Source organism: Candoia aspera, chromosome 2 (genome assembly GCF_035149785.1).
Source record: "Candoia aspera isolate rCanAsp1 chromosome 2, rCanAsp1.hap2, whole genome shotgun sequence".
Taxonomy (NCBI): Eukaryota; Metazoa; Chordata; class Lepidosauria; order Squamata; family Boidae; genus Candoia; species Candoia aspera.
Genome location: NC_086154.1, coordinates 46,867,745 through 46,939,833, shown reverse-complemented (window position 1 = coordinate 46,939,833; position 72,089 = coordinate 46,867,745). Strand labels below are relative to the sequence as shown.

Sequence of the window (72,089 nt, the reverse complement as noted above, 5' to 3'; positions counted from 1 at the left end):
TGTTTTATTGACTATTCTAAAGCCTTTGACTGTGTGGACCATAACAAATTGTGGCAAGTCCTTAGTGGTATGGGGATACCAAGTCATCTTGTATGCCTCCTGAAGAATCTGTATAACGACCAAGTAGCAACAGTAAGAACAGACCACGGAACAACAGACTGGTTTAAGATTGGGAAAGGAGTACGGCAGGGCTGTATACTCTCACCCTACCTATTCAACTTGTATGCAGAACACATCATGCGACAAGCTGGCCTTGAGGAATCCAAGGCTGGAGTTAAAATCTCTGGAAGAAACATTAACAATCTCAGATATGCAGATGATACCACTTTGATGGCTGAAAGTGAAGAGGAACTGAGGAGCCTTATGATGAAGGTGAAAGAAGAAAGTGCAAAAGCTGGTTTGCAGCTAAACCTCAAAAAAACCAAGATTATGGCAACCAGCTTGATTGATAACTGGCAAATAGAGGGAGAAAATGTAGAAGCAGTGAAAGACTTTGTATTCCTAGGTGCAAAGATTACTGCAGATGCTGACTGCAGTCAGGAAATCAGAAGACGCTTAATCCTTGGAAGAAGAGCAATGACAAATCTCGATAAAATAGTTAAGAGCAGAGACATCACACTGACAACAAAGGCCCGCATAGTTAAAGCAATGGTGTTCCCTGTAGTAACATATGGCTGCGAGAGCTGGACCATAAGGAAGGCTGAGCGAAGGAAGATCGATGCTTTTGAACTGTGGTGTTGGAGGAAAATTCTGAGAGTGCCTTGGACTGCAAGAAGATCCAACCAGTCCATCCTCCAGGAAATCAAGCCAGACTGCTCACTTGAGGGAATGATATTAAAGGCAAAACTGAAATACTTCGGCCACATAATGAGAAGACAGGACACCCTGGAGAAGATGCTGATGCTAGGGAGAGTGGAAGGCAAAAGGAAGAGGGGCCGACCAAGGGCAAGATGGATGGATGATATTCTAGAGGTGACGGACTCGTCCCTGGGGGAGCTGGGGGTGTTGACGACCGACAGGAAGCTCTGGCGTGGGCTGGTCCATGAAGTCACGAAGAGTCGGAAGCGACTAAACGAATAAACAACAACAATATCTGTATTGGAAGTAGTCGGGAGCCACCTTCTGTTTCTATTTTCTATCTACAGTATTTTCACTTTTATAGTTCTTGTTCTTTTTCTTTTAGTTCTATCTTCTATTTTTACTGTACTCTTTGTTTTTGTATTTTTAACTATACTTTGAGATATAATAAAGTTCTTATTAAAAACAACAACTGCAGAACACAACCATAAATCAGGCCAAGGACTGATGTTTTCCTGCTGGCTTCTGGGGACTTAATGGGGGCCTCCACCTCTGCAGGATGCCTTTGCTGCACCTCTCATTGGCTACTTTCTCACACTGCATCCAAGCCTTGCTGCTGCATGGTAGGGAGTAAGGAACAGGAGCATGGGACAACCCTTGAATAATAGTACCTGTCTTGGAGTATTCTTTTCCAATTTGGAACCATATCCTACCCTACCTTACCCTACCCTACTCTATTTATTTTATATATTCTATACATCAAATATATCCCTATTCTCTTCTAAGTCATGATTAGCATCATGCAAATTCTTCCCTAAGTAGTTGAGGGGCCCTTATGGGATATTTACAAGCTGTTGTGGTTTACATAGTCAAATGCCTTAGGGTAGTCATTTCTGAACTCCCTCCCTTTTCCCTTATCCACTGGATGTTAGCAATGTGATCACTTCTGGATTCAGCTTTTTTCTTTTTCTTTCTGGATTTGAGGAATCGGGACTTTAGTTCCATGTCTGTCATTTTGATGTTTTCTTCCTTCTTTAGCTGGTATGGGAATCTGTATATTGTTTTCATCACAAAGTTCTCCCATTTAAACAGGATACTGTTTTACCCCCTCCCCACTTGCAAGAACCTCAAAGCACTATTATACAAACTAAATTCCTAAAAGTTAAATTGCTTCTCAAGTTACATATTATCTAATTCCCAGTATAAGTCTCCAGATCTATTTAATCTGGTAGAAGGGTGCCAAAATAATGACATGTGATGATTTTAGCAAATCCTTGAAGGCAGGTATGATTCTAGGTAGATTTGTAGGAAAATATGGCCAGTGCTTTTCTCAGCCCCTGCTTAGAGAGTGTGACTGCTGCAGGAACTCTGCCAATTTTCTAGGCAATTTCTGTATCTCCTTTCTTGAAACAGCTACTTCTGCTTTTGACAAAGGATGCCTGAAACCAAAGGAGGTGCAAGTCATCCTGGGTGAATTCTTCCCCATACTTTTGCATTGCCCAAAAAGAAAGGCATCAGAGTTCTGCTCATTTCCTACAGAATTTTATAGACATAACTAGTAATTTTCTGAAAAGAAATTACACACTGAGAACAGTAACAAATATTTTATTTTATTTTATTTATTTATTTTTCAAATTTCTATCACTGCCCATCTCTCCCAAAAAGGGGACTCTGGGCGGTTATCTAGAGATCTAGTATGGAAAAAACTACATGCAGAAAAAAGAAAATCTAAATTAAATTAAAAAACCCTGAGAAAACAAAATAAAACAAAGCACAGACATACACACCTTAATGTTTCAATAAATGAAGTGTTTTAGCTAAATGTTTGCAGCTCCACTATTTCATAAACTCCCATTCTGCTTTGTACAGTATTAACTTCCAGGGAGAAATCAAAGAGTTTCAGATTCCAGAGCTGAGGCTTTCCCAATGGGACTAAAAACCAGCACTTCTGCTTTTCCAGATGTTTAATTTTATTTTCATGCAATAAAATATCATCATCATCATCATCATCATCATCATCATCATCATCATCATCATCATCATCTTAAAGTCCATTTTTTTGCACCAGGCACGTTTCCCTTTTACTACTACTTAACAGTTTCTGGCTTAGTGTTATATTATTTTGGTTACAGCATTTTACCTTTGTTCAGGCTTGTCACTAAGAGTCAATAATGATTTGATGGCACATAATCAATAAAAAAAATCCAGGTATGTTTCCAAGTAGTATTTTGTCTGAACTCTTTTTATTCCTCAATCACCCCCCTTTACATTTCTTCCCTTGAGTTTATCTTTTTCTTCTTTTAAAAGTAGCTATTAGGTGTTTTAGTAGAGAGGGAAGGAGCTACAAAGCCATGTCAATCAGAAGTGATATATCTTCCTCCTCCCCTTCTCCTCCTCCTAACTTGTATTGTCTCTTTTTATTTTTTGTTTTTTCTTTTCTTTTAATTAGTAAGGGCATGCATTTTTACTTAATTTGCACTTAGACACTTACGAAATATTATTGTGCAATGTTGGAAATAATTTTGTGTAGTATAAAATATTGCTATCTTATTGGCATACAACTATGGGCCGACAGAATATATTTAAATGGATTTAGTTAGTCTTAATGTGAAAGTGTTAAGGAAATCTATGAAGGATCATGCAGTTTTAACCCATTTTAAATCCTTAAAAGCTGATGGTGCTTTTTTACAAGACACTCGCTTAATTGAAAAAGATTAACATATTTTGCTTAAAGATTTGGCTGGTCTGGTTTATATGATCGATGCTTCAGCCATGGTGAAAGGGGTAGCCATTTTGATTCATAAGCATCTTTATTTCAGGTTGAATAGGTTACAGCTGATATTAACAGCCATTTTAAAAAAGTGGGCCTTTTAAGGCTCTAATATTAATGATCAATGTTTATGGATCTAATTTAAACTCTCCTGCTAAGTTTCATGTTTTCATTATTTAGATTATGTATCCTATGATTATATTATTATGAAGAAAGGCTGAAATTAGATTTCAGATCCTGAATTAACTCAGAATACTTTCACCAGCAAAAACTAATCATTAGACTGAAATATAATTTGAGCATACAGTACATGAAGGAATTCATTTGATTGAACCTTGGCATTTGTTACATCCTAAACAATGGGATTATACTTTTTACTCAGGTGTGCATCAACATTTTTTTAGACTTTCTGGTCTCCTCAACATTATTTCAACATATTAAAACATGTATAATTGACATCTCTTATATATTAGAGATGGCAGTTATGCTTGGAATGGTCAGCGGTAAAAGGAAACAGGGCCGCCAAAAAACACCATCAAAGCCAACACCAGAGCATAACACAACTAAAGGAAGCTCGGAAGATCGGAAAATGTGGAGAGAGCTGGTCCACAGAATCGCCAAGAATCGGACACAATTGAACGGATAGCATCATTACCAACATATATTAGATCACAGCCCAATCATTTTAAATTTACAACTTCAGTAGCTCGCTGTGCCATCTGGGAATTGGTATTTTAATGTCTCTCTAATGAATGATAATTAATTTATAATTTATAATTGCAGTACTTGGAATTAAATCCAGGAATGACTAGCTCAGTCTTTGAATGGGAACCTTTGAATGCTTGTATGTGTGGTCAATCATACTGAATATGCACTAAATAAGAAGAAACTTCAAAATATGTATAAGACTAATAAATAAATCAGCATTCTTTGGATACAGATGGTGAAATATCCCACTACCAATCTATATAGGGAGATACAACAAACTAAATAGAGCTGAATAATATTTTATTCCAGGGAACTGAATTTGTGTAAACATGCTTATGTCAAAAATACTGAGAAAATGATGTGAGATCTGGCAAATTGAAGTGGAAAAATATTTTTTTTAAAAATTACAGCCATTAATGGTAAGAATAAGATAAATAGTCATCATTTTCAATTTTTAAAAATTACATGGATCTATAGAGTAAACTTTAGATGAGATATACAGTAGAGGAATTTAGTCACTTCCTTTAACTATGGATAAAATCAAAAAAGTGATTTTGACTATGAATAATGTTAAAGTACCAGATGTCATGACCTCGTTGCAAGGCACAAAGAGCCTCACAACGTGGATCATGATCATTAAGAAATAGAGGAAGGAGATAATCAAACTAGGGATTAACACAAGCACCCAAAAGCACCCACACCCATGGACCCATAGGCAGCTGAAAAGAAGGACGTCAGAAGAACGGAGATAAGCCGCACCTGGTGCCCCGGAGGGCACAACCGACGCTGGGAGACAAAGGAAGGCACCGGGAAAACGCCCAGACGGCCATCAAGGGTCCCATCAAGAGGGATCGGGACAATGTGGGGTGGGGAGCCCGAGGCAATACAAGAGGGTATAAAAGGGGCACCTCCACACCACCAACCCCGTTCCCGTTTTTCGTTCTGTCAGCTAACATTCCAATAAACCAGAAATCCTTAATACCCATTAAGTGAGTCTGTGTCTTATTGCGAAGCGAGGCTGGCCCTGACACCAGAACTAGATAGATTTCCTGTGGAATGGTATAAAGCATTTGTTGATATACTTGTTTCTAAACTCTAGCCACTATATAATAAAATTTTTGAAAATGGTATCTTATCTTTTTCATTTAAAGACACACGTATCACAGTTATACCAAAATCTGGTAAAGTTTACACATCATGTTTGAAGTACTGCCCCATTTCATTGGCTAATGTAACATTACAATTCTAACTGCTGTTGTAGCTAATAGACTTTAGCAAGTGATGTTTTCAGTGGTCAAGAATGATCGAGGTTATCAAAACTAGGTAATATTTGGCTCATAGTGCATTTGACTGCTGTGTATAAGAGACTGAAAAGACAAACTATAATTCTACATTCAGATGTGGAAAAAGATAGAATCTATAGACAGTCTACGTATGTTAGCTTAGATTTCTTAACAGATTTATAAAATACTGTAAGTCCAGATTCTGTAAGCAGCTCTCAAAACTAAACTGAAGTTCAATTATCTCTTTTTATTTATATTTTCACTAAAAAATCCTAGACAAGGATGTTCACTTTCTGCTTTTATTTTAGAAAGTTTGTGCTATTAGATCACACAGTATCAGGGGTGGGTGGTGTTGCATAATTTGATATACAAATTTTAAAGATTGAATAGAATAAGGAATTAGAGATCTTCATTTTATCTAAACAATGGAAACGTGCTTAAAGTCTGAATCAAAATGTTTTATGTATCTTAGACTACATCTTATTCAACAAAAAATAATATTTTGGACGTACCGGAACTCACTTGTTTCTTTATAGAAAAGGAATGAGAACAATAATTGGATTGTTGGAGATAAAATGAAAATACTACTCTTTTAAACATGTTTTTGTGATCTCCTAAGATTGTTATATTTCAGGTATAAACCATTACACATATTAATTTGTCTCTGAATCAGGATTTAATATTTTCAGAGTTCCATATACTTTTGAACTATTACCTTATCACCTATTACATGAAAATTGATGCTGGGACAAACAAAATGGGATTCTCTGCACCCCTATTGATAAGAGACCTGTTGTTCAACACTGGAAATAAATATTTATGATGCCACTGTCTATTGTACCTTCCAGCTTCATGATTCTGTGATAAGGAGCCATGAAAGAAATACAAAGAACAGCAGAGGTGCTGGGTACATTTCACCTGAAGAAGATGACTCAGGGAGTATGACAGCCGTCTTCAAGTATCCAAAGGGTTGACATGGCGGAATTCTTCAAAATTATTCCAGAAGGTAGGACAAAGAAGCAATGGGTTTACATTATAATGAAGAAGATTTTGGCTGGACACCTGGAAGAATGTCCAAATGGTAAGAGCTATTCAGCAGTGTGAGAGACAGCCTAAGATGGGGACTCTCTTTGGCTGAAGGTGTTTAAGTATTTAAGACAATGCCAGCCAAGGCACATTTCCTTAACTCTGGCCCTGACACCCCTCTCTGCAGCCTCAGAAGCTCCCTTTGACCACAATTGCTGAAAACTGATAGCAGCTTCCTGCTGGTTTGAGATGGGAAAAACAGAAAAGCTATAGAACAGGTGTATTTCAGTAAACAAACAAAAACAAATTTTCTAAAAGTCACATATCTAAATTGCTGCCCTGTTTCTGATGATGGTCCAACCAACAGCTTCCTTTGGTTGCTGATGATTTTCTAACATTCTGTCCTCAAGAAGCTGCCTTAACCAATAAACCAAACATGCGTATTCATTATTTCATTTTTCATAAGAAACATGTTTGCACATTTATAGGATGAGATCTACAAAAAACGTTGGTTGTGCTTTTTAGCCTGTTTAATATGGAATTCTTCAGCAAAGGATCGTTACCTTGTCGTGGTGCTGGAGCTTGAGCACCTCAATGATGCCATGAGCTAAACCGTGAAGGGCCACCCAAGACGGGAAGGTCATGACAGAGAGGTCAGACTAAATGCGATCCCTGAGGAAGGTAATGGCAACCCACCTCAGTATTCTTGCCGTGAAAACTAAATGGATCAGTACAACCAGAGATATGTCGGTATACCATCGGAAGATGAGACCCCCAGGTCGGAAGATGGTCAAAATGCTACTGGGGAGGAACAGAGGATGAGCTCAACTAGCCCCAGACGTGATGACGCAGCTAGCTCAAAGCCGAAAGGACGGCTAGCGGCCGACGGTGCTGGTGGTGAACGGCGAATCCGATGTTCTAAGGATCAACACACCATCGGAACCTGGAATGTAAGATCTATGAGCCAGGGCAAATTGGATGTGGTTATTGGTGAGATGTCAAGATTAAAGATAGACATTCTGGGCGTCAGTGAACTGAAATGGACTGGAATGGGCCACTTCACATCAAATGACCACCAGATCTACTACTGCGGACAAGAGGACCACAGAAGAAATGGAGTAGCCTTCATAATTAATAGTAAAGTGGCTAAAGCAGTGCTTGGATACAACCCAAAAAACGATAGAATGATCTCAATTCGAATTCAGGGCAAGCCATCTAACATCACAGTGATCCAAATATACGCCCCAACCACAAATGCTGAAGAAGCTGAAGTAGAGCAGTTCTATGAGGATCTGCAGCACCTACTGGACAACACGCCTAAAAGAGATGTTATTTTCATCACGGGAGACTGGAATGCTAAGGTGGGCAGTCAAATGACACCTCGAATTACAGGTAAGTATGGCCTGGGAGAACAAAACGAAGCAGGACACAGGCTGATAGAATTTTGCCAAGACAATTCACTCTGCATAACAAACACTCTCTTCCAACAACCTAAGAGACGGCTTTATACATGGACTTCACCAGATGGACAACACCGAAATCAGATTGATTACATCCTTTGCAGCCAAAGGTGGCGGACATCTGTACAGTCGGTAAAAACAAGGCCTGGAGCTGACTGTAATTCAGATCACGAACTTCTTCTTGCACAATTTAGGATCAGACTAAAGAGATTAGGGAAGACCCACAGATCAGCTAGATATGAGCTCACTAATATTCCTAAGGAATATGCAGTGGAGGTGAAGAATAGATTTAAGGGACTGGACTTAGTAGATAGGGTCCCGGAAGAACTCTGGACAGAAGTTGGCAGCATTGTTCAGGAGGCGGCAACAAAATACATCCCAAAGAAAGAGAAAACCAAGAAGGCAAAATGGCTGTCTGCTGAGACACTAGAAGTAGCCCAAGAAAGAAGGAAAGCAAAAGGCAACAGTGATAGGGGGAGATATGCCCAATTAAATGCAAAATTCCAGAGGTTAGCCAGAAGAGATAAGGAATTATTTTTAAACAAGCAATGCGCGGAAGTGGAAGAAGACAATAGAATAGGAAGGACAAGAGACCTCTTCCAGAAAATTAGAAACATTGGAGGTAAATTCCAGGCAAAAATGGGTATGATCAAAAACAAAGATGGCAAGGACCTAACAGAAGAAGAAGAGATCAAGAAAAGGTGGCAAGAATATACAGAAAACCTGTATAGGAAGGATAACAATATCGGGGATAGCTTTGACGGTGTGGTCGGTGAGCTAGAGCCAGACATCCTGAAGAGTGAGGTTGAGTGGGCCTTAAGAAGCATTGCTAATAACAAGGCAACAGGAGACGACGGCATCCCAGCTGAACTGTTCAAAATCTTGCAAGATGATGCTGTCAAGGTAATGCATGCTATATGCCAGCAAATTTGGAAAACACAAGAATGGCCATCAGACTGGAAAAAATCAACTTATATCCCCATACCAAAAAAGGGAAACACTAAAGAATGTTCAAACTATCGAACAGTGGCACTCATTTCACATGCCAGTAAGGTAATGCTCAAGATCCTGCAAGGTAGACTTCAGCAGTTCATGGAGCGAGAATTGCCAGATGTACAAGCTGGGTTTAGAAAAGGCAGAGGAACTAGAGACCAAATTGCCAATATCCGCTGGATAATGGAAAAAGCCAGGGAGTTTCAGAAAAACATCTATTTCTGTTTTATTGACTATTCTAAAGCCTTTGACTGTGTGGACCATAACAAATTGTGGCAAGTTCTTAGCGGTATGGGGATACCAAGTCATCTTGTCTGCCTCCTGAAGAATCTGTATAACGACCAAGTAGCAACAGTAAGAACAGACCACGGAACAACAGACTGGTTTAAGATTGGGAAAGGAGTACGGCAGGGCTGTATACTCTCACCCTACCTATTCAACTTGTATGCAGAACACATCATGCGACAAGCTGGCCTTGAGGAATCCAAGGCTGGAGTTAAAATCTCTGGAAGAAACATTAACAATCTCAGATATGCAGATGATACCACTTTGATGGCTGAAAGTGAAGAGGAACTGAGGAGCCTCATGATGAAGGTGAAAGAAGAAAGTGCAAAAGCTGGTTTGCAGCTAAACCTCAAAAAAACCAAGATTATGGCAACCAGCTTGATTGATAACTGGCAAATAGAGGGAGAAAATGTAGAAGCAGTGAAAGACTTTGTATTCCTAGGTGCAAAGATTACTGCAGATGCTGACTGCAGTCAGGAAATCAGAAGACGCTTAATCCTTGGAAGAAGAGCAATGACAAATCTCGATAAAATAGTTAAGAGCAGAGACATCACACTGACAACAAAGGCCCGCATAGTTAAAGCAATGGTGTTCCCTGTAGTAACATATGGCTGCGAGAGCTGGACCATAAGGAAGGCTGAGCGAAGGAAGATCGATGCTTTTGAACTGTGGTGTTGGAGGAAAATTCTGAGAGTGCCTTGGACTGCAAGAAGATCCAACCAGTCCATCCTCCAGGAAATAAAGCCAGACTGCTCACTTGAGGGAATGATATTAAAGGCAAAATTGAAATACTTTGGCCACATAATGAGAAGACAGGACACCCTGGAGAAGATGCTGATGCTAGGGAGAGTGGAAGGCAAAAGGAAGAGGGGTCGACCAAGGGCAAGATGGATGGATGATATTCTAGAGGTGACGGACTTTTCCCTGGGGGAGCTGGGGGTGTTGACGACCGACAGGAAGCTCTGGCGTGGGCTGGTCCATGAAGTCACGAAGAGTCGGAAGCGACTAAACGAATAAACAACAACAACAATATGGAATTAATTTTTATGCCCAAGAAGATTTGGGCAGTTTTTCCATTAAATATTCCTTAATGAAGGACTACGGAAAGGTCACTAAAAGCCTCCTTAAACTTTGTCCCATGGATTATTTCCTATTCCATTATTTTTCATACATCAGTCCAAAGATATTCCCAACACAAGGAAGACATGTACAACATTTTCAGAGCAACCTAGCCAGTATTCATGCTCTCTAAAAAAATAATACTTTGTTTTACCCTTGCAGGATGTCATGGAACTGCCATGCTGAGTCTGTTCTGTTCGATTTCAAATGATCTGTTTTCCATCTTCTTGCAGTGAAATGCTCCAAACTCTTGCTGCACTTCTGGGCCCCACTCCCTGGGTGCAAACACTCTTCAACTCAGGGGGGTTTCTGAGAAGACAAGCCTAAGATTTTGCACTGAAAAGCCATGCAGCTCTTCAACCATCTGCACAGAAGCCCAACGGGTCCCCCAGGATGGGACTGCAGCTTTAACATGCCCATTCCAGCTTCTGACTTCCATTACAATTCTCATATCTTATGTATGGCGAAATAAGCAACAGGACCGGAATTGGACCCTCATGTTAAAAGGTGCCAGGCTGGCTACCCCTGAATTTTACTCAAAGGCAAACCCATTTACTTAGCATCTGGATTTATTCTGGATGACATTCTAACAAAGGAACAGAGGCAGGAAGTGGTTTTGAGACCGTCATATTAATTATTGCGCTGATGCTCGATGCGCTGCCACGGCACGTCCATCTCAGCCTTTACCCAACCCACTCGCCTTGTCGGAGGGTGAGGAACCGCGCGAGCCTTGCCTTTAACGCGCCGGGAAGCAGAAAAGACCGGCCCTGGGAAGTGCCGGGAAGCAGGTGATTCGTGGGGCTGAAGCCGCTGCAGCGCCAGGTAGATTGCCGTTGCAGGGTGGGCACGGCGGGCAGTGGGAGCTCTACAATGCAAAGAAGGGAGCGGGGAGGTTGGCTTGGCCACGGTTGGGAAATCCGCAGACGCTGCAGCGGCAGGAGGAAGCAAATGGATGAGACCGAGAAGGCGGTTGGCGGGGAGAGACGCTGGAGAGGGCGCTGCGCCATTGGCAAGGCGAATTAGCAATGTGCGGGGTTTCCCCGGCAATAAAGGACTCTGGGACCCCCGTTCGGAAGCCGTGCCGTGGCGGGGGAGCTTCCTCGGCCGAGCCGATTTCCCCGCTCGCCGCCGCTGCCTCCGGGCGGCCCCGCCGGCCATGTCTCCCGAATTTGGCGCCAGGTCCGTCGCGAGGCAGTGTTTTGCGGTGCCGCTGGATGGAGTCGCAGGGACTTTCGGCTCTTTCCGGCTTAATCGCTCGGGGGTTAAAGATGCCTAGGCTGGCATGCAGCCTGGTGCGCCCTAACAGGGGAGCGGTCGTCGCGGGGAGGACCGGGGACTTAATTCCGAGTAAACGCGCGCCGTCGCCCATTGAAGTGTGGCTGGGACTGGTAGCGGGCGCTGTTTTTCTTATAAACACGCAACCGTGTATGAGGACGAGGCCCAGCTCCTCTCCCTTAATGCATGCTTAAAGTTGCTAAACTGCTTCAAGATTTGAGAGAACGGAATCAGGCGCAAATAAGTAATAACAGAAGATCATGGACAGTCCCGAGGGATTGTCGGCCTTCCCTGTGTCAGTGCAACCAAATAATCTCCCTGCCTAGATTTTCATGGAGAGAGCCTCTCAAAGCCTGTTCTCCTGTCAGGCAGCTATACTTCTCTCAGCCTTCCTTACGGTCCAGCTCTCGCAGCCATATGTTACTACGGGAACACCATTGCTTTAACTATGCGGACCTTTGTTGTCAGTGTGATGTCTCTGCTCTTAACTATTTTATCGAGATTTGTCATTGCTCTTCTTCCAAGGATTAAACGTCTTCTGATTTCCTGACTGCAGTCAGCATCTGCAGTAATCTTCACACCTAGAAATACCAAGTCTTTCACTGCTTCTACATTTTCTCCCTCTATTTGCCAGTTATCAATCAAGCTGGTTGCCATAATCTTGGTTTTGTTGAGGTTTAGCTGCAAGCCAGCTTTTGCACTTTCTTCTTTCACCTTCATCATAAGGCTCCTCAGTTCCTCTTCGCTTTCAGCCATCAAAGTGGTATCATCTGCATATCTGAGATTGTTAATGTTTCTTCCAGCGATTTTAACTCCAGCCTTGGATTCCTCAAGCCCAGCATGTTGCATGATGTGTTCTGCGTACAAGTTGAATAGGTAGGGTGAGAGTATACAGCCCTGCCGTACTCCTTTCCCAATCTTAAACCAGTCCGTTGTTCCGTGGTCTGTTCTTACTGTTGCTACTTGGTGGTTATACAGATTCTTCAGGAGGCAGACAAGATGACTTGGTATCCCCATACCACTAAGGACTTGCCACAATTTGTTATGGTCCACACAGTCAAAGGCTTTAGAATAGTCAATAAAACAGAAATAGATGTTTTTCTGAAACTCCCTGGCTTTTTCCATTATCCAGCGGATATTGGCAATTTGGTCCCTAGTTCCTCTGCCTTTTCTAAACCCAGCTTGTACATCTGGCAATTCTCGCTCCATGAATTGCTGAAGTCTACCTTGCAGGATCTTGAACATTACCTTACTGGCATGTGAAATGAGTGCCACTGTTCGATAGTTTGAACATTCTTTAGTGTTTCCCCTTTTTGGTATGGGGATCTAAGTTGATTTTTTCCAATCTGATGGCCATTCTTGTGTTTTCCAAATTTGCTGGCATATAACATGCATTACCTTGACAGCATCATCTTGCAAGATTTTGAACAGTTTAGCTGGGATGCCGTTGTCTCCTGCTGCCTTGTTATTAGCAATGCTTCTTAAGGCCCATTCAACCTCACTCTTCAGGATGTCTGGCTCTAGCTCACTGACCACACTGTCAAAGCTATCCCCGATATTGTTCTCCTTCCTATACAGGTCTTCCGTATATTCCTGCCACCTTTTCTTGATCTCTTCTTCTTCTGTTAGGTCCTTGCCATCTTTGTTTTTGATCATACCCATTTTGGCCTGGAATTTACCTCCAGTGTTTCTAATTTTCTGGAAGAGGTCTCTTGTCCTTCCTATTCTATTGTCTTCTTCCACTTCCACGCATTGCTTGTTTAAAAATAATTCCTTATCTCTTCTGGCTAACCTCTGGAATTTTGCATTTAATTGGGCATATCTCCCCCTATCGCTGTTGCCTTTTGCTTTCCTTCTTTCTTGGGCTACTTCTAGTGTCTCAGCAGACAGGCATTTTGCCTTCTTGGTTTTCTCTTTCTTTGGGATGTATTTTGTTGCCGCCTCCTGAACAACGTTGTGAACTTCTGTCCAGAGTTCTTCCGGGACCCTATCTACTAAGTCCAGTCCCTGAAATCTATTCTTCACCTCCACTGCATATTCCTTAGGGATAATAGTGAGCTCATATCTAGCTGATCTGTGGGATGCTTTTCAAGTAGTTATGTATAAACTCTGTCAGTAAATAAGATAAATTGGAGCTCAAATTCTGTGGGCAAGTTTCAACAAACCATTGAAAAAATTGAGGCGTAGTTTCAAAGAAATAAGAAGTTTTGGTGTGAGGGAATCTGCAGCTCTTTGCCTTCTTGGTATTTTGTTGCCACCTCCTGAACAATGTTGCGAACTTCTGTCCATAGTTCTTCCGGGACCCTGTCTACTAAGTCCAGTCCCTTAAATCGATTCTTCACCTCCACTGCATATTCCTTAGGAATATTAGTGAGCTCATATCTAGCTGATCTGTGGGTCTTCCCTAATCTCTTTAGTCTGATCCTAAATTGTGCAAGAAGAAGTTCATGATCGGAACTACAGTCAGCTCCAGGTCTCGTTTTTACCGACTGTATAGATGTCCGCCACCTTTGGCTGCAAAGGATGTAGTCAATCTGATTTCGGTGTTGTCCATCTGGGGAAGTCCATGTATAAAGCCGTCTCTTAGGTTGTTGGAAGAGAGTGTTTGTTATGCAGAGTGAGTTGTCTTGGCAAAATTCTATCAGCCTATGTCCTGCTTTGTTTTGTTCTCCCAGGCCATGCTTACCTGTAATTCCAGGTGTCGTTTGACTGCCCACCTTAGCATTCCAGTCTCCTGTGATGAAAATAACATCTCTTTTAGGCGTGTTGTCCAGTAGCTGCTGCAGATCCTCATAGAACTGCTCTACTTCCGCTTCTTCAGCATCTGTGGTTGGGGCATATATTTGGATCACTGTGATGTTAGATGGCTTGCCCTGAATTCCAATTGAGATCATTCTATCGTTTTTTGGATTGTATCCAAGCACTGCGTTAGCCACGTTACTATTAATTATGAAGGCTACTCCATTTCTTCTGTGGTCATCTTGTCCACAGTAGGAGATCTAGTGGTCCTTTGATGTGAAGTGGCCCATTCCAGTCCCTTTCAGTTCACTGACGCCCAGAATGTCTATCTTTAATCTTGACATCTCACTAATAACCACATCCAATTTGCCCTGGCTCATAGATCTGACATTCCAGGTTCCAATGGTGTGTTGATTCTTAGAACATCGGATTCGCCGTTCACCACTAGCACCGTCAGCCGCTAGCCGTCCTTTCGGCTTTGAGCTAGCTGCGTCATCATGTCTGGGGCTAGTTGAACTCATCCTCTGTTCCTCCCCAGTAGTGTTTTGACCATCTTCCGACCTGGGGGTCTCATCTTCCGATGGTATACCGACATATCTCTGGTTGTACTGATCCATTGAGTTTTCACGGCAAGAATACTGGGGTGGGTTGCCATTACCTTCCCCAGGGATCGCATTTAGTCTGACCTCTCTGTCATGACCTTCCCGTCTTGGGTGGCCTTTCATGGCTGGCTGGGGAATTCTGGGAGTTGAAGTCCACACATCTTCAAGCTGCCAAGGTGGAGAAATACTGCTTTACATAGATTGCTGGATGCACCTGCTGTGGTAAGATGGCTTCAACAGTAGCAAAGTAGTGATGGTTGCTAATGTAATGGTTTAGGGTCAGAGGGAACATGATTTAGAATACCACTGATTGGGGAGGAGTGGAAGAAGAGGGCTTTTTGTTTCTGATTTACAGGTTTATACTCTCAGCTGAGTACAGCCAGGGATTGTGAGACCTAAGAGGTAGTTCTGTATCTTAGCCAGGGAAGATCTTTTTATTTTCTCGGGCTGTTAAACTTAACACAATTTAATGGTTATTCAGTTTGGTTCCTCCTTTTCCTCCTCCTCCGCTTGTAGCTTACATTGGTTATTTTTAATTATTCTGGTTAGGTTTTTTGTCAACCATATTTATAATATGTCAGTGAAACTTAGGGATAAAAAAGTCCTGAGACAAAATAAGTCTTTCTAGATGTGACAGTTGACAGCAGGGGTTTTCTTAGATCACACTGTAAAAGCATACAATGAAATCTCTATTTAGCAGATTCTGAATGTAACAGGATTTGACTTTAGACTTTATCATGAAACCAGCCTTTCTCAACTTTTTGACCCTGGAGGAACCCTTGAAATATTTTTCAGGCCTTAGGGAACCCCGGCATATTCAGGCTCAAATATACTGTAGGCCAGAAATTACAAAATTATTATATTTGTTTCATGTGTATATATGCATTAACAGTGTTCTTAAACTAAAAATAAAGAATGAAACTTACCTCTTTCATGTGAAGTTGCCTGAATTTGAAACAATTTTAAAAATAAATTATGATCTCCCAGGGAACTCCTAGTGACCTCTCGCAGAATCCTGGTTGAGAAACGCTGCCCCAAACAATGGACAGAATCTGTTGTTTCCAGAGCCTTCTGGACAATTGACATTGTTTGCATCATTTGTATATGTAATTATGTAACTGACATTTTTATATCATCTGCGTCCATTTATGTTACTTGCTTAATACAAATGATGTAAATGAATGCAAATTACATAAACGTGAATTACGTAATGCAAATAATGTAGATGATATCAGTTTGTTTTTAATGGACATTCGGATTTAATGAATACCTTTTCACTCCAATGTTCCATTAAATCAAGGTTTTGCAGGACTACATTTTTAAAACTCTGCTTCAGCAAGGGTGACTTTAGGATTAGCATGTCTTGGTCAAGATGGGAATCTGTGTAAGTAAAACTATACATTTGAAAATATGTCCATTTCTTGAATGAATTATATTCACTAGCATAATTAGCATCAACATATTAGTATAGTTTTTTTTTCAAATAATTAGGGATATCAAATAAAGGTACCCACTTCCATCTTTTTGTTCAAACTTACTATGGGAGTGTTTACACAGAACATTAAGAAAAACAATAATATTCAAGCTTTTGGAATAAAATGGAATGTCACTAGTTAATCAATTTGCAGACTATATGCTTATTTTTCTTAGCAATCTAATCTCAAATGCATATTCAATTAAATAATTCATACAGTAGCAGATAAATCATCTGCTATGTTAATTAATATTGAAAAATAGTGTCAAGAAGTTACTGGACTTTCAGGTGAATTCTGATATCTGGCAGTAATACGTACAAAATATTAGTAATAGATTTAAAAAAACAATGTAATTATGACTTACGTAGGATTAAAGCAAAATTAAAACTGTGGCAACAGTATTGGAACTTCTTGGCATAAAAGTTATAGTTAGAATGACTAGTTTTTCTAAAATCCATTTTTTGTTTAAACCATACCATTGCATACTGTTTGGTTTTGTACATGGCAAAAATTACTTTTTATGCAAGTCCAGTCTACAATATAAACAAAGCAGGATGGATATTTAAGCATACCAATTTGGATGACTTTCAACTAAGAAAATTCCTATCTTTAGGAATTCAAATAATGTTTAGCAGGTGTAAATTATCTTAGCATTAGACTCCTTATCTATTAGAGCGATACCATTTCTTACTGACTGTAAGAAATTAATTGCTGTTATCTCAAATCTCTATTTGAGGTCTCTGATCTGACTTCTTTTCTCCCATTCCTTGATCATTAATTTTTTTAAGCACAAGGATAAGTTTGCAATAGAAAGAATGGGAAGAGAGAGAATTTTATAGAGTTAAAACTTCAGTTAGTGATGATCATCCTGTAACTTCTGAATATATTTTGTAGCAGGTAGTTTCAAATGAATCATGATCTGCCATTCGTGTCAATCAAGACAGTTAATAGTTTTATGTATGTATGTATGTATGTATTTATTTATTTATACATACTTAAATTTCGTCACTGCCCATCTCAGTCAGAGAGCAACTCTAGGAGAAATGATGCTACCTAATTCATTCTTGTGTAAGTATTACAATAGTTAGGCGTAAGCATAGGTTTCCATAGAATTTTTGAAAGATTTGGGGACAATGATTTAGGTTCTGATCTTAATTAATCTTTGTGGCACAGAATTTTTTTTTTAAATCAGCGAGGTATCCACAATTGACCATGGCAACAATCTATTAAACTTCACTAAAACCAAGATGGGTCTAGGTTGAATACTGCTGCCACTTAGCTGGGCTATTGTCTACCTACCTTTGCATTATCAAATACATGTAAATTGATGTAGCAGAAACCATTAGCATGGGGTTTTTTTTCCTGCCAAGTTTGTATTACAAAACCCTAGAAAATTAAATGATTTATGTATTTCATTGGCTTAATGGAATTTAAATTGTTTTTGCTAAAAATTAGCAAACAATCAACTCTATAAGGAAAGAAGCATTCAGATAAATTTTGTCACCATTTATTAGATTATTAATATTTTCCTTGGTAGATTACCCTTCTTTGCTTAGATAGAAGTATAAAAATGGGTGCTTAAAATATCTGTATTTCATTTTAAGGCTGCATAGGTATACATTCTTGATTTATCTTTTAACTTCTATACTGTTATTAATAACATTACTATTACATAAATATGTTATGTTACTGTTACATGATTATGATATGTAATAAGCTTAATAAAAATCTGATTTAATCCTTCCCCTCTAATGTTTTCAGAGTGTGTAAAAAGCAAAGAGATTTTGTATCCAATCTGCGCATAATTTTCATGGATTGAGTGATGCAGTGCTTTTATTGCATGTTAACTTACGAGCAGAAAATATATCACCCAATATATCCAGGTGACACCACTTTGGAACTACTGTACATCATCCAGTCACTCAAAGGATGGACAGCCGTGGGCATTGGTGCAGTTCCTGGAGTTCTTCCTTGATTCAGCAGTTCCTTGGTATTTTGCAAAGTTTTGTTGAGCAGTGATGCTTTAGAAGCATTAGGCTAAGCTGTGTCTTAGTTATTTTTTGTAAGGGATATAGTTTTATTTGCCTACCTCTACCCCACTTTTGCAATATGTCATTAGTTATGAGTAAATACAACAGTAGAATTGGTTTGAAGTGTAACATTAACTTAGGTCAGCCTTCCTTAACCTGATGCTTTCCGTAACCTCTAAATGTGTTAGGAGGAATTATAGGAGTTGTAACTCAACACATTAGAAGACACCAAGTTGGGGAAAAAGTTCTAATCTTTTGGTGTAAAAGTCCCACAGTTCTGCTCAGTGTTGTAATAGAAAGGTAATTTAAACTAATATAGTTATCACAACCCTATTTAAGGAAAATGGTCTTAATTTACAAAGGCTTTATTTTAAACTCTGACTGTACACCTCCATGGGTTAAGAAAAAATGGCTGCTTTATGATTTTGTATTTTAATGAAGAACAGTGGCATTTTGGAGAATGAATAGAGGAATTTTTGGATGCAGCCAAGAAAACAAAGTACGTCAGAAAGAGTTTAATTAAATGTTGCTCACCGCACTGTGTCAAAAGCACTGTGATGAAAAATTTCATTTTAGCAGAAGAAAAGGGAAAACAAACAAACAAACAAAAAGAGGCTGTTCCTGTTCTTCTGCCTAGGGATATCAACTGATTGGGAATGGGGAAGAAAATATGTCTGCCTTGTCCTTGTGTGACAAATGTTAAAACAGCTTGAAATACAGAAACCATCAAATATAACTTTGCACAGTATGGAAATAAGTAAGATCACTTGCTTGATGAAATCTTTCTTGAAGGATGAGGGTTAGAGCCAGTTCAAAAGTTGTTAGCTCTTGATATCTGCTTTAGCTTATTATGGATTTCATATTGGATTTCTCTAAACTGAACTGTCAGTTTGGATTGCCAGGAGACTATATCTGGTCAGCTTCAGATAAGATATAAGCATGATGGTGTTCTTCATTGTATGGCTGAGAACTTTGGCCATCTATTACAGACTTTAAAATGTACTTTTATTATGTATATCCTGTATATTTCTAAATTTATGCAAATGTTACAAACTCCCCCCAATGACCCAATTTTAAAGGAAAATCAAATGTGTGTAACGCTGCACCTTGGAAGTTCTTACACTTGTAGCAATGAGGTAAATATAACAGTAATATTTTGAAGGCCTTTGGTGGGTGTGATTGAGGCCCCTTTTTCTTGGTTCTCATCTGGGTTTGTTATCTCTGCCATCTTTGTTCCTTTTGTTTTGTGTTATTCTCTTGTTTTTAAATGTTTTTAACCATTTGTAAGACTCCCAGAGTCTCTGGGAGTTGGGTGGCACAATAATAAATAAGTAAGTAGTTAGGTAAGTGAGTAATTTCTTCCAAGGGATTCTCCAAATTCATCTGGATCTTAGGAGTGAGACTGTGAAGGAATGTAGATCTGGCCTTGGGAAGTGGGGAAGGAATGAATGAACTATTAAGGAGGGGACTTTGAAAAAAGATTACTCAGTCCTGAGAAAGAGGAAAGTGTGAGAAAGAAACTCAAAATAACTGTCATGAGCACTGATGGTGAGCAGGAGGGGGCCCCTATCCAGGGGGGAAAACACATGCGTAGTAGTGAGGAGTTAAGCAGCCATTCAAAGAGACTCAGATCAGACCCGCCTTGACTTTTGGGGTTTATCTGTCTGGGTTTTTCCCACGCTTCTTCAGTTTGTTAGGATTTTATGTCTTATGTAGCAGTAATAAACACTAGAGACCTATTCCTTGTCTCAGCGTGGTTCCTGGCTGTTAGGACAATAACCCTGCCTTGATTTGGTTTGGTATAAGATGGAACATAGATAAGCCCTGACAGGCTTTCAAGATTCTGTTTGTTTTTCCCCCAATAAAAGAGCATTCCTGGAATCTTTGTCATGCTGGTTGACCTTGCCTACCTCAGAGGGCTGTCAGATCCTGGCCTATGTAGTGGCACTTCTGTGTGAGCTGCACCAGATACAGGTAGGCTTCCTGGTGCAATTCAAGGTGCTGGTTATCACCTACAAAGCCATTCATGACACAGGGCCAGATATTTGAGGGGCTGTTTATCTCTGATTGCCGCTGCCTACCCAACAAGATCAGCCAGGGACGTGCAGGAAGCTGGCCTTCTCTGTTGCTACTCCTGCCCTCTGGAACAGTTTCTCCCCTCAGATCCAAAAGGCCCTGAAAAACTGGCTCTTGGCAGTATGACTTAATATATGAGAAATAAATTTTGACCCCTGCACTATAAATGTTTATGTATATTCTTTTGTATCATTTTTCTTTTCTGGATTTTTTACTATTTGTGTTTCTTTCTTTTAATTTCGTTAATCTCCCAAAGTTACTTGCAAGTAGGCAGCCATATCAATTGAATAAAATAAATAAATTGACAGGTGTGCAGTGTTGTGGTCTTCGATACTGAAAGAAGTTTGCAGGTTGCTAATGGTTTCCCAGGCACAGTTCAAGGTGTTGCCTTGAAACTTTAAGCTTTAAACCACTTAGAGCACTGGATTACCTGTTCCAGCCAAGGACAATGACAGTGATTGGGTGAGATACCACGTGAGTTGTGTACAGACAGTAGGTTGTCCATCCCAGCTATCTAAGGGACTGCCTTTCTTATTGTAAATCTGCTATTAAGACCTCCAGAGAGAGTGTTTGGAGGAAACACCTGCTAACCAAGATTTTCCTGTCTGGTATTGTGATGGTTGCCTTATTCAGAAAAAACACAGACTCACCAGCCAGGGCTAAGGATATCTGGTTTATTAAGAATAGAATGCAGACACGGAGAAAGACGGGAATGAGCACATGGCGTGCGAGGTAGCCAGTAAATACCCACGGTGTGGACCTGATCCTTCCCACCCCCCATTGTCCCAAAGTCCTGACCGACGGTGAACCCGGAGTCTTGATGGGCGATCAGGGGGCGATTCCGGAGTCTCGATGGGTGATCAGGGGGATTAGCGCTGATTACCTCTGTCCTCTTCCTGTGTCCGGAGCAGGTGTGTCCCCCGTGGTAATGCAGAGATGTCAGGGAGATAGGATGATGGCTTCCCGGGTCAGGGCAAAGGTATGGCTCCTTTGTCCTTTATCTGTATTGTCTTTCAGTGCTTATGGGATTAGCACTGATTCTTTCCTCCCCCCTCCCCTTCACCGGAACGGCATGTTCCCCGTTGTGATGTATGTATACATCGCAACGGGGGACATGACAGGTATGCAGGAGAGGAACTTTTCCTGGATCAGTCTCAAAATATGGATCTGTTTTAGAGATGAATTAGTCTCCCATCTTCTATCATTTTGGACAGCAGGTGGCAGTTCATGGCTTATATTGCCTGATTTTGAAAAAGATCATGATCAGATTTGTGGTGTTCTTGGTGCTCTCTGATCTTGGTTGTTTGCTTTCAGACATTTCATTACCCAACTAGGTAATATCATCAGTGAGAGTGAGTATGGAGTTTGCTGTCTATTTATATATAGTAGCTTGCCTTGCCAGTGGAGTGCATTACAGTAGTCCAGTTGGGTCATAAGTTATAGTATAATTTGGTCTTCCTGCTCAGGTAGGTCACTGTTAATGCACCAGCTGAAGCCCTCTGGCCAATAACTCTTGACTCTAGCAAATATTTGACAAAGTACCCCATGACATGCTGATTAACATGTTAGCTAAATGTGGGTAGGATGGCATTACAATTAAATGGATATATAGCTTTGTTTGAAAATTATACTTAGAACGTTCTTCAGTGGTTTGTCATGAAACTGGAGAGAGATACCCTGTAGTAGTAGTAATACCAAATGGGATGCCATAAAATTTAGTCCTGGGTCCTCTATTATTCAATATTTATTAATGACTTTGATGAAGAGATGGAGGGTGGGATAGTTAATACCTTAGGAGATGGAGAAGCATTCAAAATGATCTTCACAGGTTAGAGAAATGGGCTCTTCTGTTCTGTTGTATTTTTCTTTTAATAAGTTGGTTTTTGGTTGTAAGCCTTCCAGAGGCATTTATAAATAAAGTAAAATAAATCTAGTTTACATCAATATAATTTATTGCAATTCTCCATGCCTTTCTATCCTTTCAAAGCTTCCCCTGCATCCATCATAATTGATTTTTGTTTTTCGGTAACATATATTGCTCTATATAACCTCTGCTCTGTTAATATAATTCTTACTACTTAACTGCTTGCTCATTGTTGAAGGTTTATACCTTGTGTGCAAACTAAATTAAAAATTGAACATATAAGAAAAAGATCCTGCCTTGTATTAGACATCATTTTTGTGAAAAGCAATACAGTAGTAGCCATGTTGTCCATGGGGGGAAAAAATAGACAAAGTCAGTGTCGTAGACTAAGGGAAGTTTTATAATAATTGAGTAAGTAATTGAGTTTTAATAATTGAGTTTGAGTCTTTTGAGTTTTAGATCTGTACATCAGATTGTATTATTAAAAGCCAGGGAATGGTAAGGATGGGAATGCAGTTAAGCTGTGGGCTATGTCTGTGTAAAGCAGCTTTCAGTTAGTAATTTATTCAGCTGAAAGGTCCTGCCTGCCCAGGGGTTCTTAATCTTTTTGTACCATGGACTCCTTTGAGAGTCTGATGAAATTTATAGATCTCTTCTCAGAAAAATGAATTTTAATGCATAAAATAAAGTACATAGATATAGATAATATTACAAAGAAAACCAGTTATGCTCAAATACAAATATCAGAATTTTAAAATATAACAAGCATGTTGCAGTATATATATGTAAAATTACAGAAAATTATCATAGTGGGATTTATTGGTTAAAAACATTTTTGGAGTCTTTATGTTGCCTGTGTTCATTATTGAACACAAAGTTAAATTTCCATCAGTGATTAGTGAAAATAATTGTTTTCCCCATCCAAGTTCACTAACCCCTGAGATCTACCCATGGATCCCCAATGGGTCTATGGACCCAGGTTAAAACCCAGTGATGTAGTAACTCTTGCCCTGATTTATCTTTTCATACCTGAGCAGTAAATGTAATTACATGCAATTCTTACAATAGAAAAATCTAAATCCAAAATTAGCCTGTTGGCTCTAGATTTTCAAACAGACCTATTTAACCTTCAGTTTGCTGAACGTATAGGTGGCTGTATAGATGTAACGCATCCTGAGCACTGGGCAAGAAATTGCTAAATTGCATTGTGTTCTGGTTGGCTGGAATCAAAGAATGATGCCTGTTCTCAGTCTTCATGGAGTGAGGAAAAATTTTATTAGCCGGAAAGGAAGAAGATAATTCATTAGAAAACATCAGAGTAAGGGCCTATTGTGGGTTAGCTGTCCTTTCTGCAGTTGTATTTTTAGTATTACTCTAAATGTATTTGGAGTCATGACTCTTTTCAGCATGATGCATTATGTCTTCTCTCTCTCTGTCATATTATTTACTCCCCTGCAGTTGAAGTCTCTTTTTACAAGAGACACTACACTGGAGATTTACAGCTCCTTTATTATTTACAAATGCAGACTTAAGTTAGAAATTAGCTTATACATGTGCAGCACATCTTCTAACTGAACTAAATTTCCAGCAAGAGTGCATTTAGTTTTGCAAAATGTATCTCTGTTCAATCAACTACAGTTTTAGTCTCCCATTCAAATTGCAATCTGATTTCAACTCTTTCTCTGTTGCTCTATTCTCCTAGAAAATGATGCTTTCCAAAACGTGGAAGAGGGTCCTAGGAATATTCATGTTACTTTTTTTTTTTAACCTGTTGACCATTGACAGTGATTAGGCACACACTTTGTTCTCTTGCTTACATGTTGTAGAGTACCAGATGTTGAGAGATTATATTATGTATATATGCAAAATACTGGATATTTAAGCAATATATGAACCTTCAATTGAAAAAGTAAAATAGTCTTGATTCTGGGAAAGGACACTCAGAAAGAGAGAATTGGTTAGGTATCAGAAGATATGTATTGTTAAAGATCCTCACCTTGCTAATGTGATATATAAAGAAATGCTAAAATGTTCTTTCTAGGAAAAGAAAGAATGAACCCAGACCTCAGTTTGAATCAGGGCTGAATACTTGAGTGTGACAAACATACCTTCTAGGTGGTTGCTGGATGGAGCACAAGAAGGGGAATGAGATTGTTTTGCCTCCCTGAGGCCTTCCCTTCCAGTTTCCACTCTTTATCCCTCACAAATGAGCCCCCCAAAGTCATCCCTCCATTTTTTTCTGGAGACAATACAGTGATTTTGGGAGACCTCCTGCGGCCCTTTAGACGGTCAGAGAAGCCAAGACAGTCCCCAGCCCATCAGAAGTTACCCACATCTCTTAGGGAGATGCTCTAGAAAGGCATGCATTAATCTAGGAAACAGTGTCTAGCAAATGAGTGAATCAAGTTAAGGTTGTATGTCTTTTGGATAACAATTCCTTTTTTTTCCTTTTTCTCCATTAGCTTTTTAAGATGCTTCCCAGGAGAAGCCATTTTGCATGTAGCTGGCTATGCAGTCAAGAAGAGGCTGTCCCAGAACCAAGGCTCTGTGTATTTCCCTCTCCTTTTCTAAGACAAACTCAGCAAGACTAAACCACCATTTCTGTGAATGCTTTTTTGCCTCAGCATAATATGATTTCAGTCAGTGTACATTTTCTGTGTTTGTCAATTCACTCTCCTTTAATTGAGCATCTGTTTTATATGTGGTAACTGGGTTTAATTCATCAAGTTGCGCTTCAGCCTTGGTTTAAATGCGCCTTAATCGGTTTATAGTAAGGGATCTCAGGTTAGAGATAGGTTTCTTTAGCATATCTGATAAGTCAGAGATGGTTGTCTAAAAGAGTAAGTTAGTGTGTTTTGTGGATGGTCTGTGGTGAATGTTGCACTGATAGTTTTTGGAGCTTGCTCTGTGTTTGAAATACGTTGTGTAGATGTAAATCATAAATGCAGCTTTGCAAACTATTGTACGTACTTTAATTAGTAATTGAACAGATATAAGTAAAACTAACTGTTGAATAATTTAATGTTTTATCTGGCAGTTTACAGGCTGTACATTTTTTTACTATGGTCTCTTCATTGGCTGGGCACTGAATTTGGCTGAATCCTGCATCCAAAATGGAATGGGCAAGTCATAGGGGGAAATGGGGAATTGTGGATTTCAGTAATCAACAGATTATCCTCAGTCCAGGTTGATTTTGTGATTGGGTCCCCATTGGTCACTGAATTTCTCCTGTAGATGTCTCCTGGGATCAGTGTCCCCCTTTACTCAGTCGCCTTCTTTCTTTTTAATCTTGGAATTTAACTGGGGGGAGTCACTATTAACCCAGAACACTTGAAAAAGAGAACTGATAGGGTAGCTCAGAAGTATTGTCCAAGATCCTGCACAACATCTGTTCTACACCTTTGCCTTCAGGCTTTTGTTGCTTGCGTATTTTAAGACTTGTATTTCCACTTCTTTTATCTATGCAGGTAAAGAAAGCAGAACTGTGAAGAGGGCAAGATGGATCTTGATGTGTTAAACATGTTTGTAATAGCGGGAGGCACTTTGGCTATCCCCATTTTGGCATTTGTAGCGTCCTTCCTCCTGTGGCCTTCAGCGCTGATCAAAATATATTACTGGTAAGACTTCAGTTCTATTTGGCATAATCATATCTGTTTCTGTTGCTTTTATAGAATGAATATGCAGCTGCCTGTATTTACTTAACTAGAATGAACAAGCCACGATTTCTTTCAAAGAGTGTTCTTGCCTTCTGCCTTTCTGTCTGGTAGTTGCCTTCTTAGCACTGCAAATCCTAAAAGCCAGGGATTATGGAACAGTGTCCAGTATAGAATGATGTGCTTGCAGTGGGAAGAAGTAAGAGAATGAACCTCTAGGGTACATATTGAACCTATTGGAAACATGAAGCTCTTTACCCTCCTACCTGCTCATCAAAGAATATTGAAAGACGTCGTTTCTCAGCTCAGCAACTTTAAGATGTGTGGAGTTTATGCTGGCTGGGGAATTCTGGAAATTGAATTCCACACATCTTAAAATTACTGAGGTTGAGAAACACTATTGTAAGGCACCAGTTACCTGGATGTTGAAACCAGCCTGGTTAAGTAGTGTTCTTGAAGCCTGGTACATATATTCACCTAAAGGCAATTTCCTATAGGCATGATGAGAAAATCTGACGTTATGCCTAACATAACATAACCAGTGACAGGCAGTCATTTCTTTCTGGGGAGTTCATCTGCGTGTAGGAAGGTGCCTTATATGAGATTCGGTGTTGCATTCATGTGGTGGTCCATGTTATTGTTCTGATAAGCCACTAATATTCCAGAATTTCAGGCAGAGGTCTCCTCTGTACTCTGACCCTAAAATCCCTTTATCTCAAGGAGGTGACGATTGAACGAAGCACCTTTGCCAAGCAGGATAGCCTTCTTCCACTCAGCAGTGGCTTTTCTCCAATTATCTACTCATAGGGCAGGAGTGGGCAATTATTTTACAGTTAGGCCTGTAGGTATGCATAATAGGCAACAGGGTGTTAGAATATTTTAACCTCCTGTAAAATTATTGCTACTGTTAATGCTCAGTTAGTACAATACAGAATTCTCTTAAGAGCATGCATTTATTCTTGGTTGCTAGGCAGTAGATTATTACCTAGGTTACTTTGCCTGAATTAGGAAACTAGATCTCCAGGAGTAAAGATGTCAGAAGATCATTTTCTGAATGGGGACAAATTCTTTACCAAATGGAGCCATCCACAAGTTATTTTAAATGATTAAGCAGGAATAAAATGGGATCAGAATCTCATCTTTGTTCATTTTAGCAAAAGGAGAATTACTGAGGAAGGAACATGGAAGAGAAAGTGAAGGAGACATCCTGATCATTCTGTGGACAAGGGAAAAGCAATGTTATTGTGAAGCATGGAATGGAAACATGGGAATTGGTTCTCCATCTCACATGTGTAACACCAGTCAACATAATGCTGCTGAGAGCACTGTGGGATTCTCTTGTGCCTAGTTGAGAGAGACTTCCCTTGTGAACAATTCCTGCTGGGTTGTATGTCAGTAATAGCTGCTTTTTGTCTTTCTCTCACCATTGTTCGTCCATGCATAGATTTTCTGTTGCTCCATCAGAAAAGCCAAACAGCTGAAAATCGACACCATTCTCTTGAATAAGGCTATCTGCAGGAAATTAGACAGCTTCACTGTGAATGTTTTGATAATAACACTCAGTACTGTGTTGGATTCAGACTTAATATTATCTAGAGTAGACTTACTGCAATTAATAGGATTTCAGTTGGCCATGACTAATCTGTATCTTTCCAATTTCAGTGGGTCTATTTTTAGAATACCCAAGTCTGCATTCAGTCCAGTGTAATGCAGTACATTATCTTGCCTTTTTTTGTCTTTCCATCCGCTGTAGAAAGTAGTGTACCCAACTGTTTTTGTTTGGGAGTTGCCTTTTTTCTTTTTGGTTGCTTAGATCTTTGAGACAGGGGTAGGTTGTACTGAATTGATATCACCAGTGGAGGATGGGGGCTGGAAGTCTCTGCCTCATTTTTGGAAGTGTTGGGATGTTTTAATGAATTTTAGTAAAATAGATTGGAGACCAACACATTTTTTTGGTGCTTACTTAATTGCATTGCCAAGATTCAGCAGCTCATTCAGAAGTGGGGGCTGGGAGGCTGTCTATAGCTCCTGAGTAAAAGATAAATAGACGTGGGTACAGATATATGATGCACAAAAATGGTGTTTGGGAATTACAAATAACAGTCAGTACTTGTAATATCTGCCAATTCACCTACAGGTAGTCCTTGCTTAACGACCACAGTTGAGGCTGGAATTTCAGTTGCTAAGCAATGCAGTTATTAAGTGAGGCATCATATGACCGGACCTGATTTTATGACTATTTTTACTGCGGCTGTTAAGCAAATCATGGCAGTCGTTAAGCAAATTGTTGCAGTTGTTAAGTGAATCACTGGTTCCCTATTAATTTGGCTTGTCAGAAGCCGGCTGGGAAGATCACAAATTATGATCACATGACTGCAGGATGCTGCAACCGGTCATAAATGTGAGCTGGTTGCCAAGTGCCCAAATCACGATCACGTGACTGTGAGGTGGTGCGACGGTTGTAACTTTGAGAACAGGTTGTAAATAACTTGTTTTAGCCCTGTCGTATCTCCAAACTGTCGTTAAATGAATGGTCATTAAGTGAGGACTACCTGTACTACTTGGCTGTCATGAATGTTCTCCAGAAGAAGACATCTAGAGGTTGCTACATAGGGACCTGCATTTGTGTTTTGTTTTACTTGGCATTATTTCCAGCTCCCATTTTTGCTCTGCTATGACTGATTATGTCACAAGAAATCTAAACCATTGCTTTATATTCCATGTCTCTTTTTTGGGCTGGTAAGAATTTAATTCCTTTATTTGAAATATTTTTTTCTCCCTCAATTCCTTTTCCTATTCCTTCTTTAAATTTGTAGGGAATTTTTCCACCATCACCACTGGACTCAATGGGGAAACAACTGGCATTAATTCTTCTTTATATTTTGCCCAAATCCTTAAAATAGATTTTAAAAAGGGGTTCTCAGCTCTTTCCAGCCATTTCTTAATTGGTTTATTAAAAAATACATTTTCCAATTTCCATTCCAGTTGTTGTGTTTCCATCTCCATCCAATTCATCTCCCTTTGTCCTACCATTCCATCTATAATATACCTTACTTGATTAAATGTGTAATATAATCTTAAATTCAGGGGCCCTAGTCCTCCAACTTTTTGAGGCTTATACCATCTATTTTTATTCACTCTTGCTTTCTTATTTCCATTACAAAAATTATTAAACATGGTTTGCCAACTCTTCATCTCTATCTCTGATACTTTAATTGGTAACATCCTAAATAAGAAATTTATTCTAGGTAAAATCTTAATTGCTATTCTGCCAAACCATGATAGTTTAATTTTCCTATGTTCCTCCAACTTCTTTTTAATCTCTCGCTTTAATTTATGGAAATTTTCCTTTTCTAAACTATCTAGTTCTCTTGTTATATTTATTCCTAAATATTTTATTTAATTCTTTAACTTAATATTTATTTTATTATTACTCATAAACCATCACTCTCCTCTTACTGTAATTAAATAACATCATTTCTGATTTAGACCAATTTATTTGGAGCCCTGTCATTTCCCCAAATTCTCTCAAATGTCCTTCTATTCCCTCCAAGGACTCCAGGGGGTTTTCAATAGTTAATAAAGTGTCATCTGCAAACAAGCAGGATTGGGTAAAAGAAATTAATAGTACAGATCGAATAAGAGCGGTATTAAGGGGAAGAAAGATATCTTGGCTTAATTGTATACAATTAGAGAAATGGGCTAAGAAGTGGATAAATGAAAATAAAGAATGTAGAGGCTATACAAGATTTAAGAAGATGATTTTAGAGAGAGAAGATAAAGAAGAAAATACAGTTATAAAAGGTGAAACAAGTGAAATTTATAAGGTATTATTAGAAATTGAAGATCAACAGGATTATCTTAAATCGGTATGGGATTATGATTTAACACAACAAATAAATAATCAGAGTTGGGGGAAGATATGGGATATGTGTATTTTAAAAACTATGTCTATAAGGATAAAGGAATTTTTTTTTAATTGGTTTGGAGATGGTACTTGACACCTGTAAGATTAAATCAAATAGATAAGAAATATTCAGTATTATGTTGGAGGGGATGCCAGGAATCTGGCACTTACCTCCACATGTGGTGGAGTTGTAAACAGGTACAGAAGTTTTGGCAATTGGTATTTAAAGAGATAAATGGGATAACTGGGATAAATTTGGAGGTATATCTGGATATAGCATTGCTATCAATATATGACAAGGTTAGATGCACTCAAGCTTCTATAGATTTAATTACAAATCTATTGACGATGGCAAGATTAACGATAGCTAGAAAATGGAAGGTAAAAGGTGATTATCAAATAGAGGAATGGTATAAAGAAGTGTGGGATATTGCAATTAATGATAAGTTAACGAGTAATATTAAAGTTAGAAGGGGGTTACAGAGTCGAAATTATTTTGCATAGATATGGAATATATTTGTAGAATTTGTTTTATTAAAAGGGAAAGGATATACACTTTCACAAGGATTATAATATTTCTGGAAAGAGGAATGATTAAGTAAAATATTGGTCCTGGGGGTGGGGTGCACATTCTAAGGTTTTACATTATAATTATAATTACTAAATTTATATGTAAAAGTAATAGAGGTTGGATATAAATTTATAAAGCTATGGATATATGTGTTTAATAAAATAAAAAACAAAACAAAAAAGGAATTTAATTCTTAGGCTGATTGCTCTGATTTAGATGCTCTCCCACGATCAAATGAAATTAGAGACAGAAGTGTTCAGTGACAGTGCCACCCTCCTTTTTCTCAACCTCACAGTCAGATGTGTTTGTGTCCTAGCTCAACTTAATCAGGTGGCTTCCAGATGTGTGTGGGAAATTCTTGGAGTTCCCAGCCAGGAAATCTAGGAGTTGTAATCCATTATTCCTGGAAGCACTAGGTTAGGAAAGCCGCTTTCACCTGTTGCAGTATTGGACTTGGACATGTGAACTCTTTTGAAGATTTGTGAGGGAATCTTTTATTTATACAGATTACAGAATGCTTGGGGACCTAGGGAAAAATGGGCATTTGCTCCCTGCCTCCCCCAGCATTCCCACTGTGCATTGTTTCTCAGTGGAGATGCCTGATGGGTTGGCTTGAGTTTTTCCTTCTATTCTGTTCACTCACTTTGGTCCTCATTCTTCAGTGTTTTCCAGTGACTGCTGCAGCTCATATTGATACTGCACAAGAGGTAATGTCATCTTTGGAGGAATTAGTCTGTGATATGTCCCTGATATGTCCCTAACATGTCTACTTGCTAATATTTTGTTAATGCTGCAGTGCAGATAGGAAGCAGCTATCTTAACTATGTTTGAAGAGTATAAATCAAAAGTACCTTTGGTCTGTCTCATCTGCAGGCCTTGAGGAGAATGTTGATGTGGAGCATCCCTCTTAAGATACAGATTAGGAACAAATTCTCCCTGGTGTAAAGAAAAACTTATCCAGACTCAGGACGTGATGTTATAAACCTCAAAGCAGGACCTCCAGGGTACAAAAAGTGATTGAGGTCATATGCCTTAGGTGATCTCAGTCCTTTGGATACCACTCATTTAAAGGCAGCCCTATCAGATACATCTTAAACTGCCTGTGGTATCCCAGAGATCAAGTGTTCTGGTGGATAGTATTTGGTTGGGGTTTGGGAACAATGAGTTGAGATTCCTGCTGATTTACCCTTCCTGACCCTCCAGACAGCTTTATAGTTCCCATTTGTGCTATTGATTAATTTAATGGCTCTTGCGAGGGCAAGTGTGTGATGATTGAGTGGTAGAGCTGCCGATCAAAGGCTGATAACATTAGTTTATATTCCAGCAGGAGGAGTGAACTGTAGAGGGGTATTTGGGATGTCTAGTGCTGTGAGGAGGGCTCAGAATTTTAACAGGGGCATCTTCAGGGGCAGGGGGCCAAAAAAGCCAAGATGGCAGCCATGACTACGTGATTAAAGCCCTGTACCTTTTTTACATGTATCACATGCACAATGCTGATATAAAGGAGGCAGGGCTACAATAGCCACCATCTTGACTTTTTTGACCCACTCACACTTTCGATACGCTTGGAGACCCAGCTTGGGAATACAGTACATCTCCCTGGCAGGGAGGCAAGTTAGGGATGCTTTTATTGCTAGTGTTGGTTAATATTGACTGGATGTAGACAATTGTTTAAAGCCCCTGTTACTCAGTAAGTAAAACTAAATAACTAAAGTCCATTTGTTATTTGTTCCTATGTTATCAAAGTATCTGTGCTATCCCACATCTTCCCTACCCAGTTCTGTTCCTTAGAGACTTAAAGAATTTCTAAACCAGCAATGGGGTTTAGTGGTGTCAGCAGAACAAAAGCATAGTAAAGGAGAAGACCCCCATAACAAGGAGGGTATGAAACAAAAAAGGTATTTAAAAAAACTTGCTAACATGTCTAGGTAGGTAAAGTCCTTGACGTAAAGTCCAGTCGTGTCCGACTCTAGGGGGAGGTGCTCATCTCCGTTTCTAAGCCTTAGAGCCGGCGTTGTCCGTAGACACTTCCGGGTCATGTGGCCAGCATGATGACACGGAACGCCGTTACCTTCCCGCCAAAGCGGTACCTATTGATCTACTCACATTTGCATGTTTTCAAACTGCTAGGTGAGCAGGAGCTGGGACTAGCAACGGGAGCTCACCCCGTCGTGCGGTTTCGAACCGCTGACCTTCCGATCGGGAGCTCAGCGGTTTAACCCGCAGCGCCACCGCGTCCCTGATATGTCCCTAACATGTCTACTTGCTAATATTTTGTTAATGCTGCAGTGCAGATAGGAAGCAGCTATCTTAACTATGTTTGAAGAGTATAAATCAAAAGTACCTTTGGTCTGTCTCATTTGTTTCTGAATAAACATTACATCAGTGAGTTTGAATCCATGTTACTCATTTGCAAAATTAAAATAGTGACAAGATTACACTCTTAAAATACTAGAATATTTCAAAAGTCAGCCATTGGATATATATGGAATGATGACACTATATCCTCCATTTTCATCCTAGATGAAATGAATAAATCATATGTATGTAATTGTTTTCTAAGCATTTGATTAACTTATTTACAACAATTACAAAAAGCTTAAAGAAAAGCTATAGAGGGTCATGCCAGCTTGCTAGTGATGAGTCATAGGCATGGCTGAATCCAGGAAATGGACTGTAAGCCAGAGGTCAGGGCTGAAGAACAACCAGGAGGCACAGCCAAAGAGAAAGCTAGAAATCTGGATAGGAAAGCATTGAAGGCGCCAGATACATAAGCGTCCAGTGAGCACCCAGACAGATCAGTTTTGCATCAGCTACTCACACTGTGGTCCGGTGTCTTCTCTTACCATTCCAACTGCATTGGATATATATTTTATTTGCAATATATGATATTTATATTACCTCTAGAACAGTCAATATTTATAAAAGATTCTCAGCACTGAAGGAACCATTTTTGGTAAATTGACACTGGCAATGATTTTAAACCTTTTTTTGATTCCAGGATAATCACCATGCTGATTCAACAACATTTCCCTTGGTATAAGCATGCCATGGGGTGAATAGTGTTTGATCAATGGGAAACAGAAGAGAGGAGAAGCAAAACCAGTCCTGGACTGAATGCGTTGCATTGCAATTCTCCTTTGTCATGTTTTTTTGGTGTTACCAGGTATTGGCGTCGAGCCCTGGGCATGCAGGTGAAATATGCACATTGTGGTGACTACCAGTTTTGCTATTCCTACCGAGGAAGACCCAGCCACAGACCATCTGTACTTATGTTGCATGGGTTCTCAGCCCACAAAGATATGTGGCTTTCTGTAGTCAAGGTATGCGTCTGTTTCTCTGACAGTAAAACAATTCCACCTTGGAAGTCAAGTATCACCTGAGCAATGGAGGAGTTATTTTCAATCCTCTTTTTGGCGTAGCTGACTTACACTGTACTAAATGTGCTTATTGTGTGGCCCATGCTATTATCTCATCCTGCAATGGGATGACTGAAATTAACATGGAAAGTAGCTATGTGATATAACAATCCATATATGTGTGAGAACAGTAGGTTTGTATTCTCAAAGATAGTGTATCAACCACAGGGTTAAGATAATGTACATTTTGTCAGGATGGTCACCAGCTGGAAGCATGGATAAAAGAAGATACCTTTGCTTCTTCACCCATATGTTAAGGTAGGAAGGTAGATACCCTACGCAAACACACTTGGTTCTACTAGGCCTGTGGAAAATATGAACGGTCACTCATCTACATAACTGTCTTTCAGGTACAGATGTGGCTTCTTTTTGCTAAGTTTGGAAATGAATTACGATATTGAGCCTGGAAAAGCGGACATACTGATTTAGTTCTTGGGCCATAAAAATCTACTTAATGTGTCTTAAAAACTGCCATATGTTTGGGCACGTGGATTTTCATAAAGAACTTGAGGTTGATGAAGTGTGCGTGACTGTATTTTCTCTTGTAAGAAGACTTTTATGTTTTACAGTACAGGAGTAGAAACTAAAGGACCACATGTGGCCTACAGCCCTGGAATGGAACCTCCCAGTGGGAAAGAGTTGCCACTTCTTATTTTACAGAATGCTTTGTGCTGAGCCAAGCTGTGGCCAAGACATGGCTGTTCAACTCCATGGCTAGATTCTCATGTTGTGCTAGGCCAAAATACAGTTTGTGTAATTTTGGCTTAGCATGTTGTACAAACCCAGCCAATTACAATTGTTTTCAGTAAACCATTGTTAAATAAACTGTAGCTTAATATAGTATGTAAACCAGGATTGTATTACAATAATGGTCATAGGTGGAATATTGCTCAAGTTTGGTTTTGATGATAAAATATCTTCTGCTTCTGCTTGTTCTCCACAGTTTCTTCCAAAAAATCTTCACTTGATTTGTGTTGATATGCCAGGTCATGAGGGTACCACTCGGTCATCTCTCGATGACTATTCCATCTATGGACAAGTGAAAAGAATACACCAGGTAAAGTCTGCAGAAGTGCCCCCCTATATTGTTGCCGTCTTTTGGCTTGTTAGAGCTTCCAGTTTTGAAGTAATCAGGGCTTGAATGGGGAGGAGTATTTTCTATTATATTTGGGGGAAAAAAAGGTTACAACAGACTTCTGTATCCTAGTACTTTCTCTATGCATTGGACTGCAAGTCACATCTTTGCCAGTGTCTTTGCTATATTAAAACCCAGTTTAGTACAAGTGTTGCAGAAGCAAAGCACTGTTGGTTGTCAAGTGTTTCCTCTGAGGACGCCGTGACTTTATTTTGTGTGTGTCATAAAATAAATGGACTTCATTGTTTATAACATACTTGAGCAATATTGAAGGTTGCCATTTCCAGCATAAGTGCCAACATCTCCCTCCAGTTCTGACTTCTGGCTTTTCCAGGTGATAAATTATCAGCCAGCAATACAAAAGCACTGTCACCTCTTCTCAATTTTCCTGGTCATACGGAGTCTACAGCTAGTCTTTTGGGGTAAACCTGTAGCACTTCAGAAATTACTTAAGATGCCACTTTGGATGCTCAGTCAGTGCTGTTGGGAGAGAGATGTATCTGTCATTTATTTACTGAGAGAACTTTTATGATTACCTAGCTTATACGTGATCATCCTAGGCGGTTCATAGCAACATTCCATGAAAACAAAAATAAAATAAACCCACAAAACCTCACAAAGACATTGTACTCCCAGCACAATGCCACAACATCCTACCAACTCTACATTTGCTGGGCTCACTTCTGTCCTAGCCCAATGCCTGGGAAAAAGCCACTCTTCACAGCCCTCTAGAAGATAAATAGTGTGGGGACCCTCCAAATGTCAGTGGGGAGGCTGTTCCAAAGGGGTAGGACAGTCATGGACAAAAATAAAAATGTGCTGAGTCAAACAGTGTTATGCAGCCTGGCCCAACTTTCTCGGGGAGTTGCTGGGCCAGGACACCGTGGTAGGAGCCAGTGACACCTCTGAGCAGCCATTTTAAATTTCCCTGGCTGCCTGCCGCTGCTTCTGAGAAAACCTCCAAGTAAGGGGCGGGGCTGTCATTATCAGAGGAAATTGGTGGAGATACTTCATGCAGGGGGAAGGAGGGACAATTGCTCTTGGCTTGAGCACCCCACCACTTGCTGGTCAGTGGCCAAACTCCAAAAGTGGGTGGGGCCACTTTGAATTTATCTATTATTTTTAAATAGATTATTTGCCCTACAGAATATCAACGAACGGGAATGCAGCATCTTTTTGCATTTGCATCTTTTTGCATTTGCATCTTTCCTATATACTTGCATCCTTTCCTTTAAAAAAAGGGAAAAATAACTATCGCTAAACGATATGGGAGTTTGAGGGATGGAGGGGCAAAAGGCCAATATGGGCCACCATGGGTCTTCCTGGGCCATTCTTTTTACAATCTTGACTGACTGTGTTTGAGGGTTCTCTGCAGATTGGCCTTCGCGGGCAAACCCATCTCTAGTTGGCAGACAGCTATAAGTTGCATTTATAAATTACACTGCTTTGGATGGTTAGAGTGAATGTGCATACCTCCTCTTTACCTGCTGCATGGAGTTTCTTAACCAGAGTTGGATGTGTGTCCTGTGTGAATACAGAATGGTCATCATGAAACTATGAACCAGGAAGCCAGTTTGGTCTAGTGGTTAAGGCAATAGGCTAGAAACAGGAGACTGAGAATTCCAGTCCCGCCTTAGGCATGACAGCCGGCTGAGTGACCTTGGGCTAGTCCCTCTCTCTCAGCCCAACTCACCTCACAGGGTAGTGGTTGTAGGGAAAATAGGAGGAGGAAGGAGAATTAGGTATGTTCACCAGCTGGAGTTATTTATAAAAATAATAAAGGTGGGATAGAAAATAAAATAAATAAATAAAATGAATGATGCTTACTGGTTTCAGTTTCTGCCTAACTCTTAACTGGACCCAGTATAATCGATGTTCACCCAGTAGGCAGAATGACGCACCAGTTTTGAACAGTGGACTAGAAGAGACACAACTTGGATTAAGCCCCAGCTATCGCCCACACAGTCTGCTTCTCAGCATCCACTCTGTAGTGCTTAAAGCCTGTTTAGCTCTCTGGAGTGGCCAGCTGACTTCTAAATGCCTACACCACTTCTGTAGAGTAGTTGGCTGGTTTCTGACTTGAGAGTGAGTAGCAGTGGCATGGGGTACATGAGAGGCCACAAGGTGGGAGAGGGTTGTGCTGGGAATGGTGAGTCTTCCTCCTGGCTCAACACTGAGCCTTCTTCTGGCCTCAAGCACCAGGTCGTCTTTATACAACATGCTGAACCCTAAGATGACACTGACCTATGGTTAAGAAACCATAAAGGATGCAGGATAAGGAAGTGAGTCCCTTTGGGTTTACAGAGAGAGATCGAGATCTTAGTCCTAATAATTTTACAGTATTTTTAAAAGTCTTCCTGGTTAACTAAATGGCCTCTTTGAAATCACGCTTGACTTCTGGTGACTTTATGGGCATGTTCGTATACTTTTCTTGGCAGCAGTACATAAATGACTTGCAAGTGCTTTATTCCAGGATGCTTTTCTTTACTCAGTTTGGTACCCTGGAGGCCTCCCATCCAAGTACAGACCAGATTCGACCCTGCTTAGCTTCTGAGCCCAAACAACTTGGCCAGAAGCTATCACATCTTGAGATTTCAAAGGTCTAAGAGAACAGGATTTTGCCATTTTAAAACTTGCAGTGTTTGCTCTTTGGGGACATCTACCTCTTCCTGATCTAGCACAGCTTTTCATAAGCAACAGCAATTCTTCCTTAATTGAAAAAGAGCTAACAGAGTAAAGTAATTTCTGCATTCTTCACACTGCTTTGCCTTCACCCTGATCTTGAAATAAACTTTCCTAATCCTTCCCCAAGGTGTGACCTGCAGAATGCTGATGCATGGTCGCTCCTTTAATTTTTCAGTTTGTTGAATGTATCAGTCTGAACCGAAAGGCATTTCATCTGCTCGGAACTTCTATGGGTGGACATGTGGCTGGTGTTTATGCTGCTCAGTATCCAGCAGAGGTCTGCAGCTTAAGTCTAATATGCCCTGCAGGTGAGTGATGCAAAAGAAATCTGACTTCTGAGAAAGTAGTGAAATGCATTGGATGGGACTCAGAAAATGATGCTTGCATGGTAGATCCTAGGAAGAAGCGGATGAATTTCAGCCCTGATTTTTTGCAGTTCACTTTGTCCTTGGTTCAGAGAGGTCCTACGTACTTTTTTTTCTCTCCCTTTTTTCTGATTATTTTTTTGTCTCACCCCCATCCCCTTTTAGTTCAAGAAGCATGTTAAGCCTATTGAAGGAGCCTTCCCCAAGCTGGATGACTTCCAGAAGCATGGGCTTTAATTCCCAGAAATTTCACCAATGGCCATTTTGGATGAAGAGCTCTCAGTGTTGGGGAAGGTTGCATTAGAACATTTACAAGTTTATGTTGTAGTTTTGAAAGGGAAACGTGTTGCCTTAATATTTCAATGGTTTGTTTCTAAATTCAGTGTCACAACTTGGGATCCCGCTGTAGACCCTGTCAAAGGCTAGAGGGCCACAGACTGTGGCTCGAATATCATTTGTCATGATCTGACATCAGAAAGTAAAACATTTTGGAACACTTCTTCTCTCTTCCAAGGGCAGTCAGGGTTAGTGGAAATGGACACAGGTGAATCATTCTGGATCTTTCCTTCCCAGCTTGGTGTCCTCCAGATATGCTAGGCTGAGAATTTTGGGGGATTATGAAGCAACTTTTTCTACTGTAAATTTTACAGCAGAAGATGTTTTGTAAATGCTTACTGTATTCAACAATAGGCATACTTTAAATTGAATTTGTAGTTCCGTGCACTTAACGGAATTGCCAACTAAATCCTTAGGGGTAACGTTGTGTCAGGTCTTGTTGTCACTTCCTTTTCTTTTCTTTTTTTTCCTCCCAGTTTTTGTTTAAGAAATAAAGTTACGTATTTTCTCTGGCAGGGTCATTGGGAAAAATCCGTTGCTTTGTGATCTTAGCACACAATGCTTCTTCCCCTCTCGCTACAGGTCTGCCACAGTCCACAGAAGGAAAGTTTGTGAAACAGCTGAAGGAGCTGAAGAAGAATGACTGGATTGATCAGATTCCTTTAATTCCATCCACTCCGGAAGAAATGGCAGACATGTTAAAACTGTGCTCTTACGTTCGCTTCAAGGTGCCCCATCAAGTAAGCAAGTGGCATAATAGGAAGATATCTTTAACTAGGATTTCCCCCCCAAAATTAGTTGTTTTATTGTAGAATACAAATAATACATTGTAGAATACAAATAAAAACTAAGTGCAGTGGCGTGTCTATACAATATAAACTGAAAGCCGTTAACTCTGTGAGGGTTACATTAAATTAAACTTTTCAAATAGCAGACTTGTTAAGTATAATTTGTATGAACATAAGAGTTACTTACATTATACAATTGTTGCTTAATATAACATTGATTAGAATTTGCAAAGGGCCTTGAATTATTTTGTAATATGAAAAAAGTTCATGGTATGAACTAAATACTAAAGTCTCCACTGTATTAATATTTATTGTTATGTATCAGTAGTAACTAGAAATTTTATGGAACTCACAAGGCCACGTCTGTGTGCATTTTCTGGGACAGTGGCTTGATGCTGTCCGAAAAATTTAATTAATGCAGGATTTTGCAAATAGTACCTATTTGCCTGCAACTGAATGGCTTGAACTGATGATGTAGTAAAAAGGTGTGCCATGTGTACTTTTTAATACTGGATCTGTGTGCAAGAGCACTGCTAATCCAGGTTCAACAAGATACACTAAGGCACTCCACCCTGGCATTTTCTCTCTCTCACACATGCAGGTGTCCCCCACGTCCTGGCACACAGACATTACATGGTCCTTTCTATCCTTTTCTTGGCCAGCAACATTGCCACCTTTTCTCTCTTTCCTGTAACTTTTTAAGGTGTTTTGAGTGTACAGGATTGCAGCTGTGCTTAATCGTTTTGCTCTCCTGGAGTGGGGGCAGAGCAGGAAAAGCAGCATAGGGAAAGGCGGTTGGTTCTCCTCCCTTTCCCTCTCTCCCTCCTTAAAAAAGAAGCTGGAACTTCATTTTGAGGGGCCTGGATGGTGGGCTTCTGGATTTCTGCCTGGCGGTTGAGCAGTGATGATGTAGCTCCCTAAGTGACTTCTGTAGACATGAAAGGTTCCCAAAAGAATCAATGTTGTAACCCTGTTTTTGCCACGTATTTCGACAAGATGTAGAGAATTCCTGGGAGGGTTTATTGTAAGACTTGTGTCATCAGACTTGGGAATAGCATAGCTTTGCGAGCCTTCTATTCTTTCTAGGTTCTGAGACTTTCAGCTATGATATCAAATGCCATGAGATTGATGGAATTTTTCATCATTAACCTATAAGGCAAACCTTTGATAAAAGGTTTTTCCTTCCAGATATTAGCAGTTTGGGCTGCTTATCTTTGGATTGTAGCACATAAGAGGAGCAGAGTGAGGGATATAGGAAGCTGTTTTAAATGGAGTCATACTACTGAGTTTAACTGAGTGCCAGTGATTCTTCAGTTTCACACAGAAAGCCTTTGCCAGCTCTAACTGAAATACCAGGAATTAAGTTTGCAACCTACTGTGAACTGAGAGCCCTTGCCAACTTGTGAGAGCCATTTCATTTTTCCTCTAATTGATTCTGCTGTCCTGAACAGCCGTGTGGGTGTCAGGAAGAAAAGTGCTTGTTATGTGCTACATTGGAGGGAGAATTTTTTAAAAGGAAAAAATAAAAATAAAAGAATGGTACTATACAACCAATCTAAAAATTAGACTCTTCACTGTAAGTGCATGCAATCTGATTTAATTAAATATGTGGGTTATACAAGATCCACAATGTGAATGTGAAGGTTTATACAAAATCAAGATGTAGGGATGATTTTTTAATGGATGAAGCCTTGATTGACTTTTCTTGTTCCTAGCTATCTTTCTGATAGAGGATCTTAATTTTCCTATATGGAAGATATATTTTCCTTTTTTACTTACCAGGCATGTGAAACTCTTTTATGTAATATTCTCTAGTAATACAATAGGCCTCTGTTTTCCACATTTTTCTGCCACAGTTCTTTGCTGTCATAAGTCTTTAAATAGATTATCCCTTAATTGGGTTATTTAACACAGAGCTTGAAAACCTGAGTGTTCAAGGGCCTGATTGCCAGTAGATGCCCAGCAAGCTCCTGGAAATGAATAAATAAACAACAGAATGAGCTTTTTTATAAAGGGGGAATGGCATGCCCTGGCCTCATTTTTTAAATACCTCTTTATGTATTCATAGATTCTGCAGGGCCTTGTTGATGTTCGCATCCCACATAATGACTTCTACCGAAAATGTAAGTGCCTTGCATTAATTTTCTCTTGGATTTGAAACACACTTCAAGCATCTGCAGAGGGGTTCCAGAAGGGCAAATTGCTCTGCCCCTTTTGTACATGACATCACGTGTGTGTATCAGAGGGGCTGAATTTGCATTGTAATGGGACAATCTCATTTTGTCATTTTGATGAAATCATCAGATTCTGCTGATTCCTCTGATTGAGGACACTTGATTCATTTATTTATCAGTCTTTGCTTAAAAAATTCTAGCTTGCTTTTTGTTAATGAAACAATGCCTAAACAGGGTTGAGTGTTTGTTTATTTGACTTATATCCTGTCTTTTGTACATGAGCTCAAAGTGGCATACATAGTCCTCCCTCTTCCTGTTTTTTCCGCTGCAACAAGGTAGAGGTAGATTGGGCTATGACCAATAGTTGCCAAAATGTAAAGCACTTTAATATAAAAACAATTTTAGAGTTTCTTTAAAAAGTCTGCCTATTTAAAGAACTAGAATCCCGTAACACTGGATGGAAGCTCCATAACATAAAACATTTATGGTCAAAAAGAGGCCTCTAGCTCTGGAGCTGCTGGGCAGAAGAAATCTGAAGCTGGTGTTTAGCACATTTGATTTCTGAAGCCTCTGCTAACAAATGCTGGTGTGCTTCCTTTGTTCACTGTAATTTGGTTCTAGCTTTGAGTTACTCTCTCATTTCGAGGGACTACACAGGTTAAAAACTTTGACAATGATGCAGGGACTTTTTACCTGCCATTTCACTTCCTCCCCCTCACTTTTCTGTTGGTATAGAAATGAATGATGTGCAGCTAAGGGTGAACAGACCTGAGGCTGAGAAGGTCAAGGGAACAGTGGTTTCGGTTGCAACCACAGAAAACGTGTTTCATCTGTGTTTGTTCTTCAAGGAAAAGTAATTTTTCTGCACCAGAGTTAATCAGTGAATTAATGGCTGGGATTGTACCCAAACCCTCTTAGCTTAGTTACTGAATTAGCATATTTTCTGGGTATGCCAAATGCATTGAGTCATAAACTAAAGATTCATCCACATACCTACTTCGCCCTGGCACTGTTGGGTCTTCAACTGACCTTGTTAAGTATGTCTTGTGAAACCAGCCAGCAAATCCTCTGAAAAAGCTTTTGTGTGCTTCTGCCTGTGCAGGCTCCCCTCCCCCCCCCCCCCTGTAATTACTTTCCTTGTTTCTGCTGTCTCACTGACAACAGTCTGTGGCCATTATTTTGTTTCTGGGTGAAAATCTTGAAGTGTGTTTCATCATAATCGGAATTCGATATTGCTTTTGGTGGACTGATTTCCTTCCTCTCCCTCACTTCTTTTTCTCTTCTGTAAAGTATTTTTAGAGATTATAGATGAAAAGTCACGAACTTGCCTTTCTGACAACATGAGCAAGATCAAAGCTGCAACACAGATCATCTGGGGAAAGCAAGATCAGGTACATCAGTTTCCCTTCTGGTTGTTTAATTGAGGCCAGTCTGTACTAGCTTTTTCTTTGATGCCTCATTCACTTACGAAACGCACATTGCATGCCCCAGCCTATTTTCTTTATTACATTTGCCTCACAATATTCTGTAGATGTTTTTCACCACATTATATTTATGATCATTTTTCTGTATGGTATTGAGTTCCGTGTTGCAATCCAGTGCCATTTTAACTCAGAAGATGAAGCAGTTAACTTACACAACCTGTCTCCCCAACTTTCTATTTGTAGTCTGAAAATTCATAGGCTCTCAGTTTCTCTCCCCTTTTCCAGGATATTATTTGCCACATTTTTTACATTTCTAGGCTCCCCTACTCCAAAACATCTCTGAATGGCTTCACAAACTAAAAACACACAAAAATAAAAAACAGTACCTGACAAAGCATCAAACATAACTGGTGTATGAAGGGAAACCCACCATATATGCTGGTCAAAAGACACACCACACCTCCACTACAGCCATCACTAAAAGGGGACCCACCCAACTCCCCTGGCCCCATGCCTGGGGGCGCAATCAACTTCAAAGATTGCCTAAAGGCAGGCAAAGTAGAGGCCATGAGGACCTCCTGGGGGATGCTGTTCCAAAGGGCAGGTGCAGCAACACCAAGGCTTCCTGGGGCCTGCTGAATAGTACTCTTTAACTGATGGGACTTGGAGCAGGCCAATTCTGTTGGAGCAAATAAAACAGGTAGATACTACAGAAGACAGGTAACTAAGCTCTATAACCATATGGGACTTTATGTATAGATAGCTAGCATCTTGAACTGCACCTGGAAGCCAATCCACAACCAGTGCAGCTCACATACTGGGGTGTTACATGGGCAAAGTGAGGCTTGCCCATTCCTGCTCATGCTTCTGCATTCTGGACCAGCTACAGTTGTGGCCTTTGAGGGCAGCCCCATGTAGTCTGCATTGCAGTAGTCTGACTGTGAGGTGACAAAGGCATGAGTGACCATGAGGAGGGCCTCTTGATCCAAGAATGGGCACAACTGGCACACAAGCTGAAGCTGTGCAAAGCTGCTTCCTGAATCCACCTAGATTGTCCAACCTGTCAACCCCAAGAGTGGGCCGTCCCCAGATTCCCACCATATTTCCTGCTGCTCATCACACCATTGATGGTAGCACTCCACCCTTATCTCCCTCCATCTCAGCCATTTCAATTTTCTTTTCTCACCAGTGTGTGTGGAAAAAAACCTTGTCTGCTCTAGATCAGCACTTTCCCAGACCAGTTTATTGCCTTTTTTAGTACAGATGGTGTCTCTGGGTGATCATGTAACACGATGGCAGACCATGTTAGTTTCTCCACACAGCATTGCCTCAGAAAAAAAGAAAAAGTTGGGTCCTTGTTACCATGGGGATTATATTACAATTGCAGAGTCATTAAGGAGAGAGGAGAAATATTTTTTTTAGCGTGCATAAGAAAAGTAAAGTCTACCTTGAGTTGAGTTCATTCCTGTAACTACATGGACTTGTCATGCTTTGTTTATGAGTATACTAAAGAATGTTGGCATTGCCTTCCTTTGGACTTTTTTTGACTGCTCTAGTGGTGGGATTTCCTGGTGGTTTGTCATCCAAATATTAACCAGGGCAGACCTGCTTAGCCTTTCAAGATCAGCCAAGATTGGGCAGGTGCTGTCAGCTCTTCATAGTGTAAAATGTGTAAACTAGTCTGCACTGTTGTAATGATTGCCTATTCTGACAGGTTCAGTCTCACAAGCAGGTGCTTAAGGATAACTGATTTATTGAAAGAATAGTGTGCAAATACAAAGAAAGCTGAGAATGAGCAAAAGCGTGCCAAATACAAACTAAAAACCCTCGCTTCAAACCCGGTCCCGCCCCTTGCTCCCGCTTAGCAACCACCCCTTCCCAGGTGTTAGCAACCGTCACCCACATCGGCCTGAGAAAGTAACCTTGAACACAGTCAATAACCCAAACATACATTCCACAGTTACAGTAAGGAGATTACAGCCTGGCACGGCTGGAAATCTCCACTCCGCAAACACGGATCAGGAAAGTGACATGAGAAACGTTACGATGTATTCAGAACATTGAAACGATGAACATGACATACCGCCCCCCTTAAAAAAAATGCGAACCTAAGGAGCGGGCTTAGTAGGATAGGCAGCATGGAAACGGGCCACTAAACGAGGGGAGTGAACATTGCGGGCAGCAACCCACTCGGGATGAGGGAAATGTTTCCATCGGACCAGGTATTGCAAAGTAGAACGAAGACGTCGAGAATCTAGAATCTCCTGGACTTCGAAGTGTTGCTGGCCATCAATCATAACGGGAGCAGGTGGTGGGGGTTGCGGATGCCAGCGATCCGAGTGGTGAAAGGGTTTGAGCAAGCTGCAATGAAAAACGGGATGCAAACGTTTAAGATTATGAGGCAAATCCAACTTAAAAGTCACAGGATTAATTTGGGCCACAATAGGAAAAGGGCCCACAAACTTCGGTGCCAACTTCTTAGAAGGTTGCAGAGATTTAATAAATTTTGTGGAGAGGTAAACTTTATCTCCAACTCTGAAGGGTGGCTGAGGTGCCCGTTTGGTGTCAGCAAAGTGTTTGTAAGCAGCTTGGGCATCGGCAAGAGCTTGTTGGATTTTAGGCCAGGAGTCCCCTAGATGCGCTGCCCAGTCTACAGGGGACGAAGGAGGAGAGGTTGGGTGAGGCAGTTCAGGAATGGGCACAAAATCTCGACCAAAGACAGTGCGAAATGGCACCTGACCAGTGCTCTGATGCACTGCATTGTTGTAGGCGACTTCAGCAAAGGGCAGTAGATCGACCCAATTATCTTGTTGATAGTTAACAAAAGCACGCAAATATTGCTCCAGTGTGGAATTAAGCGCCTCTGTAGATCCGTCAGTCTCAGGATGCGACGCAGTGGACAGCGCTTGTTTAGTGCCCACCAATTTCATAAAAGCCCGCCAAAATTGGGAAGTAAATTGTGTGCCTCTGTCAGTCACCAAACGGGAGGGGCTCCCGTGGAGTCTGTACATGTGTACAAAGAAGAGGCGGGCTAGTTGCTGTGCTGAGGGGATGGAAGTGCATGGAATGAAATGGGCTTGTTTTGAGAAAAAGTCTTTTACAACCCAAATTACAGTCTTTCTCTGGCTTGGAGGTAAATCCACGATAAAATCCATAGAGATCTCCTCCCAGGGGTGAGAGGGAGTGGCCACTGGTTGGAGCAACCCTTGGGGCTTACCAACCTTCCGTTTAGAGCCAGCACATACAGGACAGGAGGCAACATAGTCTTTAACATCCCGCCTTAGCGTTGGCCACCAGAATTGGCGTCTAACCAAATGGAGTATTTTAACAAACCCAAAATGCCCAGCCAGTTTGTCATCATGGGAACAGAGCAAAATGTCTTTGTGCAAAGCCTCAGGCACATAGAGACGATCGTTCTTCCAAGCAAACTCACGGTCAAAAGTAACATTGTGTAAATTTGCTTGCAACCAAGTGTCAGATTTCAATTGGGAAAGAAACTGTTGTTGCAAGTCAGAGGGAATTGGCAGACGTCCCGGACGGGGTGAAAGTGAAGCGTCTGGTTGTTGCGCGCGAGTCTGGCTGCGGGTTACAGCTGCCAGGCTCAATTGCGGCTCTGTCCATAGTGTACCTATCACATCAGGCACAGTGCTAGAATCTTGGGGTCTGCGGGAAAGTGCATCAGCCAGAAAGTTTTTCTTTCCCAGAATAAATTTTAGCTTGAAATCAAAACGGCTGAAGAATTGAGCCCATCTGATTTGCTTTGGGTTGAGCTTACGAGGTGCACTGAGTGCTTCGAGGTTCTTGTGGTCAGTCCAAATCTCGAAAGGGTGGGTAGCCCCCTCCAACAAATGGCGCCAAGTGTCTAAAGCAGCTTTAACAGCAAAAGCCTCTTTCTCCCAAACGTGCCACTGCCTTTCAGTCTCAGAGAATTTACGGGAGAGATAAGCACAAGGCTTCAAACATCCCGACTCATCTGCTTGTAGCAGGAGCGCTCCAATGGAGAAATCAGAAGCATCCACTTGCACCACAAATGGCTTGCTAGGATCGGGATGCTGTAGAATGGGTTCTGCTGTGAATAGCTTTTTTAGCTTGTCAAAAGCCACCTGGCATGCGGGCGTCCATTTCGACAACGCCCCTGGATTCTTTGCCCTCCGTGTGTTCCCTTGCCCTTTAGTTTTAAGTAACTCAGTGAGGGCCGACGCTATCCCCGCGAACCCCTGGATAAACTGCCGATAATAGTTCACGAATCCGAGGAAACTTTGGAGCTGCCGACGCGTGCGTGGTGGCTCCCATGCTAGAATCGCTTCAATCTTAGCTGGATCCATTTCAATACCCTTGTCTGAAATTCTATAGCCCAAATAGTCAATTTGAGATTTATGAAAAGCACATTTGGACAATTTAGCATACAGTTCAGCCTTTCTCAGCTTGCTGAGCACTTGTCTAAGCAGTTTTATATGTTCTTCCATTGTTTCAGTATAGATTAACACATCATCCAAATACACCAAGACCCCTTTGAATAAATGGTCATGCAAGACCTCATTGATCAGTTGCATAAAAACCCCAGGCGCTCCCGCCAGCCCAAAAGGTAACACTTTATACTGAAAAGAGCCCAGAGGACAATTGAAAGCAGTTTTCCATTCATCCCCCTCCCGTATACGAATGCGGAAATATGCCTCCCTCAGGTCCAACTTGGAGAATATTTTCCCCTTCGCCAGATGTGATAACATGTCTTTGATCAACGGGACGGGATATTTATTCAATATTGAGACTGCATTCAATCCACGGAAATCCATACATAATCTCAAAGTCCCATCTTTCTTTGGTCTGAATAGAACAGGAGCACCCACTGGAGAACTGGCTGGTTCGATAAAACCCCAGGCTAGATTTTTATCGACAAACTCTCTTAGCGTTGCCAGTTCCTTCTGGGTCATAGCATAAATTTTTGGCTTAGGCAACTTTGCATTAGGGATAAAGTCTATGGCACAGTCAGTTTTGTGGTGCGGCGGTAGCTGATCCACTTCCTTTTCGCCAAACACATCTGCAAAGTCTTGGTATTGTTCCGGCAGTCCGTCTAGCGGACCAGTAAGGAGCTGTGGAGTTGTTGCTGCCGCCCTCCCCACCTCGCCGTTGTCCAACTCATCCCCCTCAGGGGCTTTGTAGAATCCATCTGCAAAAGTCACAGTCCTGTGCACCCAATTTATGTGTGGGTTCTGCTGAACAAACCAAGGCATCCCCAAAATGACAAACGGACCCCCACAGGAGCTACCACAAAAGGCAGTTTCTCCCAGTGGCTTCCCATTTGCAATGCCACTCCACAGAGTGAGTCACCGGTTTCCCAGGTGTTAGCAACCGTCACCCACATCGGCCTGAGAAAGTAACCTTGAACACAGTCAATAACCCAAACATACATTCCACAGTTACAGTAAGGAGATTACAGCCTGGCACGGCTGGAAATCTCCACTCCGCAAACACGGATCAGGAAAGTGACATGCGAAACGTTACGATGTATTCAGAACATTGAAACGATGAACATGACAACTGTGTTGTTTTCAAGGGTATTTTATGTAAACTATCTAGCATGTGCACTACTGAAACCAAAACGAAACATCTCCATCTTAGCCTGGATACAGTTTTGTTTGGAGGAAATGCCATGGGAGAGCACAGCAATAATACCAGGGCCCTGATTCAAAGACCGATATAAGCTCAGCATGTGGGCACACCCTTTAAGCTCTACTCATTTGGATGGAGACAGCAGATCTGCTTCTGTACAATCTGATACCTGGAAGGGCTAATGTGGTGGAAGTGAATGAGGCAGCCCAGGTAGAAGAGCTCCATAAACTGGATGGAAACCCCTACACTTTTATTATTAAGCTGGGCAGGGAGATGGAGGATAGCATGGAAGAAGGGCAGGATTGGGGTGAATGTCAAGTCACCATCTGTTACATTCTTCTTGGGAGCAAAGATACCATTTACCACAAAGCTCTAGTTAGTGAGAGAGATGTTGCCATGACAATGAAAAGGAGTGAAGCTATTCTCTGACTTGCAAGCAGGCTTAAGAAAATAGCTAACAAATGTGACTGCAGGAAGGAAATGATGGGACAGTGAAAAAGCAGGAGGAAATGATTGCAAAGAGGGGGAAATGATTTTATGTGAAGGAAATGGGGGGGAGGGGAAAGAGGGAAGAAATGGATGAGCCAGTATGAGAATGGGTCTAAGTATATAATGATACGCAGTGCAACAAGTCATAGTCTCCAGCGGCCTTTCTTCAAAATCCCTAATTCTTGACTAGAGCCCATTTCTTTCTTCTGTCAACCACCCCAAACTGGAACAAGCGTGAACAATCTCCCACAGCCTGCAGTGTTTTTGAACCATGAGAACTGGGCAGTAAAAGCTATTTCACATGTCAAAATATTTCATGGAGCACAACAATTCCATTTATGAAAAGAAGCGTAAAAATTGTGGCCAATAGTATTACATTTCTTGCCTTGCTGATTGCTTTGCGTAGCCAAATTCATCCCTTTGTAAGCCAAAAGTGGCACTGAGGCAGCTCGGAGGATCCTGCTGAATTAGGGGACGCTGCTGCATTGCCATCATGGGGGTCACTTTTTCATGCTATCTTTTCCTCTCTAGGTACTGGATGTTTCAGGAGTGGACATTTTAGCAAAGTCAATCCCTGATGCCCAAGTACATATTCTGGAGAATTGCGGGCACAGTATAATCGTGGAACGGCCCAGAAAGACAGCAAAGCTTATTCTGGATTTCTTAACCACTGTACAGAATGCTGAGAATAATAAGAAACTGGCCTGAACTTTTCCTGTGAGGTGGAACCCTTAAGCCTAAATGTTTCAGTTGGGAGGAAATACTGCTAATTTAATCAATTCTCAGGGATCTTATTATACAGAACTTGGTGATTGTGCCAAAATCCCTGAAGAAATCTGAATAATTCATATATTTAATTTAGAAGTCTTATCAGTGCAATGACTCTGGGATACTGAACAGCTTTCACATATATCTGCTAATGATAAAGTCTAATAAAAATCTGCATTTCTAGATATTTTGAGGAATAGTGAAAGACTTATAAGGTAGATTTATAACCCAGCTTTTTCTCCAAAAAACCAATCCTCTGCTGTTGATAACAATCACAAATTTTAAAATATCCAGTTTGTCCTGGATAACATGCTTACTAGCTAGGCAAAGTAGAAAAAAAGCACTGTCTTCTGTTGTTAGTGTGCCCCTTTCCCAGTCTATCTCTGGTAATGGTCCACTGAACTGTAACTCTAAACATCAGAGAAAAATTGCAAAAGGGGCAAATCCTTGTGGGACAGATTCTTACATGGGTTCTATGTTACCCAAAAAACGTGCATCTTGCCTTCCGTTTGGGCTTCACCTATGCCAGTGTTTCTCAGCCTTGGCAGCTTCAAGCTGTGTGGGCTTCAACTCCCAGAATTCCCCAGCCAAGATTCCCTCAACCTATGCAGTTGGGAAACACTGACTTATACAGCATATCAATAATATAATTATTGATATATTTATAAAAACTAAAATATGAAGTCAGGAAATTCTGTCTCATGGAATGCATTGGCCACTTCTAGGTTTATGCAGTGACTTCATGTGATCTGGCATAATACCTGGTTAATTGGAATGTAGATAGCAATCAATATTTATTTCAAATATGTAGGAAAAATGGCACAGAGCAAAATTTCATAGAGTGAGAACTAAAGTGAGCTTCATCTCTTAATATACATGACTTTGCATGGTGAAATGTGACAAAAGGCTTGGATGATCCAAATGTTCATTGAAGTACTGTTTATATTAATTTATGATTTCAGCAGAGAAGAAAGGCATGCCCTACATTTTAAGGGTATGGAAGTTTTGCAGATGCAGTGCAAGTCTTCAGTGTTTATATTGATTTATTAGGAATGTGATTTTGTATCCCTCCACAGTTCCATTTATATGTATGTGCTGCCTTGGGAGCACATTGAAATATTGAAGTCATCTGGACTGACTATAATCGTGAAATGTTCTTTCATTGCAACATTCAAGCACTTGTGAAGTAGCTGGAACCCTTAAAGGGCAGGTCACTGAGTATAAAACTTGTGAATGTGTGGTTGCATATGCACACAAACATATACATATATGGAAGTTAAATTCCATTCAAATCAATGTGGCTATTTCCCATGTAAAAGGCTAGCAAATTCCCTGTGAAAAGTAATCTTACTGTACAGCTAATAAAGTAAATGGAGCTGCCCCAAAGCCAACTCTGAAGCCATTGTTTCAATCTAGATGGGACCTGATCAAGCAATAATACTGTAAGTAAAAAAATGTACAAGTGATCAAATTCAGGAAAGAGTTGGGCTGAACTGCTTCCTCAGCTCCCCCCTCCGCCCCTTTTAAATAAATGTTCTGCTGAGTAAATTATTTACTTAATGAATTCTGTGAATTCTGTGAATTGTAATGTTTGGGTGGAGGAAGAGTAGAACTGAAATGTGTACCAATAAAATAGAATTAGGGCATTCTAAAGGTTTATTTGTTATGCTCACCAGATTCTTACAAACTGAATTATTTATCAATCTTCAGCATTCTTCGCTTTTAAATTAATGGCTAAAGAATATAAAGCATACAGTATTCCTTTTCCTGGGTATTCTCATTTCTGAATGCAATTCTTTAGGGAACAAAAATTCTGTATCAGATTTAGAAAGCTGGACTTGTAATGGTACTTTTCCTATATTTTGTGAAAAATCCTCCCACCATTCAACATTCAAAGAATGCTGTTGCTCCATTGAGTAACAATTTGCAGTGTATTGGACGTTTATAGTCTGTACCCATTGCATATTTAAAATGACAGTTAAATGAGTGAACTGATTCCAAAGTAACTGGACTTGAACAAAACTGATACTTGTTGAAGTGCTGAGAGAGTATGTTGATACCTGGTGTGGTTTCTGATTTTACAGCCATTGAGGAAGTGAGACATCATATAATGCTATAATTCTTTTCCAATTAAAATACTTGATTTGGGACTGATTTCTCCCAATCCTTCCAATTTCTTGTATTTTAAATGTCTGTTCAGGACTGCAATCAAATTACCTTGCAATACATTTTCATTACAGAGTCATGAATGGTCTTTTACCCAAATGGGGGTGAGGGAATTCATCTTTTATTGAGGAAAAACAACCTGTGCATTTTGTTCAATAACTGATCAATATTTAAAGAACACACAGAATCAACAGAGAACTAGTCAATTTTTGGTATGGTTCTCAGAAGCCGATGTACTATACACAGAAAGACTCAATTAAAATGTAATTGAAATATCTAAGTCTTGAATGTGTGATTTTTCTCTTCCTATTGTTCATTTTACTTCTGGTGTAATTGATTGCAAGTGTCGTTGCTTGACAGCCAAGACACTGAAATCCACCCAGTGAGCCTGTTAATAGTGGTTTGTTTGTTTGTTTGTTTGTTTGTTTAATTAATTAATTAATTCATTCATTCATTCATCAAATTTTGCCACCGCCGATCTCCCCCCAGAGGATATAACCAACTGTCCCCCTGTTGCCCCCCAAACAATGTAAAGTTGACTACCGTGTGATCAGTAGTCACAGACTGTTGACTGCAGGGGTGGGGTGAGGGGGGTAGAGAGAGAAGAAAATATTCTCTGTGGGAAAAGAATAATACAGTGATTGAAATCCTCAACTGGAAAGTCTCCACGGTGTTAACATTTTGTGAAAGATCAATATACTGTAGTTTTGAATTGATACGGTACCAGTTCTGGATTTTAGACTTCAAGGTGCTCTCTACTTTCATATTTTCTCTTACTAACTTCAGAGAGAGGGGAGAAAAGCAACATGGAAGTTAGTGCTCCTTTCCCTAACTGCTTCTCAGGTAGCAAGAGACAAGAGAAGTTGAGCATATCAAGAAGACTCTTAGGAACGTGGAGGTCCTTCTGCAGGAGGGTGGGCCTGAGTTGTTCCCCATCAAGCTGACCCCAAATCTTTGGTACAGGGCCAGAATAAATAACATCTTGTTTTAGCTCAATGGATTATCCATTCTTTATTCACCCCTCAGCCATTCATACAGAGGATGTTGAGCAATTTAGATAAAAAGCAAAGGCAGTGCTGTTGTGTATTGGACAGGTAGAGAAGAATGCTTCCAAGAATAAAATTCTTGAGCTTTTGAAGATAAAATATTGTCTGTCAGTCTTTTTGGTGGCATCCTTTTGGCTTTAATTTTTCCCCAAAAAGGACATCAGAAAATGCTTCATTAGGTAAGCCCTAAACCCAAGTTAATGCAAAAATACTATATACTAATCTCAGGTTATCTTAAAGGTGTTGTGTTCACATGACAAGACCATATTATGGCAAGTTACACAATGTGCTAGGATAGTGGCTGAGTCCCACAATGTACAAACTGCCTGCCATATACTGAAGTGCAAGATGTCCCAGTCTAGTGTCTAATGCAAAGCCAGAACGTGTCTTTTCAGATCTGCATGACTAGACCTTGCATAAAAGATTGGGATCTCCCTTCATCATGATCAGCAAGCAGGGCAACCAGAGGATCCAGTCACAAAAAGATTCAGGTAACTCTCCTGCCCCAGGGTGATATTCCTGTGCTGCTACATTAGACATTCCTGTGCTGATGGCTGAGCTGAATTTTGCATTAAATTGCACGAGAACCACAGTCTATTGCAGTGTGGTAAACATTCTGGGCTGTGTTCCTGACCAGCTTCTCGCTTGTAAGAGTGGGCTTTTATAATTGCCATTACAGTACAGTTAATCCAAGAGTTCCTTGGTTGTCCACATAGCACATGCGCTGTTAGGTGTTAAATGAGAAGGTGGTGACAAACAGAACTAGTAGCGGTATAAATTTTACAGACTGGGGTATGTAACTGTTATATAATTGCCTCGTATAACTTACATTATCTTAGTTTCTAATTCACCTTCCTTGTTGTTCCAAGGTTTAACCTATTGTTTTTTTTTAGTTCACATTTTTCCACCTTCCAATATTGAACTACTTCAAGGGTGTTTGTGGATCCTTTTTCTCCTTCTATGATCTCTGGAACTGTGTCTACTGAAAAGTGGGAAAGCTTCACCTGCTCCTTGCTTTGAAAGAGTTCAAACCCTTAGAAAGCCGCTTCTTCCTACCTTTGACTTGATGATAAATTCATTCTTTCCGTCTCCTACAGCAGAAGTTGAGATGCCAAATTCTCTTGGCCATGTTGGCTGGAAATATTTACAGGATGCAGTTTGGCATGACTAAAGCACCAGTGCTGAATTCTAAACCAATGCCCTCATCAAGAACCTTGTCCTGTATTTGGTCAATACTTATTAAAATTTAAATATTGTCCAATATTGTCCAATATTTGGTCTTCTGCAACTTCATATTCTTGTTCATTGTTTTATGTACACTTTGCTGTTTCAGCGGAAGGATGTAAGAAACTTCCTCTCATCTTTAATGCTCCTTTTGCAATGACCAATATTACCACTGACTATTAATACTGGCTTAGCCTGTTGCGTGAACCCAGTCATTGTGGTCGCCAAACAACAGTTTATGGCTTAGTGCGAAGTATGAACACAACCAATTGTTATGTCTTCAATCAACCATCTTAAGCTAGAGGCTTGTTGAGAATGTGTTTTCTACATGGACTCACCTTTGCATTTTATTTTAAAGAAACTGAAACTGGTGCTTTGCAATCCCCCCTCCCCCCCCCAACTTGGATCAAACTAGTGGATCAATGTTCAATCCCTGGACTGGGAAATCCAAATAAAATAAAAGCCATCTTTATGGCTGTAAATAGATGATCAGATGTACTACTAAGATTATTCAAATATTCTTATACAAATGCAAACAGGTAAACAAAACAACTTTAAGAATGACATAGAATCATGGGTATTCCAGAGCCAAACCTATTAGAAGGTTGTCTTTAATGTGGGGGCTTATGCTATGGAACTAACATATAATTTTGTTCCCTTCCCTGCGCACACATGCACACATGCATGTGCGCACACACACTAAACTGGCCGCCTGCCCCAGAGTTGCCTGTGGAGTTCTCTGCTTACTGCAGGTTGGCAGTCTTAAAGGCACAGTGCCTATTAAATGAGAGCCAGTTTGGTGCAGTGGTTAGGGCACGAAGCTAGAAACTGGGAGATCATGAGTTCTAGTCCTGCCTTGGACACGAAGCCAGCTGGGTGACCTTGGGCCAGTCACTTCCTCACAGCCCTAGGAAGGAGGCAATGGCAAACCACTCCTGAAAAACCTTGCCAAGAAAACTGCAGGGAATTGTCAAGGCAGTCCCCAGAATTCAACACTGACTCAAAGGTGTGAACGCATGCTCACCCATCCACCCACCCACACAGAAAGTCTACTCAATAGAGACTCACCCTATTGCTTAATCCTTCCTTCTGGGTTGAATCTCATTTCTCATCAGTAAGCCTACCTCCAGCTTGTTCATTTTCTTTTTTTCTTTTTATGGTTTCCTAAGCAAAACCATGACGGAGAATTCAGAAAGCCACCAAACATAGGTGACAGTTGTTCTGACTGCCATGTGAACATTGGTTGCTACAAATGGTGAGATTCTTAAAAGGACTTGGAACAATTGTAGCTATAAAAGGGAAAAAGGAACAATTATTCTGCTCAATGAAGCACTGACAATTTAGAAAAAATGGTACCTTAGCCTGGTGCTTGGGCTATGAAACAGGGCCTTCAACCTGGCAGACAGTATTCTTGGGAAAAGGAAAAGCACTGGTTTCCTATGGAGAACCCCAGCATAAATCGACATGGCAGAAGAGAAATTACTTTCTCTCTAATTACATTTTTGCATTTTGCATGTTGCAAAAGTTGTCCCACAATAATCTCAGCTGAACAGAGTTACTAAAGGGGGATAGCTCCACCTAGAGGCCAGAAAGGGCAATACAGGTGGTCCTTGTTTAGCGACCAAAATTGGGAATGGCAACTTGGTTGTTAAGTGAAGCGGATGCCAAGTGAAACCATGACTGTGCTTATGATCTTACTTCAGCTTTCCTTTGCTGAAGGAAAGGTGCAAAGGCGATAAATGTGAGGATTGGTCACAAAGGTTACTTTTTCATCACCATCATAAGTGCAAATGGTCACTAAACGAGGCAATCACTAATCAAGGACTACCTGTACCTAGAAAGACAAAAGAGACACCTTAGAGAGGAAACTATCACAGGCAACAGCAGTACCTAATCAACCTTGTCTAGGTTCTAAAGAAAACTGGATCTGGCCTGGTTAGTATCAGGATGAGATTCTACCAGAGAAGGCACAGGCTGTGGTCTAGACTTGTAAAACAAAGCAAACAAATCCTTCTTGCTGGAATTTAAGTCAGTAACTTAAACAGTTTTTTAAGTCAGTTTCGCCCCATCCAGAACGGGGCCTCCAGGTACTGGGTCAGGTCTCTACCACATCTGCTTGGCCCAGGTTGAAAATATATAGTAGGGTATCATCAGCATCATGATGACTCTTCCATGCTGGCAGATGAGCTCTCCCAATGCCTTCATGTTTACCAGTGTTTCTTAATCTCAGCAACTTTAAGATCTATGGACTTCAACTCCCAGAATTCCCTAGCCAGCATTCCCAAGGGCCTGACTTCTCCCCTCCCCACCTGCTCAGGAAGAAGCAGCACTACAAAACAGTGTCTCCCATTTCCCGGCCTTCCATCCATCCCAGAGGGGTAGTCTCCAAGATCATCAGGAGAATGAGATTTCGGAGCAGGAGATTCACATGCCTCCTATCCCAGTCCCATAAGAGATCCCTGATAAGAGTGACTGATGTAGTTTCAATTTCACATCCAAGTCTGTTCCTGACTGGAAAAAGTCCAGATAATCCATTTCATCTAGGGATCCCTTTAAATGTAGTCCAATGGCCTTCCCTGTTGGCCTTCCAGAAGGCCTTGAGGACTTGGCTTTTCCTCCAGATGCTGGGGTGTTAGCAGAACCCAACACATGTGTCCTTTGTTTTATACTGTTAGAGATATTTTTAAGGGCCTTGACTAGGCTTGTAACTGCTTTTTTGTCTTTTCATTATGTTTTTATGTTTCTGTTTGCTGCCAGAATATATTGGCTAAAATGGATGGCCATACACATTTGTGAAAGGAAGGAAGGAAAATATGACATCCTGTAGCAAAGCAGCTGATGCAGCTTCCCACATGCATGCTTCAAGATATACACAGAACAAAACCAGAATTACATCACATAAAACTAGTCCTAATCCAAGGGCTTCCATGTAGTTTGGGATTGGAAAAAAGGGGTCTCCCCTCAGTTTGAGGATTTGCTACCACTCACGGTTTTGATGACTGTTTTGGAGCAATCAGCATGGGGATCAGGGACTATGGGACAGGGCCTGTGTTATTGCTATCAAGTGTGACATAAACCCCTTTCCCCATGTACCTCTGCAACACTGAATTCCTCCACTGAATTCCTTGCAATGTTTTTTACTTTCATCTCTTTCTCTTGTTTTTAATCTCCAAAGAAGCTGATGAGGATATTGGGGAAAAAATTAAAAAACTTAAAATAAAAAGGAAAGCCATACAATCAGAGCAACAAGAACATCAATAAAAACAGCCGTTTGTATGTCGTTGAATCATAATGTGTTTAAAATATGCAAGCTGTTTAAACTTTTTAAGGTGTTTAAAAATGACTGGTTGCATAAAGAACATTTGTTTGTCACTTAAGATGCAGCCATGAGGTGGGTGTTGGGTTTTCCATTGCGGGAGCAGTTGTAATGGTTGCCTACTCCAAAATACTCAGTCTCACAAGCCAGAGCTTCAAGATAACTGATTTATTATAAGAATAGTGTGCAAATACAGAGAAAGCTGAGAATGAGCAAAAGCGCGCGGAATACAAACTAAAACCCTTGCTTTCAAACCAGTTCCGCCCTTACCCCCTCTTAGCAACCCCCCCCCCCCAGGTGCTAGCAACCGTTACCCACGTCGGCCTGAGAAAGTAACCTTGAACAGAGTTACAAACCCAAACATACATTCCTAAGCAGCAAAATAAAACAAAGTGAAACGGAAAAATACCAATAAGCTTGCAAGCCTGCAATACACGGATCAGAGGCATGACATGTGAAACGTTATGATGTTAACAGAACGTGAAACGGTGAACATGACAGCAGTTTAGAGAACCGCCTTTTCCCTCTCTCCTAAGGCTAGAAATTGAGATAATTCCCTGGACTTGTAAGATGGAAGATCCGGAACAGATACAAAGAAGAAGCAGAGTTTGCGGGCAAGAGACTGAAGACCGCTAATCCAGAGGGCTTTAAACAAATTTAGGCAAATTCCTGAAGCAGAAGGTCAGCAGGGATGCTAGACACTGCCTACAGCAGTGTTTCTCAGCCTTGTTAACTTCAGGTCCCAGAATTCCTCAGCCAGCATGCTGGTTTCTGGGAGTTGAAGTCCATGCCTCTTAAAGTTGACAAGGTTGAGAAACACTGGTTCACAGTATCAGATGTAGAATATTTCACAATATCTGTTATCGGGCAACATGTGCAGGAGATCTTTCTGTGTTCATGGCCTGTTTGCTGATTTCCCGTTGATACAGTTTTGCCAGAGAGAATCATTATTTTTTAAAACTCTTTAAAAATACAGATTTAGAAATTTGTCTGACATTTGATTCATATGCAACTTATATTTATAGTTTTCTGGTGGGGGGTTGTTTCATTTTTTGTTAACTAGCACAGCTGTATTTTTTGTAGTTTTTCACATACTGAGAACTCACAGTCTCCTAGTTTCTAGCCTGGAGCTTTAACCACTAGGCCAAACTGGCTTTGTATTCTTTTACTATTTTTTTCTGTAAAATGTGTTAAGATAAATAAATGAAAGTAATTTTCAAAAAGACATCAGTTTTGCCACAGGGGAAAAGGGTACTGAATCATGGCTGTGGCCTGATTTAGCATGACTGTTTTATTTTCTTTACTCCTTTTTCTTGTAAAATCAACACTGATCCTCAGTGCATGGAAGTTTTGCTCTGCTGAGGCAAATTCCTAATTGTGGCAGCAGGTGGCAGCATTGTCTCTTTTTCATGTTTACTAAATTGCTGGAATGCCTGTACTGAGATTATAGGGACTTTTTCTTTCTTTTTTTTCAAAATGCTTGCTTATTCAGTTTTAATGGCTGTTTCTTTGATCCAAGGATGCTGATGTTGGTACCCAAAGCTTGGTTTCTAATAGCAATAACAATGTTATAAAACTATAAATACAGTATCTACTCGACAAAACATCAGTTCAGTAAGTCAACAAGTAAAATATCCTAAAAAATAGCTCAACAAGCAACCTAAAGATAATAAATCACAATAGAATGTGAGAATCATATGAGAGAACTTTTGTCATATGCTGGCAGGGATGTCTTATAGAAGAGAGTCCATGTGGCATAGTGGCTAAGGCAGTGTTTCTCAACCTTAACAACATAACATGTCTAGACCAACTCCCAGAACTCCCCAGCCGGCATAGCTTAGCATCTTAAAGTTGCTAAGGTTAAGAAGCACTGGTCTAAGGTGTTGGATTAGGAGCAAGGGGACCTAGGTTTAAATCCACCCTCAGCAATGGACGCTTGCTAAGTGCCTTTGTACAGGTTGCTCTTTCTCAATCCAACCTACTCTTACAAGACTGTTGTGGGGAAAATAGGAGGAGGGAAAATGCCATGTGTGCTCCTGAATGAATGGCAAGAGATAAATCTAATAAATAAATACCTGATCTCTATCATTCTAGAAAACAGAACCTTGCATATGGGTCTTAAGTTACAGGAAAGCACCTTCTGGCTGAATGCTAGAGAAGAAAAGTTAGACCATTCCTCCAGAGAGGTGGTGGGCTCCTCTTCATTGGATTGTTGAGCAGAGGTGGGATGGGACGGCTATCTGTTGGCAATGCTTTAATTTGGATTCCTGGGTGGATGGCACGATGGGCCCTTCCAGCTCTGTGATTCTGATTTTTTGCTGAAAATACACAGTATAGTCTGCTAACACATTAAATCATTCAGCTGGAAGGTGAGAACTCTTTGTTGGTACACCATGATCGACTTTCATTCTTCCCTAATAAGACCAGCTACAAGTGGGGGAAGGGACCTTGATACATATGCAAACTCTGTCCGCATCTTTGCCTGCACAGCCAGTCCTGACTTGCCCATTTTGAGCAGGACGGTCGGACAGAGGCTTCTACATTATTTGCTTAGGTGGGAAGAAACACTTCTCGCCTCTGTGTGACTGACAGTCCTGGAATTAGAACTTTCTGCCTTTAGCTGTGTACTAGTGGATGTGAGAAGAGCCTCCTGTAGACCTTCTCCTTCACTCAGAAAGTCTGGGATCTGAGAAGGCAGGAACCATGGGCTTCCCTGGGATACCCCCTACTTTGTGGAGTTCTTCCCTTCCCTGGAGGTGTATGTAGCCCCAACAGTCTTTCATTCTAGAAGCAAGTTAAAGGAGCCCTATTCCACCACGTCTTTGGTTAGAGTTAGCTAAGAGGTGTCATCGTAGGATATTATAGGAAATGAATAATTGTTTGTTTGTTGTTATTATTAATGTGGTTGTTTATTGCTACCTGGAACCCATCAGGACTGGGGCAGGTTAGAAACTGTGTCAGATCAATAAATGCAGGGTACGATTTGTGCATATGCTCAAGTCTCTTCCCATTTCTAGGTAGGCTGCTTGTTGAATTTGGGTCTGCTATGACTGAAGACTTAGATGTCTGTTACAGTAAATCCTGTAAGATGAAAGAGAGCTCCAGAAGCTAATGATGAAGGAAATACGTTGTTTGTCATCCTTAAGCTGTTTCTTGTTATGCTTTTTGTCCAAGGAGATCTGAGTAGCTGTGGAGTCTTCAGAATAGCTGCTTTCATTTTGAAGTGTTCTTTCATATAGCATAAACCAGATGAGAAAAATACATGTTGCAGAAAATGGGCACAGCTATGTGCTATGTCAGTGTTGGCCTTTTTTTTAAAACTGGTAGTTGTCAGAGCTAAAGCCCTAATTCCATAAAATGTCTAGACTTGGTTGTTGACTTGCAAGTCACTTCTGAATAAGGCTAGATCACTAATCTACAAAAGAACCATTAAGTATTTAGGCCTTCAGATCAAGTCCTTCGAGGTGCTTGGGAACTCTGTTGTGAAGCCGCACCTTAATCTTCTTGCTCAGTTCTATGGTAACCCACATAAGGAATAGAAAAAAGAGAGATAAACAATACAATACTTACTACAGGAAAAAAAGAATCGATAGTGATTACTACAGAATCGTACTGAGTTCTCAGATTAAACAAGATCAAAATCCCCTTCTCAGAGCAGCACTACCCCCAACTGTTCCCCAACTGCAAAATTCTGCCTACAGTCATACTCAGATGTTCGCCAGCCATTTTGTGTGATTGCCAGTCCATTCTGGTCCTCAGCTGCCTGCAAGTTGGAGCCTCCCAGGCACCAAAAGCTTGCCCATTCTTGACATAGGATTCATAGGTTATCTGGAAATGCTTCTAGTGCCCAGTTTTTGTAAAATATGAATGGCATTTGAGAAGAAAAGATCACAGTTGAAATATATAATATATGGTTACAAATGCAAACTTCAGCAAAGGATCGTTACCTTGTCGTGGTGCTGGAGCTTGAGCACCTCAATGATGCCATGAGCTAAACCGTGAAGGGCCACCCAAGACGGGAAGGTCATGACAGAGAGGTCAGACTAAATGCGATCCCTGGGGAAGGTAATGGCAACCCACCCCAGTATTCTTGCCCTGAAAACTCAATGGATCAGTACAACCAGAGATATGTCGGTATACCATCGGAAGATGAGACCCCCAGGTCGGAAGATGGTCAAAATGCTACTGGGGAGGAACAGAGGATGAGCTCAACTAGCCCCAGACGTGATGACGCAGCTAGCTCAAAGCCGAAAGGACGGCTAACAGCCGATGGTGCTGGTGGTGAACGGTGAATCCGATTGTCTAAGGATCAACACACCATTGGAACCTGGAATGTCAGATCTATGAGCCAGGGCAAATTGGATGTGGTTATTGGTGAGATGTCAAGATTAAAGATAGACATTCTGGGTGTCAGTGAACTGAAATGGACTGGAATGGGCCACTTCACATCAAAGGACCACCAGATCTACTACTGTGGACAAGAGGACCACAGAAGAAATGGAGTAGCCTTCATAATTAATAGTAAAGTGGCTAAAGCAGTGCTTGGATACAACCCAAAAAACGACAGAATGATCTCAATTCGAATTCAGGGCAAGCCATCTAACATCACAGTGATCCAAATATACGCCCCAACCACAGATGCTGAAGAAGCTGAAGTAGAGCAGTTCTATGAGGATCTGCAGCACCTACTGGACAACATGCCTAAAAGAGATGTTCTTTTCATCAGGGGAGACTGGAATGCTAAGGTGGGCAGTCAAATGACACCTGGAATTACAGGTAAGCATGGCCTAGGAGAACAAAATGAAGCAGGACATAGAGATCAAGAAAAGGTGGCAAGAATATACGGAAGACCTGTATAGGAAGGATAACAATATCGGGGATAGCTTTGACAGTGTGGTCAGTGAGCTAGAGCCAGACATCCTGAAGAGTGAGGTTGAATGGGCCTTAAGAAGCATTGCTAATAACAAGGCAGCAGGAGATGACGGCATCCCAGCTGAACTGTTCAAAATCTTGCAAGATGATGCTGTCAAGGTAATGCATGCTATATGCCAGCAAATCTGGAAAACACAGGAATGGCCATCAGACTGGAAAAATTCAACTTATATCCCATACTGAAAAAGGGAAACACTAAAGAATGTTCAAACTATCGAACAGTGGCACTCATTTCATATGCCAGCAAGGTAATGCTCAAGATCCTGCAAGGTAGACTTCAGCAATTCATGGAGCGAGAATTGCCAGATGTACAAGCTGGGTTTAGAAAAGGCAGAGGAACTAGGGACCAAATTGCCAATATCCGCTGGATAATGGAAAAAGCCAGGGAGTTTCAGAAAAAAAATCTATTTCTGTTTTCTTGACTATTCTAAAGCCTTTGACTGTGTGGACCATAACAAATTGTGGCAAGTCCTTAGTGGTATGGGGATACCAAGTCATCTTGTCTGCCTCCTGAAGAATCTGTATAACCACCAAGTAGCAACAGTAAGAACAGACCACGGAACAACGGACTGGTTTAAGATTGGGAAAGGAGTACGGCAGGGCTGTATACTCTCACCCTACCTATTCAACTTGTACGCAGAACACATCATGCGACATGCTGGGCTTGAGGAATCCAAGGCTGGAGTTAAAACCGCTGGAAGAAACATTAACAATCTCAGATATGCAGATGATACCACTTTGATGGCTGAAAGCAAAGAGGAACTGAGGAGCCTTATGATGAAGGTGAAAGAAGTGCAAAAGCTGGCTTGCAGCTAAACCTCAAAAAAACCAAGATTATGGCAGCCAGCTTGATTGATAACTGTCAAATAGAGGGAGAAAATGTAGAAGCAGTGAAAGACTTTGTATTTCTCGGAGTGAAGATTACTGCAGATGCTGACTGCAGTCAGGAAATCAGAAGACGCTTAATCCTTGCGAGGAGAGCAATGACAAATCTTGATAAAATAGTTAAGAACAGAGACATCACACTGACAACAAAGGTCCGCATAGTTAAAGCAATGGTGTTCCCCGTAGTAACATATGGCTGCGAGAGCTGGACCATAAGGAAGGCTGAGAGAAGGAAGATCGATGCTTTTGAACTGTGGTGTTGGAGGAAAATTCTGAGAGTGCCTTGGACTGCAAGAAGATCAAACCAATCCATCCTCCAGGAAATCAAGCCAGACTGCTCACTTGAGGGAATGATATTAAAGGTAAAGCTGAAGTACTTTGGCCACATAATGGAAGACAGGAGACCCTGGAGAAGATGCTGATGCTAGGGAGAGTGGAGGGCAAAAGGAAGAGGGGCCGACCAAGGGCAAGGTGGATGGATGATATTCTAGAGGTGATGGACTCGTCCCTGGGGGCTGGGGGTGTTGACGGCCGACAGGAAGCTCTGGCGTGGGCTGGTCCATGAAGTCGCGAAGAGTCGGAAGCGACTGAACGAATAAACAACAACAAATGCAAAGCATTCAGATGAATTTTCTTTCTGTTTTAATAGTATTTCTCATAAGTTCCAAATGGATGGTATGAGGAAGAGGAGGTGATTTGATCTTCCAGAAGTACCAGGAGTTATTTCTCAAGTTGCTGATGAGATTTTCTAATGGACTTGTAATACAGCTTGATTCATTACATAATCACCATTCACGCATGTGCTGTGCTATACGTCTGGTTTCCCCAACCTGGTGCCATCCAGGTATATCAGAACTATCATTCCCAGTATTCCAGAAATAGGGAAAATTCCCTCCTAAGACAACCTTGGCATGGACATCGAAGTTCTCCAATAACAAAAGTTGGAGATCCTTCTGTTAGTATATAATCTAGACAGTGAGCAGAGCTCTAGCCCAAAATCACCTTCATAACCTTACATAGCCAATCTCTATGACTAAAGGGTGGACATTATAGTAAAATACATTAAAGTACAGTACTTTAATTTTGCCTGTCTCCAAGTACAGAATGCGGAGTCCTGAAAACTGCTGGGAAGAAGATGGTCTGTAAGTGGATAATGCTTTCCTAGCTAATTAGGCCTGACTGGTCTGCAGACTTTCTCAAACAGAGCTTAATGGTACATGCCAGGATGGCAGCTTAAAGAAATCACCAGCCCCACCAGATTAACCAGTGATGTATATGAGTCTTGTTATGTTGTTATCTCCTGAACGTAGCTGAATGCATTTAACAGTAGGTCTCCTTAGCTAGGCTAGAATACTGCTTTAGCATTCCATGAATGTGGCATGATCTTGAATTAATTCCCTTCCTCTCTGCCTAGCACAGTCACTATAGGAAGCTGGCTGTTTGAGAAAGTTCATCTTATGAAGAGCAGTTGGCAAAATCACATTAAGAATATGAACATTAGTTGTAACTGATTAAGATTAAAGTCTACTGTATAGCCCTCTTTGGACATTCAATATGTGAGTTTAAAGAGATTGTCATATACAGACAGATATGCCTCACTTCCTAGATGACAACATACGACTAACTGGAGGTATGGGGAAAAGGTCATATAGATGCACAAAAGGATACCCATTATTATTAAATGTACCCATTATTATTAAATGTGGCTAAAGTCTCCTTGGGGAGAGCCTGTCAGGTTTATACCCTTACATGCACAAGGACATGCAGATCAGCCTGTATCAGTCGATTTCCAGTTTGCATGTCTTTGATAACAGTTTTGTCACATCCAGTTTCTGCAAACTTCAGCTCTCCCTAATGTACACATTTTGGGGTGCAACATTTGCCTAAATATACATCTCTTGGCATGCAATGGATGAGTTGAGAACTCCATGGCTCTGCTGACTGAAGATGGTGGGAGCTGATGTTCAGTTTCTTCCAAGGACACCAGGTTGGGAAAAGCATCTTTAAAACAGAGATATAAAATAAAAATTAGATGCTCCACTTGTAGATTTCCAGCACCTCATGTATGTCATCCCATTTCAAGGTATAGTGTCACTGTTGATTTGAACTTTTCTGTTAATCTGAGCAGAGACTTGTTTCTCTTCTGAAGAGCTGGAGAATATCCCCTGAGAGTTAGTGTAACAGTCCCTGCCATGCCAACACCTCGTCCAGGGAAAATAAACAAAATTCTGTAGTAAGGAAAAATAAAGATCCCTCCCATACATCTTTCCACAGAGCTTATATCCAGCACGTACCCACTGCTTGACTCAGAGGCAGACAAGGAGAACCAGGGGAAATTCCAGACTTTTTTTTTTTTTTAAAGAAGGTTGCCATGTTAAATGATCATATGCAAAGAGAACAAGACCCAGTAACTCGAGTAATATGATAGGGGAAATTGAAGCAGAGGCACTGATTTGATGCTTGTGTGAACCTGAAAACCCACCGCGGACCAGGCCTTCCGCTTCTCACATCATAGCTGCCTGGAGGAGGGTAATTAGACTCACCACTGTCCCAGTATGGTTCTGAGTTGAAACTGCCCCTCCCAGGACCCCGTACAGGCTGGGTCACTGGGTCACACCACATATTGGACTCTTAAACTGACCTGATTAAGTTGCTTAAATGAAGCCATAGTGTGAGCTGCACCTAATTCAGGCCAAACAGATCAATGTCGATGCTCTTTAGTGGCCTGGAAAGAAAGACATAGGAAAACTTACCTTGTGTTGAACTGCTTGCTGCAACCACTTATCTAACGTTTTTGACTGGCTTTATTGGACATCTTCTTTATGCATGGGGTAATGGTTCATGCAGTGAAGAATTCTAAATGGACATTTCAGAAAGATGCTTTTTCTTTCTTCCCTCTTCTCTATCTCCCTCTCATTCTGTCTGCATCTATACGTCTTTCTGTCTATCTGTCCATCTGTCCCAAAGGTCAGTGCATCAATGTTTCTCCACCTGATGCTTTAAGTATATAGTTTAACCAAGGACATCTTGAAATGTGACTTAACAGGCTTGCAAGTAACTTAGAGGGGGAGTCACATTTTTAAAAGTTAATTAGGCATATGCAAACAAAATGGGACTGCCTTCTGTTGGGTTTTGAGAGACAACCAAACCCATGGGTCTAAATATCAACCAAAATCAATCCCAGCAGTTTGATTTCTTCATTATTTCACTTTATTCCTGAACGGGGCTGCAGACATTCATTTATCATTACAGAGGGTGATGGAACTGCAGACTTTGAAAACCTCTGGTGCAACCAGTTCATGGAAATCTAGTTCTCTTCTTTTTCTTCTCTTGTACGCATCAGTGCATTTTCCCACAGGGCTTTGAAACAAGTCTTCTCTTGTGAGATAACACATGGCCTCTGGAATATTTTCCACTAACCCTAAGCCAGTTCACTTATCTTGATATAATACATCTTATTTCAAACTAAATTGGATTTACCAGTGCTTGCTTCTTGGAACTTCAGCAAAGGATCGTTACCTTGTCGTGGTGCTGGAGCTTGAGCACCTCAATGATGCCATGAGCTAAACCGCGAAGGGCCACCCAAGACGGGAAGGTCATGACAGAGAGGTCAGACTAAATGCGATCCCTGGGGAAGGTAATGGCAACCCACCCCAGTATTCTTGCCATGAAAACTAAATGGATCAGTACAACCAGAGATATGTCGGTATACCATTGGAAGATGAGACCCCCAGGTTGGAAGATGGTCAAAATGCTACTGGGGAGGAACAGAGGATGAGTTCAACTAGCCCCAGACGTGATGACGCAGCTAGCTCAAAGCCGAAAGGACGGCTAGCAGCCAACGGTGCTGGTGGTGAACAGCGAATCCGATGTTCTAAGGATCAATGCACCACTGGAACCTGGAGTGTAAGATCTATGAGCCAGGGCAAATTGGATGTGGTTATTGGTGAGATGTCAAGATTAAAGATAGACATTTTGGGCGTCAGTGAACTGAAATGGACTGGAATGGGCCACTTCACATCAGATGACCACCAGATCTACTACTATGGACAAGAGGACCACAGAAGAAATGGAGTAGCCTTCATAATTAATAGTAACGTGGCTAAAGCAGTGCTTGGATACAATCCAAAAAACGATAGAATGATCTCAATTGGAATTCAGGGCAAGCCATCTAACATCACAGTGATCCAAATATACGCCCCAACCACAGATGCTGAAGAAGCTGAAGTAGAGCAGTTCTATGAGGATCTGCAGCACCTACTGGACAGCACGCCTAAAAGAGATGTTATTTTCATCACAGGAGACTGGAATGCTAAGGTGGGCAGTCAAATGACACCTGGAATTACAGGTAAGCATGGCCTGGGAGAACAAAACGAAGCAGGACATAGGCTGATAGAATTTTGCCAAGACAATTCACTCTGCATAACAAACAATCCCTTCCAGCAACCTAAGAGACAGCTTTATACATGGACTTCCCCAGATGGACAACACCGAAACCAGATTGACTACATCCTTTGCAGCCAAAGGTGGTGGACATCTATACAGTCGGTAAAAACAAGACCTGGAGCTGACTGTAGTTCAGATCACGAACTTCTTATTGCACAATTTAGGATCAGACTAAAGAGATTAGGGAAGACCTGCAGATCAGCTAGATATGAGCTCACTAATATCCCTAAGGAATATGCAGTGGAGGTGAAGAATAGATTTAAGGGACTGGACTTAGTAGATAGGGTCCCGGAAGAACTCTGGACAGAAGTTCACAACATTGTTCAGGGGGCGGCAACAAAATACATCCCAAAGAAAGAGAAAACCAAGAAGGCAAAATGGCTGTCTGCTGAGACACTAGAAGTAGCCCAAGAAAGAAGGAAAGCAAAAGGCAACAGTGATAGGGGGAGATATGCCCAATTAAATGCAAAATTCCAGAGGTTAGCCAGAAGAGATAAGGAATTATTTTTAAACAAGCAATGCGTGGAAGTGGAAGAAGACAATAGAATAGGAAGGACAAGAGACCTGTTCCAGAAAACTAGAAACATCGGAGGTAAATTCCAGGCCAAAATGGGTATGATCAAAAACAAAGATGGTAAGGACCTAACAGAAGAAGAAGAGATCAAGAAAAGGTGGCAGGAATATACGGAAGACCTGTATAGGAAGGAGAACAATATCGGGGATAGCTTTGACGGTGTGGTCAGTGAGCTAGAGCCAGACATCCTGAAGAGTGAGGTTGAATGGGCCTTAAGAAGCATTGCTAATAACAAGGCAGCAGGAGACGACGGCATCCCAGCTGAACTGTTCAAAAGCTTGCAAGATGATGCTGTCAAGGTAATGCATGCTATATGCCAGCAAATTTGGAAAACACAGGAATGGCCATCAGACTGGAAAAAATCAACTTACATCCCCATACCAAAAAAGGGAAACACTAAAGAATGTTCAAACTATCGAACAGTGGCACTCATTTCACATGCCAGTAAGGTAATGCTCAAGATCCTGCAAGGTAGACTTCAGCAATTCATGGAGCGAGAATTGCCAGATGTACAAGCTGGGTTTGAAAAGGCAGAGGAACTAGGGACCAAATTGCCAATATCCGCTGGATAATGGAAAAAGCCAGGGAGTTTCAGAAAAACATCTATTTCTGTTTTATTGACTATTCTAAAGCCTTTGACTGTGTGGACCATAACAAACTGTGGCAAGTCCTTAGAGGTATGGGGATACCAAGTCATCTTGTCTGCCTCCTGAAGAATCTGTATAACGACCAAGTAGCAACAGTAAGAACAGACCACGGAACAACGGACTGGTTTAAGATTGGGAAAGGAGTATGGCAGGGCTGTATACTCTCACCCTACCTATTCAACTTGTACGCAGAACACATCATGCAACATGCTGGGCTTGAGGAATCCAAGGCTGGAGTTAAAATCGCTGGAAGAAACATTAACAATCTCAGATATGCAGATGATACCACTTTGATGGCTGAAAGCGAAGAGGAACTGAGGAGCCTTATGATGAAGGTGAAAGAAGAAAGTGCAAAAGCTGGCTTGCAGCTAAACCTCAAAAAAAAAACCAAGATTATGGCAACCAGCTTGATTGATAACTGGCAAATAGAGGGAGAAAATGTAGAAGCAGTGAAAGACTTTGTATTTCTAGGTGCGAAGATTACTGCAGATGCTGACTGCAGTTAGGAAATCAGAAGACGCTTAATCCTTGGGAGAAGAGCAATGACAAATCTCGATAAAATAGTTAAGAGCAGAGACATCACACTGACAACAAAGGTCCGCATAGTTAAAGCAATGGTGTTCCCCGTAGTAACATATGGCTGCGAGAGCTGGACCATAAGGAAGGCTGAGAGAAGGAAGATCGATGCTTTTGAACTGTGGTGCTGGAGGAAAATTCTGAGAGTGCCTTGGACTGCCAGAAGATCAAACCAGTCCATCCTCCAGGAAATCAAGCCAGACTGCTCACTTGAGGGAATGGTATTAAAGGCAAAACTGAAATACTTTGGCCACATAATGAGAAGACAGGAGACCCTGGAGAAGATGCTGATGCTATGGAGAGTGGAGGGCAAAAGGAAGAGGGGCCGACCAAGGGCAAGGTGGATGGATGATATTCTAGAGGTGACGGACTCGTCCCTGGGGGAGCTGGGGGTGTTGACGGCCGACAGGAAGCTCTGGCGTGGGCTGGTCCATGAAGTCACGAAGAGTCGGAAGCGACTAAACGAATAAACAACAACTTCTTGGAAACCGCATTAAAGGACATTAAAGAAGCAACCTTCTGAGTATCTCTGAAAATGGAAGGCAGGAATTTAAGAACCTACGATAGATTCAATTTCAGTAATCATGTCTTCGTGTTTGGCCCCAGCCTTATTCGTGTATAAGGGCGGGGGGCAGGGGGTTAAATATAATTTCAGCTGATTTCCCCTTTTTCTTTCTCTTTCTCCATAGTTCTCTGTAGTATTTTTCACAGCTTATTTCAAGTATGGGGACAGACTCAAAATAAGGAAAGAACTGGGCAGTGGACTACCACAGGGAAGTAAGTTAGTGGGAGACAGGGAGTTTGCTGTTCTTAAAGGGTGTTAAAGCTCTTGCACCCCCACTTTATACTTTAGTAGACACAGCACATGTGGTTGCCATGCATCATCGCATTTAGTTTGGCTCCTAGCCTGGCAGGTTCCACTCTGGAGTTTTGCCATGTCTAAACACAGAAAAAGACAAAGACAGAAAAGTATGCACTGAATTTCCTTGAGGGATCTTCGTTTCATATTTTGGATTAGGAAAGCAAAGTGTTCCTGCTGTACAACTCTCTTTCTGAATAAACACTTTCTTTGTGGATTAGTTTCCTCTGGAGGTTGATAAAGAAAATGTATTTTTTCCAACAAGGAGACACTCTGGCTATAAAATACTGTCAGACAGCAATCCTAATTTTATCAATTTTGAATACAGAGTTTTGCCTGAAATCAATGAAATTTAATGGATAAGGACTGCAAAGATGGAAAAGCTATGGGTTCATGAATGCATTCCACAGGGTTCTAAAAAATTCCAAACCTCTCTCTATACAAGGGAAAGCTGGATGCTACTGAGATGGTGATGGGCAACTTCAAGGCTGCTCTTTCTTTTTAAAGATTATTTTATCCTTAGGATTAATTTAACTTTAATTTGAAGTTGGACTGGAGAATGCCTTCAGACAGAGGAATTTTCTCTGTCCTTTAAACAGAGCCTATCCTCCAACAGTAGGACACACAATTATCCTATGTGCAGTCTAACTTTTCTTAAGCTGAAGACCACATTTGTGTAAGGAGTCTGTGGGATGAGGGTGAAAACTACATTTGATATGACATCATTTATATTTTAAAATTAATTGCCATTACATATAGATGATATGACTACCCCAGGGATGTATTTAATCATTTCTCCCTTTGGTCATATTTCACATTAAGTTGGGTTTAAAGAATATGCTTTAACTAATTACTGAATTAACCCAATTTCTGAGTTTGCATAATACCTTGACCCATAAAATGGCCTGATTCAGACAATCCATGAAGTCATAAGAAATCTAATAAAGGTTAAAGTTAACCAAGCATGGTACATTGTACAAATGCAGTCTCTAGCTTTAGAAATGGCCTAATTAAAGGTGCTGTATGAACACAGGTAATTGCATTCAAATTCATAACTATTTTTGGAGATCACTGGGAGTGATACTGTTAGAAGCAATTCTTACCAGGGTTCCTCCCAAGCCGGGAATGAAAAGATGCAGGCAGTTGCTGGAACAGAGGTTGAAGGTTTATTTCCCAAGAGTGTGTACAGAGTACAGAGTATGCTGGTTGGAAGGTGGCCACACCTGTATTTCCCCCACAAGCCCTTTATATGGGAGAGCTTGGCTGTTGCTATGCAAAGGTGTTCCCACCCCCTAGGAACTTGAGAAAAGTACGGTTTACCCGATTTCAAAGAGAAGGCGCTCTGTGGTCAGGCCCCCTGCTGATGGTGTTTCCTGTCCTGCTAGTCTGGGCTCTGCGAGGCTGTGACTTTGTCTACTAGCTTGGAATGTTCACCTTGGAAGGGATCTTTTGTGATTGGATTATGGAGATCTGTTTGGCTGGGGAAGAACATTTACCTGAATGGGCTCTGCTGAAGTCTGTGAATGAGCGGCCTTTTGTGTTCCAAGGTTTCTGATTGAATCGAAAGGGAATCCTTTGTTTAAACAGTTGG

At 40.9% G+C, this 72,089-nt stretch overlaps 1 protein-coding gene across 1 annotated transcript; it reads left to right on the top strand.

Moving 5' to 3' along the window:
• Positions 1 to 25,973: 25,973 nt before the first annotated feature.
• Positions 25,974 to 50,012, top strand: ABHD6 (abhydrolase domain containing 6, acylglycerol lipase). The gene is made up of 8 exons (XM_063291726.1): positions 25,974 to 26,120; positions 33,801 to 33,957; positions 34,997 to 35,110; positions 38,049 to 38,181; positions 39,157 to 39,314; positions 41,431 to 41,485; positions 42,827 to 42,927; positions 49,591 to 50,012. Exons 1-8 carry the CDS (start codon positions 26,002 to 26,004, stop codon positions 49,765 to 49,767), a joined length of 1,014 nt encoding a protein of 337 aa, XP_063147796.1. The 5' UTR covers positions 25,974 to 26,001; the 3' UTR covers positions 49,768 to 50,012.
• The last annotated feature ends 22,077 nt before the right edge of the window (positions 50,013 to 72,089 follow it).

Coding starts and splice junctions, on each gene's coding strand:
- ABHD6 (XM_063291726.1), top strand. CDS start 26,002: ATGGATCTTGATGTGTTAAACATGTTTGTAATAGCGGGAGGCACTTTG. Junction 33,958..34,996: donor TGTGGCTTTCTGTAGTCAAG/GTATGCGTCTGT, acceptor TGTTCTCCACAG/TTTCTTCCAAAAAATCTTCA. Junction 38,182..39,156: donor AAGTCTAATATGCCCTGCAG/GTGAGTGATGCA, acceptor CTCTCGCTACAG/GTCTGCCACAGTCCACAGAA.